The sequence below is a fragment of the Larimichthys crocea genome, chromosome IX (assembly GCF_000972845.2).
Source record: "Larimichthys crocea isolate SSNF chromosome IX, L_crocea_2.0, whole genome shotgun sequence".
In the NCBI taxonomy this organism is placed as follows: Eukaryota; Metazoa; Chordata; class Actinopteri; family Sciaenidae; genus Larimichthys; species Larimichthys crocea.
The window spans coordinates 677,263-748,631 of NC_040019.1; the positions used below are offsets into that span (position 1 = coordinate 677,263).

Sequence of the window (71,369 nt, forward strand, 5' to 3'; positions counted from 1 at the left end):
GCTTCAGCAGCTTCCTCAGCCTAAATCTGACAGACTGGACCTTATAATGTTCAATATTTGTCAACGTCTTTTATAATTTTCTGTTTGTCTTTAACTACATTATCTGTTCATACACCAACATCGACTTATAGACGAGTGTTATAAACCGTTTATTCAATGTTTATATGCTGTTTACAAGCGATGGGCTAATCTGGGAGTCTAATAAGTGTTACCCAGAGTTATTTGAAGATAAGTCTGGTGATATTTTATATATTTGTTAATGTCAACTCATCCCACAAAAAGACCAACAATGTGTGGTGTTCGGCCCTGAGCTCATTGATTCCTGCTGTAAATCTTGTAAAAGAGGTCACAGGTTTATCGTCTCAAAAAGACTCTAAAATAAATCAAACAGGAGTAATTAGTGCTTTTGTTGGGGGATCATTTTCAGCCGCGGATTCGGCGCGTTAGTGAGTGTTAATCGCAGCAGGATTGTGTACGTGGGATAGATTCAAGGTAAACTACAATGCCCACGTTCGTCACCATGAGCTCGGTGCAGCAGCGTGGCTCATTGATGTATTTTTACCAGTTTTTTTGACAACAATGGAGCTCTGTGGCTCAGAGGAATGAGATATATCAGGTGTCGGGTATTTGTCAGCAGGTTAAATTAATTGTTGAGTTGTTCAAAATTCTAAAATATCCTCGAAACCAGAGTCTTCTCTGGTGCTTCAGCGGTTCGTGAAGTTGTAGTTGCACACCGTAAACGAGGGACCACATGTGTCTGAATGAGTGCGCCGCAGTTACTGCGAGGCCACCGACTCACTCCTGCATGTCTGTGAACAGTAAATGTCATCACACCATTTTAAATGTGTTCATTTTTAAACAACCACACAATGCTGCACACGTGATATGTGGCGTGAGCGCGGGGGAACATTTTTTAATTCGGACAGTAATGGACAGTAATGTGCTACTTCTGTTGTCATCGTTTTTCAGCTTTATGCAACACAAGCCAACGAGAACGAGCAGCCAGTCGATTTACTTCACTAATCTTTCATAAAGGATGAATGGAAGCGGCTTAGTGTTCTTTACTGTCCTGTCATGTTAGTCGCCTTGAATGCAAAAATAAGGATTTACTGTTGAGCTTTTGTCTGGACTGTATTAGTGTTTTGTAAGATAAAGTTTGTTGATACGAAGCCGTATAGCCGGAGACATTACACATATTATAAAACAGCAATTAACGTTATCAAGGGTGTAATACAGAGCAGAAACTGCAAACGTAGCCTCGGTATCACTTTGATTCATGATATATGAAGCATCTGTGAGAAGTGTTGAGACCGAAAGGTGACTTGTTGGTAAATTATACCACAGACCGATGGATCCATGACGTCACCCTCAGATTTCTGGAGAGTCAGTGCGGAGCAACTTTGATCGGCCTCCAAAGACGTGGATTGTTAGTCGACCTGACAGCGGGATAAATGACGCCTGGTTGCTCAAACAAGACACCTACCTGTCAATCAAAGCGTCCACGCTCTTAATCCTGCATAACTTTAAGCCTTAATATAACCTGAACAGGTGAGTTGTATATAAATTCACCCTCAGTACAGTTGTCATGAACGGGGAAATTAGCTACAGAGACCAAAACTGTTTTTTGTACCAGGCTGTAAACATGTTTATTTCTGCTGTGAAACATGGGGACTTATGGAGACTGACTCACTTCTGGAGCCAGCCTCAAGTGGACGACAAGAGGAACTGCAGTTTATGTCAATTATGTGTTGGCTTCCAAGGTTGCTTCTTGGTCCATAGTAGTACTAGATGGATGTGTAAATAACAACAAGTCAACCATATTAACTTTAGGGTTAGATCATACTGTGCACCTTGTTCAGAAGTGGCCAAAAGAATCAGTAAATGCAGATTTAAAGAGCGTATAGATCAGTGGTCCCCAACCTTTTCCTAACTGCGGACCGGTCAACGCTTGACAATTTTAATGCGGACCGGGGGGGGGGATACGTCATTTCGAAATAAAAAAACGTTTCAAAATAAAAGGCCGCTCGACTTAGACTGGGACTATAATAGAGGGGGACTTACTACTCTATCTACAGTTGGTAGGAGAAGAAGAAAATATTAAGTATTAAGTAATATTTTCTTCTTCTCCTACCAACTGTGGATGAAGTAGTAAGTCCCCCTTTATTATAGTCCCAGTCTAAGTCGAGCGGTCTTTTATTTTGAAACGTTTTTTTTATTTCGAAATGACCGTATTAAATAAAACAGAAATAACTAATTAATTCTTGTGCGGCCCGGTACTGATTGATCCACGGACCGGTACCGGTCCGCGGCCCGGGGGTTGGGGACCACTGGTATAGATAATATATAATATAGTATAATGCTACATCTGACCTCCACGGTAACGGTCAAGAGTTAAATATGTCAGCTGCATGTCCCAGCTGCAGCTCTGCTTACATCCTGCATAAAGTCACGTGATTATACTCGTGCACCGCCGCTATTGACACTTTTAAAACACTAATCTATATACAGCAGCGTGAAATGCATCTCGACGTGGAATACTGCACTGTCAAACTGGCGAACTTTAATTTTTTTTTGCAGGCTTGAGAGCCGTAAGACAAGTTAATGATTCTATAGGAGGCCGGCATCATCACGCACCTGGTGCATTTAGAGCGTGTTTGCATTGTTGTGTTGTTTACTTCACAATCAACAAGCGACCAAACAAAAAAGCTTCAATAAAACATCACGAGGCGTGCGACGGTTTAACTGTGCTAACCGAGTCTTTGGGTTGAGATCTGCAGTGACAAAGCTCTCGTTTTTTTTTTTTTATCCTTTTTGGATGAAAACACATAAAACTGTTGGATCTCCTTTTTAAAATTCACAATCAAAGCGCAGTAAAGGAGACCTGCTGTTACTCCAATTAAAAACGTGGCAATAAACCGTTGAAGGAAGCAAACTTTCTGAAAAAATTTAACATTTTTAATTTTTTTGTTGCATAAATCTAAAAGTAAATATCATCCTAATCGTGTGTACAAAGTTTCGAATGAACCGTGTGTCGCATGCACACGCACATGCCACATTGTAGCGCACACGTGTACACAAACACACACACACACACGGGCAGCAGAATTGAATGCGATAGGGAAGTGAAAAATGATTAACCCGGGGTCAGCTCTCAGCCTCAATCTCGGCAGCGCTCAAAGAACATCCTCGCCTGATTTACACTCGTCATGTTCCACAGCACACATTTGCATATATTTATTAAATTCACCACGCGTTGGAGAATAAAATATAACAGGGTGGATGGGCAGAGGAGGGAGGGAAAGGAGGGAAGGAGTGGAGGAAGGGTACGAGGGAGGGGGTTATTTAAAGGAGGCGTGTTTCTGATAGATTTGCCTTTCATTCATATTCATTTGCTCCCTCTCTCTCTCTCTCTCTCTCTGTGTTTTGTTCATTAGCATGGAGGTCAGCGCAGGCATCAGATGTGACTGTTCAACGCTTTAGGGAAAACATTGCTGTTGGTCAGCCTATTGAATTGACCTTGTTATCATTGTGACAGACACTGTGTTATTTATCAGTTAGTTAGATAAGGCGGCATGGAGGACGGTGATAGTCTACCGCATGAAAATGAGTCTCGATAGTGAATCTACGGTGACAAACACAAGCCCCCCCCGGGTGTTTTCACATGTGCTCACTAAACTCAGTTATCTTTGAGAGCGGCAACAACAACAAAAAGAGAAGAAATATGAAGCAGGAAAAAAATCTTTAAGGAGGACTAAAAACATTTTTCTGTTATAATGACGTCTCTATTTTTCTTTTATATTTTTGTCGGCATGTGGCTGCAGGGGTTTGTCTTACTGTTGGATGGATTGTCAAACTTTAAAGGTCCGGTGTGTGAGATTTACCGTATTTTTCGGACTATAGAGTGCACCTGAATATAAGCCACACCCACTAAGTTTTAAAAAACAATTTTCTTTTACATATATCAGTCCCACCAGGATTTCGCGGGCCTTTTTTAAAAATAGTTGCGGCCTAAAATGCCTGATGTTGCATGAGGTTTTAAAAAAAATTGCGCTGAAAGTTGCTTTTTACATTTTTGTTGCGATTTTTGTTGCGGGAGGAAGTGAAAGTTGTGATTCAACAGTTGCACTGTGGGCGAGGGGGCCCCGGAGAGGGAGCACTAAGTCCTTGGCCCGGGAAATGGCGAGGTCCGGGCGTGAGGGCGCTGTCACCTTCGCCTCCGAGCCTTTCCAAGCCGACCCAGAGCCGGTCGTGGCGCACCGCCGCGGAGGAAATGCGCCCGTCGGATGGGGATTCGGTCCTTATCACAGTTTCGTTCACGGAAGTGAAGCGGAAGGCAGTTTGGCGACGTCACTGACGTCAGCTCAAGCCAATGATTGGTCAAAGTTGCGGAAAAATCGCGGTGATGGGTTAAAATCGCAACACCGGCCTGAATTCACGGAGATTCACTGACGTTGCGCTGAAGTTGCAAATCGCAACATCGCGAATTCCTGGAGGGTCTGATATATAAGCCGCACCGGCCGATATCCAGGTTGAGAAATGAGATATTTACCGGATACACAAAGATTTTGTACCGTAAATGTTTATTTATATACCTGAACTGATTGTTGCCGCTGCATCTCCAACGTCACACCATGGATTCATTAACGCCAAGCTTACGTGCAGCAGCTCTGGATCGACGGCCTTCAACTTAAAAGCTGCATCATACGAACTTCTTCGTGAGCTTTCCATGACGAGGGTGTGAAAATAATTCGCTGTTAATAATTCATTATGCGTGTCGTGTTGCATGTGCTGAATAAAAACTAGCGTGTTCTTGTTTGCACTGACTTCCCCTGTCTGTCTCGTTTTCGCACTTCCTGTTAGAGCGCCCCGTGAAGAAAAATCAGTAGAAAAGCTGCATGGTTCAAAGCGTGGGGAAAAAAGTAGCAGCTTATAGTCCGGAAAATACGGTAATAGGGCTCAGTAGAAGTAGAGTGTAATATATAAAACTATGTTTTCATTAGTGTGAAACATCTACAGATGCCGTGGATCGTCCCAGAACAAACTAAAAAACCGACTCAGTCACAGTATTTTCTCCTTCATGCTAGAACCTAAATACTGAGGTCAGGCAGCAATGCAGAAGTGCCAAAAACTAAACTGCAGTTCCTCTAACGTCCACTTGAGGCTGGCTCCAGAAGTGAGTCAGTCTCCATAAGTCCCCATGTTTCACAGCAGAAATAAACATGTTTACAGCCTGGTACAAAAAACAGTTTTGGTCTCTGTAGCTAATTTCCCCGTTCATGACAACTGTACTGAGGGTGAATTTATATACAACTCACCTGTTCACATTATATTAAGGCTTAAAGTTAGGCAGGATTAAGAGCGTGGATGCTTTGATAACTCATCAGAAACCTGTGGGTGACATCGCGGATACAACGTCCATGTTTTATACAGTCTGTGAAATGCTACTATATGAAAATATTTGCATGCTAAGATGTAAATATCAGTATATAAGCACAGTAGCTGTAGACTCTTGTTTCTTCTCGTGTCTTTATTTGGATTAACAGATCCAACAGTCTTTTCTCACCACAGTTAAAGCACAGTAGATAATCATACTGATAAACAGTCTCATTAAGTTTAGATTTAATCCTCCCAGGCCTTGTTTAAAACACTAGCAAACAAGATGTTTTTAATTTAGTGTAGAAATAGGTTGACTCATTTAATTAGCAGAGAGCTAACACCCACACCCTCGACAAACCTCGGAGTAATTAACATCAACTTCCCTTTTTTTTAATCCAATTTTCAAATTTTTTGATTGTTTTTCTGAGTTCGGGAGTTCTTTTGGACATTTAATGCTGAGAAAACATGTTAATTATTCACCGCTGAGTTCACTTCAAAAGTTTAGGGTGAAAACATCTTTAAACCCCAACCACCAACCTCCACCCACCACCCACCACCCGCCCCCAGCCGTCCTCATGCTCTCTATCCCATCTTATCCCCCCCTCACACCTACTGATGTGAGCCGCCGTGGCAGGTGAGATCAATAGGGCTGAAACCTGTCCACAACTTTAATCCATCAGTGGTGAGGCGGGAGAAGAGACAGGGCAAGGAAGCCATCACTCACACACACACACACACACACACACACACACACACAGACCCGAGCACCTTTTTTCTACCTCAGACGGCTAAATGGACATCTGGAGAAAATTGTCAATCAGCAAACTTCCTTTATTTATTTATTTTTTACAGTGAAACACCTGAAGAAAATCTATCTATCTATCTATCTATCTATCTATCTATCTATCTATCTATCTATCTATCTATCTATCTATCAGCCAGGTTAGTTCATCGTTCTTTCTGTGCTATTATAAGTAAAATGCATAAACAATTATCTTAGTTAAGTGTGTAACCAGTAAATAAACTGTTTATTGTCATGAGTATATAACAAGTGAAGTAGTCATGTATTAATCTCACATTATTTTGTTATTGTTGTTTCAGATCATTTTTTAATTTAATTATTATTATTGTTATTATTGTTTGACGCCGTGTGTTTGTCACTCTTTATTATTATGGGTTATTGTTACTTATTATATCACGCGTGGAGTCATTTCACTTATTTATCTTCGGGCTTAGATCGCATTTCCTTGTCTTTGTCATTATATGTAAACATATGAACATTTATTTATGTTTAATGTGAGTTTATGTATGTCTATAGATAGGCGTATGTATAATATATGAGTATATATAGTATATATATCTTCCTGAGAGGAGCCGCTCCACGTGACTTATACAGAAAATATCATGAATATTTTTTAAATATTTCAAAACCATCTACAAAAGTCTTTGTGGAATAAAAGCCACACAGTGGTGAGAAGGAGGCCGCATGTTATTTCACTTTATCCTGTAAATCCAGTGTTTGTTTTTTGTATTTTTTTTAATCTGGAGGCATCATCAGACTGAAATAAATCAGAAACCAGCGTGTTTGTCGTTTTAAATTAATTATTCCACATTTTTTATTTTTAACTGCAAACCAAAAGTCCAAAACAATTCAAGCAGTTCCACAATAAATAAAAAATGTGGATCACTTCAAAACTCCCTCGTCTGTTTCCTGCCAGTTCCGGTGTCTCCCATCCAAAACACCGGGTAACCACGGTAACGGCTGCACGCATCATCATCTCCCACCCCACATTTTAAATCACAGTGCAGGTGGAGGTGTGTCTGTGATGAGCAACATGATGTGGTCGGGTTCAATTTATTAGCAGTGACGAATAAAAGGTTTTTTAAGAATCTCAGTTTATTGCTGAATCATGACCAACGCCACGTTCATGTGGTAACATGAAGATTGAAGAGGACGCGTTCGTCCACAGCTTGTTTTGGACTAAACTAAAAGAAACGACATGCTTAAAAAACTGCAGATTAAATCCTGCTTTCATTTTACGACCCCTCTGCAGATGGCTAAATAAAATCCGGCACTATTACGCACGGAAAACACGCTGAGCATCGGATCTCCAAACTAAAGAGTCATCGTCTGCTCCTGACAGTTTATATCCGAGCAGCTGCTCATATCTTAGACAATAAGTTAGAAGGAAACCTCTTCCCCCAAATCTGTCAGTGCGTCATCACGGGGAGAGCCCCGGGTTTAAAGTAGTGATTGGTCATGATGTGTCACATCCTCTAAAGCACCCACCTATTATGTATGATAATGTATCCGTCCTGATCCCGTCCCATGTGCGCCACAGGTGCGCCAAGGGAGTCTGCACGGCGGCGGAATCGCGTAAAGAGCGCGTTTGGCACGGCCCGGACGCTCTTGGCAGCGCGCACTTGAATGTGATGTGGCCGCGCACAGAGCAGCAGCTCGCCCTGTGTCGACTTGTGGAGGTAAGGAGATTAAAAAGAAACGCTGTGCACATAAAGACAAGTCCCGACAGCTGCTGAATCCGAGGCATCATTAATAACACTAAATTAATTATATTAATTATGACGTGTGTGAGACTGAGTCAGCTCAGTTCAGTCATATGGAGCATTTTGTTTATCCTGCTGTAAGATTATTTAAGATGTTCATACAGATATAAATATGTGTTATGAATTTGTAAAATAATCTATACATGAAGTAATTTAATCTATACATATATGCAGGTGTCAGTTTATATATTCATATAGTATATGAATGTATATATAATTTACTAATTAATAAATTGCTTGATGTTTATTATGAAACTGTCTATATGTGAAATGTATGACATTATGTGCATTGTATGTGTATGTTTATATAGTATGTATATACACATACACATCATATATAGATAGATGTAAACATATAGATAGATATAATTGCATATACATTTACTATACTATACTATAAAACACTTTCTTACTTACGTTCTGTCTGTATATAAAATATAAATTATTGTATAGTAAATGTATATGTCTGTGTTTATAGTACATATACTGCATGTGTCTAAATGTATGTAATCGCAATAATATCGAATATATATATCTATCTATATATATATATATATATCACCAAAAACCACATGTGAAAATAGGAACACATGGACAGAAATAAAAATAAATATATATATAAATATATTATTATATATTATTATCTATAATATCTACCACACACACACACACTGTATATTACTGTATATATGTACATATAATTGAAATTGTCTATATGCAAAACACCACACACACACATAGGCAATTATATTGTCTATGTGTGGGTGTGTGTGTGTACAGTACATGTACTGTGTGTCAAATGTATTGTATGTATTACTGTATATATGCATGTGTGTATAGTAATATACAGTATACATCTTGACATGCCTATACATGTCTATAACATGAGGTGGTGTGTGTTGGTAGTGTAATAAGACTATAGATTTATAGAAGCTATATAGAGCTGATATTATTCTACAAATAAATAGTTATATAGATATATACGGGGAAGATAGATATCATATATCTATCTATATTTACATATCGATATATATTATATCCTAGATTATATATATATCTATATATATATGCACACACACATGTGTGTGTGATCTCAGTGAAACAAACAAACAAATAAATAAAAAAACAAAAACAAAACATTGGCCTGGCTCCACGGCGCCGGTGGCTGCCTGCCAGGCAGTCTGCCTCCCTGGAAGGCCCCAGTCTGATATGTAGTAAAACGATTGGCAGGAGGGATGTGAATCTCTCTCACTCTCACACACACACACACACACACACACACACACACATATGGAGAGGCAGTGATGGCAGAGGACCAGCAGTCTATGCCAGTGGGCGTAGTGGGACCACTGGGCATGCTGGGACCAGCCTCAGGAGTTAAGACTCGCTGAACTACAGCTGCAACCAGCACGGTCATCGCCAGAGCAAGAGAGAGAGAGGGAGAGAGAGAGAGAGAGCAGCCATGGGATACATGCTCCGACACACTGCTACAGATACACAGAAAGACATACGCTCTCCACCATCACACACACACACACACACACACACACACACACACAAAGGCATCTGTCTGGTCCCGTGATATGTGTCTCAGCTGTGCCAGCATCGCCAAAACCCCTCCACCACCTCCTCCTCTTCCTCCTCCTCCTCCTCCACTTCCCCCCTCAGGCCTGGACCTCCCGCGTATGCCACCCCTCTCCACCCTCCTCCTCCTCCTCCTCTGCTCCTCCCTGCCGGTAGCCTTTGTGGGCTAATTAGCGGTGAAATTGGTGAATTGCAGGCTTGGGCACACACACACACACACACACACACACACCCACCCACCCACACACACATACAGTTGGTGAATTGCAGGCTCAGGCACAGCAGTGCAGACACTTCAGCATAGCCAAGCGCCACTTCAGCCCCTGAAAAGCCTCTGAAATGGGGCACACAACACAAAGACGGGAGTGGAGAGGAGAAGAAAGGAAATTGGGTGAGAGAAGGAGAGAAAGAGCACAAGTGGAGACGGGAGGAATATATTTGCCTCGGTTTCCTATTTACACTTGAGCGTGCCTTCGCTGCATGAAGTTTAAAATGTGTACCTCTTCCTGTCTCATGCACAGGTTTGTTTTGAGGGTCAGCTGACGCCTCACCTGAGTTCTTTGACGGAGCGAGAGTGAAAGAGAAGCTTCCCGTCTCTAATGATTTCTGTGATGGACGACACTCATTCCATCATCCCCTCCATCCCACCCACACCCCATAAATTACCTCTCATATTAACAGGCTGTATTAAAACCATGCAACGTGTTAGGGCTCTCATTTAAGATTAATAAGTGGTAATTATGGAGGGAGGGAATCTGATGAGGAAGGCTGGAAAAGGAGATCCGCGAGCAAGGAACAAAAAAAAAAAAAGAGAGAATTAAAAAGGATTTCATGTGACTTAAATATACAAAAATAATCGAGCAAACATGGAGAGCGGTTTCATCCCGCAGATGTTTATGATCGACTGTCACAGAGACACAACATGGCTTTCCGTCTGAGCATGAAATAAGAAGATGACTGGAGGACAGATACACGCTTGTGTTTGTGCGACGCTCGCCAGAGGCGAAGAGGGAATATCGGACGGGACGACAAACAAATGAACAATAAATGACTTCTTCTTCTTCGTCCTGCACAGTCAGCTCATCGAGCAGTAAAACGTCTACCTCTCTTTATCTTCCCCCTGCCTGCCAAGAACAACGAGCCGCTTCTTTAGTTTATTACGACTTATTTTCCAGCATTTCTGCGCCGTTCTACAATTATTTAAGATAATTACTGAAAGGAAACACAATTAATCAGATGATCAAACAGGCTGTAAACAAAGCCTGAAGTTATTCAGCCTTTTTGGAAGAGAAAAATCGAGGCGAGCTCGAAGAGTATTACCAAAAACTGTCCGTCACTGTTCCGGGTTTAAACAACAGTCTTCAGAATCAGAGCAGTGCCGTCGATGCACGTCCTGTAAAAGTAACTCAGACTGTAATCACACGTGTCTGATGACCTTATGGAAAGGATCCTGCAGAGACAGACCTTTCTTTTAAAGAGTAAGATCCTTTTTTTATTAAACCAGATCCAGCTGTTACATCGCTGCATTCAAAGCCGCCAGACTTTATTATTGTTATGTATTATTTCACGTGGCCTCGCTTGTGGTTTGCTAACAAACCGGTTTTAATGTAAACAGTCTGGAATGATGTTAAAAACAGTGAAGATGAAAGATAATTGTCCTTTAAGTGCATCAGAGTAGGAGTTTATACTTGAATGCACCACATAGTTTATCTTTGTTGTCTGTGGACATGTTTTATTTTGAAGGGCCTTCAAGCGATCGGCATTGGAAATTGTCAAAATGTTGTGTAGAATAATGGAGATGTCCAATAATATCTGTTGCACTTTTTGTTACTGTTACTAGGAAGTATCTGATATACTTTATTCCTCTGTGCGACTAATTAATCCCACATTATCCGCCTTGCTACTGCAAAGTCTCACTTAAACCCCCCCCCTCATCTGTTTTTAATCCGCAGCTGAAAATAGTCCCCAAACGAATGTGTTATTTCTCACGGTTTGAGTAACTGCAGCTGTTTGTTTGAATGAAACGAAACGTTCGGGACTTCTTCCTAAAGTTTGACGTCGGTAAGAGACATCTGAACATATCGTTGAAAACCAGATTCATCGTCTAACAGCGACTCGTTCACGTGATTATCAATAACTTGTAGCTGAATTCAGCTTCTCTGCATTAATGTTCATCTCACGACCTTTGACCCAGCAGACTTTAAACTCAAAGAAGCAGAGCGCCGGCGGTGTTGTTGTCTGCTGAACCGTCCTGCTCATCCTTCTCTGGTCCTCTCCGGTCTTCCTCGTCCTCCCCCGGGGACACATTAGTCTCTTAATGCTTTGTCATCACCGCAGGCTAATGGACCTCACAGCAGTCTGTTAAAAACAATCCTGATCAATACGCAGTGTGTGTGCAGAGGAGGGATCAGGTCCAAAAATAGAGCGACTGGACTTTCTGTAACAGTGATGAGTCGTCGATTTTAGTGACAGCATCTGATCAGGCGTGATCCACACGTGATGCTGAGAACACACACACCTTTATTACAGGGACGTTTGGACTGAAATGTGGGAGGAACGTAATCATCAAATCAGGATTCAAGAGATGAAAGTTTGACCCAGAAATAAGAAGATCAGCTGTTTGCAAATCAGTCTTTTTTAAATCGTCGACAAATGTTTTGACATTATTGCTCAGGGTCCCTCTGATTGGTTCATCACCAGGAGGAGATACCGAAAGCATCTGGGTCCTAGTTAGCACTTCTGCGAAGTCAGACTCATCAAGGTTGGAGGGGGACAATCAACACAGTCCAAACAGTGAGTAAACAAGCTAACACTTATACGAACAAGACACGTGGAAGACCACCACGCACACACACACACACACACACACACACACACACACACCTCCAGCCCTCCTTACATCATTATTTTCTTCCTTCCTCTCCATCTTCCATCTCCAGCAGAGTGAGTCCCTGGTCTGGCTCTGAGTGTCTGGCACCTTTTGCCCAAATCTGGCTCCAAGTATGGGGGGTGGCGGTGGAGGAGCGGAGGGGAGGCGGGGGTGGCGGCTGAGCTGACGGGGGTACCGCATCAGCTCAGAAAGAAAGAAAGGAAAAGAAAAGAAAGAAAAGGAAGGGAGGAAGGAGGCGAGGAGGCAGGAAGACAACGTGTTAACACCCTTTTCAACACCAGAGCCTCCTCGCACAAACCAAGCAGAGGGAGACGTCTAATTGTGGAGTGTGTGTGTGTGTGTGTGTGTGTTAGCTGTGAATATTTCCTTCCCTGCAAGAAAAAAAAGCCGGTTTCTTTAGATATATCCTACAACATTAGAGCTGCTTCTTCAGACTATAACGCTGAATCTTTTTTACAACCTTTGCTTCGCTTCATTCATCATTCAGCTTTAACGTCCGGCTAAAATAAGTATATCTTCGTATATATTTTTCTCTCTTTGTCTGCCTCTTCCCTTCTTTCTTTCTTTCTTTCCTTCTTTCTTTCTTTCTTTGTCTTCTGTTTCATTCCCTTCTTTTGTGTCTGCCGGTATGCCGCTCTTTCACCTCCAATCCAATACGCTCAGACAATCTCTTTATTTCTCATTAGTGTGTTTTGACAGTTAATGAGTGGACTAGCGTGTGTGTGTGTGTGTGTGTGTGTGTGTGTGTGTGTGTGTGTTTTCGTGTTTCAAGACACTACAGAGCGAGAGAAAGTGAAGAGAGAGAGAAAGAGATAGCGGATGGGGGTGAAATTCATGTTGATAAATCATGTGGTCAGTAGCACAGGCCTATGTTTATCTCCTGCTGTCAGTGGAGTATGGGGCCAGAGATACCGCTCACACACACACACACACACACACACACATCAACAAGGACGACAGAGGACTGTTGTTACCTGAGATTTCTTGCTTTTCCTTTTCCCTCCGTCCCCACCACCACCCTCCTCCTCCACCCTCGCCGCTCCTTCCCTCCTCCATCAGGGGGGATGTGGAGGCCAGAGATAGAGCAAGCGTCCCCTTCCTTTTTCTTTTTTTTTTTTTGCTTTGTCCGACCCCCCCGAATCCCATCAATCAGCTGTTTGTGCTGATTACTGCTTGACTAATAGACTTTAAACTCCCCCCCTCTCTCTGTCCTCACCCCTTCCTTCCTCTCCTCTAGTTAAGAACGTTTCTAATCAAATATAATTCCTTCCGTGCACAAACAAACTAAATTATCATATTTTTTTCTGTGCGGGCTTTAAGTTGTTTTTTTAATTTCCAGTTGTGCTTTGCATTGTGTGTGTGTGTGTGTGCTTTGAAATGCATTGCACCCACGCCCCTCATGGTGGAAAAACAATAAAACTTTTATACTTTTATGAACATCTACAAGCTTCAAATTGGATGGAAACATCATAATAGCTGCCGGCTATCACAGGTGGGTTTTTTTGTTGTTGTTGTGATTGTCAAACAGGTCCTCGCGTGTCCGTAATGATGGATAATGACATGTTTCACACCGTGTACACTTTGTGTTTGCACAGTCAGTGAACAGATTTTTAATATTTCCTCGATATTGCGTTACAAAAATCTCACAACGCCTTTTCAAATTCATGACATCTGACCCCATGAGCACGTTCCTCTTTGTGTTTTAAGGTAATAGATTCAATTTAAAGTTCCCCGCGGGAAAACGTAACTTCCAGTCTGCAGATTGATTCAAGACTGAACGCAGCCGATCTGTATTAATCTTCAAAACAGTGATTTTATTTTTACACGCACGACGTCGGAGATGGAAGTGACGGAAATCGACTTAATTAAACGATTGTTTTCTACAATAAATATTGTTTCTGTGCAGCCGCGTCGATGTCAATCAAATAGCACGTGAAGTTTTATCATTAATGCACGAACCGCTGCTTTTTTAAAAAGTATACTCGCTGCCATGGCGACTCGAAATACACTCAAGATGATGCAATGGTTACAACATCCATGATATAATGTAGTTTCAACGCGTTGCCTCATGTGAGGTGCTGCTGCTCCTCTGGTTCCTGCGGTCCATTGTTTTTAAGTTGAAGAAGCCAAATGAACGGCAGCGTGGAGACGCTTTCTTTTTGAGCGGCTTGTCAAGTTAAATTTATGCTCGAAGAACGCAGTGGGCAGGTGATGAATACTCTGCTCAAAGCTCCTCTGATCAATATTTTTATATTGACAATGAATCAATTGACTGTGTGACGTTAAAGGAGGCGATGAGTTTTTCTTCAGATCTGCAGAGCTTCTGTTTTTTGTCACATTCCCCCGAACTTCACCGTGTCGGCGGGCAAAGTTGGCAACTAGCCGGCGAACATAGTGGAGCGTTTAGCAACTAAAGAGTGAGACGGTGGAGACCAAAACAGAGCAAAAAGAAGAGATCTGTTTGTCAGCGGGATGGAAACCCAACTCCGAATAATGTTCTCTGCATGCTGGATGTTTAACAAAGCTGTTTTCTAACAGGATGGTGATATCAGGCAGTGTCGGGTTGCGTAAAGCGGACAAAAAAATACAACTGAATACAGATTTCACTTTTTTTTTTTACTCCTATTACTCCTACGTCACTTTTCTTTAAAGGTCCAGTGTGTCATATTTACAGAATATGGCAGAAACTGAATATAATGTAAATAAAAATGTTTTCATTTGTATATAATCGCCTGAAAATAGGAATATTTATATTACTGATACCTCAGAATGAGACTATAATACCTACAGAGATTCCACAGGTCCTCTTTGGCGGAGTCCGCCATGTTTCTGCGGTAAACTAAACACTTAGAGGGCGACACGAGGGGATTGCAATCAGCTTCAACGCTGCGAGATACCGCTAAACGATACAAGGTGCTCCTTTAGGTTTGCATACGAGAGGGGTCCAGCTCATGCCAGAAAACACACGAGTCAAACAATGTGCTAATAACTTTCACAGATGAACATTAAGCTCCCTAACATTGTATAAATAGGGAGTAGGGATGTAACGATGCATCGTGACACGATTAAAAGTCAGTAGAAATACATGACGACTCGCATCGGTTGACAGAAAAAATGAATCACGATTCTTGGCGAATGGGAACGGGAATGGGATTTGGTCCGTCCTGCACGCGACTTCAGACCCCACCAGGAGTGTTTCAGGAGCGAGCGCTTAGCCCGCCAGACTTTGTTTACTTGCTCAGATTTGGACATTTTCCTGGTGTATGTTCTTCTAAACATGCTTCTACATGTGTAAATATGTTACGTAGTTTTTACGACCGGCAGTTTGCACGGGGTATTTTATTTTGAAAATCCACCAGATTCTCTTTGCTTTTTCTGTGTCTGGCTTCCACCTGCTCCAGGTGCTCTGTGGAAATTGACGCGTGCTGCTCGCGAGTTTTAATGTTTTTATTTTATTGTTATGTACAAAACTTACCAGCCACATTGGCTGGTGATCAAAAAAGTTAATTAAGAGCCCTGGTTACGCCTCGTGAGTGAAAACTGCACATCACAGCAGTTAACAGCAGTTTACTGCGAGATTGTTTCTAAAGAAAGGAGATATTTGTCATGTGTTTTGTTGTTTAAGTTGCACTTTTTATAAGAGAACACAAACTGTTTCAGAATTTCTGTAAAGAAAGATTTCTTTCCTACAAATAAAATAATACTACTAATAAATATAATAATTTTATTTGGTCATAATTTGTCTGTAGCTCATTTTGATTTTAAAAAATCGTGAAAAAATCGTATCGTGAACAAAAAATTGTGACTCGAATCGAGTCGTGAGTTGAGTGTATCGTTACATCCCTAATAGTGAGAAATATCTCGACCGTGATCCAAAAATACTACTTACACATCGATACATTGATATATAAGTAATAATAATCCAACGATGTGGTATATGGGAGTGTAACATTTGCATTCTGATTATTACTTGTGATATTTTACATACATGTTGCTGTTAATGCAAACACAGGTAACCGTTTACGATGCAGTATTTTCACAGTGTGCCTAATTAAAGCGTCTGAAAACGTCCCTATACCTTATCCTGTTACACATACATGTGTTTCATCCTGTGCTCATTGTTCATGTACCAGCCACTGCATATTATGCAGAGTGTATGCATTTACATATGTGTGTGTGTGTGTGTGTGTGTGTGATGGCACATGCCACATAAGTGTGTGCTCTCACACTCGTGTTTGACAGTTGGGAGTGTCGCTGTGACATTGTGGCCTCGGTGAAAAGACGTGAGCTGCAGCGTGTGTGTGTGTGTGTGTGTGTGTGTGTGTGTGTGTGTTCTCTGCAACAGGCCGGTGGGAAGAGAGACAGATTGCGTTTTAACAGCCATCGCTGTCATCTCCAACAGCTGTCCTCTTCCCATTCTCTATTCAGAGGGCCTGTGTTTGCATTGTCTCCCTCGTGACCTCCCTTCAAAGACCGACCGAAGAGCGAGAGCAAGGAGTGAGCGAGGGGGGGAGGACGGAGGATGGAGGGAGGATGGAGGGAGGACGGAGGATGGAGGGAGGATGGAGCGAGGACGGAGGATTTATATATATAAAAAAAAGGAAAAAGTGAGACAGACCATTGGACAGTGGAGAAGAAAATAGCAATAGAATAGAAAAAAAAAAAGCAATGTAAGGACGAGGAGTGAATGGAGAGAGGCTGATGCCATGACAGAGAGAACATTAGATGCCCCAGAACTGTCTCCCATCTCTTCCTCCATCCCTCTCAATTTCTCCGTCCCCTCCCCTCTGCTCTGGATGTACTGTATGCTGCCTTTTCCTCTCCCTCCCTTCTTATTACAAGCCTCCACCTCTCCACCTCCCACCGCCCTTCCTCCCCCCCATCTTGTATCTCTCCTCCTCTCGCTCTGCTTCTTCTTCTCCCCTCTACCTCTCCATCACACCTCCCCACCTCCTCCTCAATCCACCTCCATTCTCTCTCTCTCTCTCTCTCTCTCTCTCTCCCATGTTGTCTCTTATCAGGTAGAGGAAAGATAAGGCCGCTATCTCGCCGTGCCAGGGCTTTGACATGACGCTTTAATGCATAATAAGTTCACTCATCTTTTAATCAATGCGGCCAAATGATGAATTTCTGAAGGGTTAACAGTCGTTCATTGGCAGGTTTCGAGCTTTAAACACACACACACACACACACACACAGATAAGGTCTGCCTGAGCGCTGGATTTTTATGCAAATCAGATGTACGTTACGATCGCTGTCAAATTCGTGAGTAGACCTCAGAAGCTCTGTCTCTGTCTCAGCGTTTTTCTGAATCCACTGACATTTTTTTTTCTATCAGCCGCTCCGGCTTAAATCTCTGGTGAAGTAGCCGTCGCGATATTGTTGACAGATCTGAATGTACTCTCTGTTTAATCTCTGTTTAAGACAACATATTCATTCCTCAGTTTCAGATTCAAATCGTTGACATCACATCTGCTACAGCTTTTATTTTGTCAGGCTGCATAATCTAATATAGACCATATGAAATGTTTGTTTTTTTTAAATGGGAATTTGGTGGACGATGATCCGTATTTGAGAGTTTAGATTTAAAGTTAAACTGAAATTATGTAATGTGTAATATTTAAATATAATACATTTTCCCTTTTTTAAATTCAAAACATAGACTCTGTATAAAGATGGACAACGTGTCTCCACTTCCTCCCACTGAACACAAAATAAAGTCACAATATTGCGGATACAGACGCTGCCATCTTGCACTGGTGGCTTCATTTGGAGCCATTTGGAGTTTAACCAAGTACTGACCGGTGTTGGAGTCCCAGTATCGAGGTCCTCACGTGTCCGTAATGATGGATAACGACATGTTTCACACTGTGTACACTTTGTATTTGCACAGTCAGTGGACAGATTTTTAATATTTCCTCGATATTGCGTTACAAAAATCTCACAACGCCTTTTCAAATTCATGACATCTGACCCCATGAGCACGTTCCTCTTTGTGTTTTAAGGTAATAGATTCAATTTAAAGTTCCCCGCGGGAAAACGTGTAACTTCCAGTCTGCAGATTGATTCAAGACTGAACGCAGCAAAGTAACCCATCGTATTAATCTTCAAAACAGTGATTTTATTTTTACATGCACGACGTCAGAGATAGAAGTGACAGAAACCGACTTAATTAAACGATTGTTTTCTACAATAAATATTGTTTCTGTGCAGCCGCGTCGATGTCAATCAAATAGCACGTGAAGTTTTATCATTAATGCACGAACAAAGCACAGTCCTCCCTCGCTATAACGCGGTTCACTTTTCGCGGACTCACTGTTTTTAGTGTAATTTTGCATGCTTTTTTTTTTTACAGCGTACTGTACAGTATGAACGTGCATCGTGTTCTGCGTCCTGATTAACTAAGGGAGTACTGTACAAAATGCGTGTGAAAAGGTGTATACAAGTGTGTGGTATGGGGTTTTACGGCCTTAAAACATGTATAATAATTGTAAACCTTACTTCGTGGATTTCGTTTATTGCGGGTTATTTTTAGTACGTATCCCCCGCGATAAACAAGGGACCACTGTATATCTTTTTATAGCTTCAAATAACCAATCAAAACCAGACTTGTCAGCAAAATGAACACTTGAACATCAGTGATGACAGAAACCATCATTGGGAACGACTTATTTGACAATTTGATGCTAACATGGAGGTGGTGGATTTATGAGATACTGCAGCCGGCCACCAGGGGACGATCAATGTGTTCAGGGTTCATTTTTGGGGAGCTGTCATGTCAATGTTGGTTGAACCAAAGTCGCGGCGTCACCTCCTGTCTCTGTTCTACTGGCTTTCTTAACTCAGTCGAGCCACGATGTTTAGTTTCGTGAACGTCAGCTCAGAGGAAACGTGTTCATTAACAGCTGCGGAGCCAGTGTCGTGCCAGAACAGGAGCTGGGCAAAGAGGGTGGAGGAAGCTAAGAAGAGGAAAGGAAGCAAGAGTAAATGTGGGACTGACTTTTAGTGGTTCCTGCTGTGTCTTGTTGACCCTGCAGAAGCTGTCGACTGGCTGGTTTCTGATCATAAATAATATAATAACAAACACACGTGTACAGCTGTCCATATTTATCACAGAGGAATTACAGTGGGGGTGTTAAATGTTGCTTTGTATGTGCTAAGACTTGTTGAAAGCGTCTTATACCAACAACAGGGTCCGTAATCGACATCAGTACTGACTCCTGGACGTCAGTCAACAGTTGCCATGGTAAACTTGGCTTGAGGCTTGAATCCAACAACTGTTTCAGTAAAAATCTGCTTCGGAAAAAATAATAAAAAATACACTCAACAGCTGCATTATCGATTTAGTTTATGAAGTCGGCTTTAACTAGTTCTTGGACGACATTCAAGTCAGTCAGGTGGATTTGAACTGATCCCAGACCAGACAGCTCTCCCACCCTGCACCACCCACTCTGCCTTTCAGCCTCGGGACCCCCCCTCTCCTCCCTAAGCATCCCCTCAGCCACTCTCCAGTCACCCATTCAACCTCCCTCCTCTTCCTCCTCTCGATGGTTAGTTCATGGGTCACCCGGGTGACAGGGCCTGAGTCGGGAGATAAGGAGAGGCCAGAATGGCATTACGACACCCCGACACTCTGAGGGGTGACGCCGGGGCGGCAGCTGGATGCAGAGATGTGGATGAAACATGGGGAGGGGATTGAACGGGGGGGTGGGGGCTAATCTGCCGTCGTTTGAAGTAATAATACATTAGTGATAATCATCGCTGCACGCAGAGAGGCAGAAGAAGGACACACATGTGTGTGCTGCACATACAAAGACAGACAAACAGACGACAAACAGAAATACAGAAGCAGACCCTGATTCTTATTCTCCCTCCGTCTCTCACTGTATATCACGGCTCTCTGTGCTTCCACCCAGCCGGCCGCCCCTCCCTCCAATCCTGCGTGGATATCAGGCTGGTGCAGAAGGGCTCAGCCCAGCTGATAGCAGGTCCTCTGGGGGTTGGGGGGGTGGAGTGCTGAGGGGTGAGACATGGGTGGGTGGAGGTGGAGGTGGAGGTGGCGGTGTGAATGTGTGTGTGTGGGTTTGGGAACAGCAGCTCAGGGACTAGGAGGCTTACTCTGCCTCCCTCAGATATGGAGGTCAGGGGTTAGGTGGGGCAGGACGACCAGCGTGCTCGTGTACGCCGCTCTTAAAACGCGTCTCAGATAATCAGAACTTCTTGAAATCGTACGCTCTGATCGACGACGCTCTGCAGGTCGTACACGGCTTCCGCTTTGGCAAGCGCACAGCGGTTAGCTCAGCAGACGAGTGTGTGCGCAGGTGTAACAACTCATAAAGAGAAATCCTCCTCCTTTCCTTTTCTACTTTTCTTTTTTTTTTGTTCCCAGAGTGATTGTAGAAATATAATCAATTCAGGGGGACACTTCATCTTGTAGCAAAATGGCAATTTGACCCCTGCAGAGAGCGGGTCTGATGTGACAGTGAGTGCTGTATTGTCACAGGTGCAGAAATGCTACCGAGCCACATGCCAGCATTAAAAGGAAAGAAAGCAATTTCCTTTGTTTGGTGTCCGCTGGCTTTTTTCTTCTCGCTCTGGGTTTTTTTTTTTTTTTTTCCGGGCTGAAGTTTAGCGAAAAAATTAATGAAGATTCTTCTTGTGATTCGCTCTCTTGGTTTAAGAGGCTCAAGGACAAAGACTACTCCCTAATACCCTCCATTTACTGTTGCTGCTTCACTTTTAAACAAGTTCTCCAGGTGAAATCAAGCAACATCTTTTTATTCTCGCAAAACAGCTGCGATCACAGAAATATAATCACACTCTGATCAGACGCAGCTGTGGTTACAAATTTGGTTCGATTCAGACGTAAAAATGTGTTTAAATTCTTCCAAGACTGTCACCAACATCACAACCTATTACACCTTTGTACAACTACATGCATGTATCTGTATGCAGTGTCCTAAAACACTTAAACTTAAACTTCTGAGTATGTCAGACCAAAGAAGAAAGTGTTAGTAACCACCCAGCCAAATCTGAATGATTAAAAATATCGACAACTTTATGAAATCAGGTGTCAAAATCAGGTAAAAATGAATTTTCAGCTCCAGGACTCTGAGCTGAGATGAATTCATCTCTGTGGCCTCAGCGTGTCATCGAGCCGCCCTTTAAGGACCGCCCACAAAAATCCTGAGACTGAAAACTGGTGAAAAACAGTTTGAACCTCTCTTCAAAGTCTTTTCACGTGTTTTCAGCAACTATTGTCCAACATATTTAATGTGTTTTAAAAGAAATCTCAGAATTGCCGTTAAACAGACTTTAAAGTTCCCCTAAATTTGCTTAAATTTAATATTTCCCGTAAAAACAGGAAGCCAGTGGGTGACCTATGATGGATATTGACTTATATTCACAGTAGCCAATAGCGCTGAATGTGTGCCTTCCCCTTAAACAGTATACAGAATCTTGGCAGTCCTGCCTCTAATCTAAAAAATGAGCAAAGACGTGAATTATGGTGAACTATGGCTGCTCAAACAAGCCACCTGTAACGGCACCTACCTGTCAATCAATCAATCATTCTGCATAACTTTAAGCCTTAATATAATGTGAACAGGTGAGTTGTATATAAATTCACCCTCAGTACAGTTGTCATGAACGGGGAAATTAGCTACAGAGACCAAAACTGTTTTTCGTACCAGGCTGTAAACATGTTTATTTCTGCTGTGAAACATGGGGACTTATGGAGACTGACTCACTTCTGGAGCCAGCCTCAAGTGGACGTTTGAGGAACTGCAGTTTAGTTTTTGGCACTTCACAGCCTACGAAGGTTCCTGCTTGGTCACAGCCCCACAGTCCTGAACTGAGGATCTAACCCCCCCAAACTTTCAGTTAATCCTGCAGCCACTAGGCGATGTCTGTCCTGTCTTTGGTCTCATAGTTTGCCCTTTGAACCCAGCAGGAGGCCATTTTGACTTTCTTTGCAGTCAGAGAGAGCACATGGTTGAACATCGACGTCTTCTTTATGGATCACTCATAGAAGAACCGTCTGTAAGTCCAGTTTTTATATAAAACTATATTTGCGCCCACCGTGTCACCTGCACATTATGCATGATGGACATGCATATTAATGAGGTTAATTATACTTATTGTTCATGAACTGCTACTGAATTCTCACACTTAGTTATCTGTCTGTCTAGTTGTGTTCCTATTAGCTGACTCTAACACAGCATTTGAGATCGGCGCGGGTCAGTTCGGCACTGAGGTGGTTCTGTTTCTTGCCAGGTTTGTCTCAGTCAGGTAAGTTAACCGAGTTACCGCCAGGTATCTGTCCTTCTTCAGAGGGGAAACCGGCACATATATATTCTGTATGAAACATGATCCAGTTTCATGCAGAATAAAATGATTTAAAAAGTGCAACATGAGTCATCAACGTTTATTTTAAAATAAACTACCATTTAAGGAGACAACATGATTTAAAAACACTTCATAAATTTAGACTTCATTGAAACTTTACGGTCAGAGAACGATAGATACTTTATTGAAACTCAGTATCTGGTAGCTCACACAGCATAAATACATAAAGACTGCACTGTTACTTTCATTAAGAGCACAATACTACTACTAATAACACTGATGCCCAGACAATATGAATATAATGAATCTTTGGGATGCTGGACATGAGGAACGTGTGTTCATCCACTGCTGAAAATAGTTCCCAACAAATCTAAGTGTCTTCTGTTTGTTTGATGAAATCACTGAGCTATTCGTTCAGTTTGGGTCGAGAAATCTTTTTTAAAATTGAATTTGTTGATTAATTTTCTCCTCTGCTCTTTCTTTGTTTCCTCCTTTTTTTATTTCTTCTCTTTCTTCTCCTCCACATTGTCATCTCACCACCCTCCTTCCTCTTTCTCTCCTGCCTGTAATATACCTTTACTACGCTGCTTCTTGCTGCTATAGTTTCTCTAACCTGTCCCCCTTCTCTCTCTCTCTCCCTCTCCCTCTCCCTCTCTCTCTCTCTCGCCATTTCAGCTCCTGCGTTCTTATCTCTATGTTGCCGTCCTCAGTAATTATTATTATGTGCTGCAGAGATAATTCGAAAGCTGTGAGGAGAGAGAGAGGAGGGGAAAAAAAAGGGATGAAAGAAACAGTGGCTGTGGCTTCCTGGGCTGTGCTTCTCTTATCTGACCTTGGGCAGAGCCACTTATTGTTAGGCAAATCTCATGTGCAGAAAAATGGAGTGAACGGCTGTGAGAGCGAGCGAGCGAGGTGGCGGCGGTGGTGGTGGTGGTGGTTGGGGAGGGGGATGGATGGGGAGGGCTGTCAGGGAGGGAGAGTGAGGAGGAGATGGATGGAGGTGGAAGGAGAGACGTCAGAAAGCAGCGGGTAGAAGGAGTGTTTTATGGAGCGATAGGGAGAGAACCGAACGGCAGAAAAGAGAGGGATAGGGGAGTAAAAATGCACATAGGTAAAAAAAATAAAAGACGTATACACAGGGCGTGAGATATGGGAGGAGAAAGAGAGGAGGTGATGACGAAGAACATGAAAGAGAGGAAGGAAATGACAGACATGGAATAGAAATTCATGGAAAGAGTGAGAGGAGAACAGAGGAGGGGAGGGGGGGGGTATCCAGTTTTCATTGCCTGGTGAAGTAGACACTTTGGGCTTGTTCAAATAAATCCCTCCGCTGAAGAGGAGTCATAAAATCAATTCACTTTTTTGTTTGGGAAGAGGCCACGCTCGAATTTGTCTACGCTAAATTATCCTTCTTGTTGATTCGTGCCTCCTCCTGTTGGCTCCATCCCATCGACTGCAGCCGGCGACCGTTGCTCGGTCGCCTCTCCTTTAGAGAATAAATACGACATTAGCACGGCACGCCGCTGACATTCTGTATACACACGAGAGCGTTTTTCAGTTTGTCGTAAAGTGCGCTCAGTGAACCCTTGAATTTCTTTTGCACGCCTGCGGTTAAGTCGTCGTCGTCGTCGTCGTCGTAGGCGGCGCAGGAGCAGTCACCTGCAGGTGACTCTGAAGTTAACGCGGGTGGCTTTTTTGAAGCTGCACGTACACTCGCAAAAGGAAGGGAGGTGTGTGTGTGTGTGTGTGTGTGTGTGTGTGTGTGTGTGAAACCATAAATTCCCATCAGTGGCGTCCAGGCTCGCGAGGGGCTGATGTGTGGCCTTTTCCACCGCCGCAGCTCAGCTTCCTTTAATTACAACCCATTCTGCAGGAACAACAGGCTGTCCTTCCACCAGATTTAAAACGACGTGCTTCTAGTAATTAATCGGCCCGCGTGTCCTTCACAAGGTGCAAACTGTGTGTGTGTGTGTGTGTGTGTGTGTGTGTGTGAGTGAATGTGTCATTCAGGCATTAAAAATATGGGGTGTACATTCTTCGGCATGATGACTTTTAAATACTTTTACATTTTATATTTTTCTAACCAGCGGTGGACGAAGTATTCACGTCGTTGCGTGCATCTCAGTCAGCGCCATTTTGGACTTCAAACCCAGGATGGTTTCAGACTTTGTTAACTTGCTCAGATTTTGTGATTTTTCTTGTTTGTGCGCTTCTAAATATTTAAATATGCTACATAGCTATAGTGTCTCTCTTTTTTGGAAGTTTGCGCAGGACGTTTTATTTTGAAATCCAACCAGATTCTCTGTCGTTTTTGTGTCTGTGACTTCCTGTCAGCTCGAGCTGCTTGCGATGTTCGGTAAAAAATAGAACAGCCGTGGAAACCTGCGTCTAACACGGACCGCGGTGGTTCTGGTCGGGTTTTAGAGCGGCCACGATGAGCTTCAGCTGCCTCGGCACATGCGAAACGCGGTGCATGTGTGCGAAGGGGGAATTTTGCTGTTAACTATAAACTTCACAAAGGTTATGAAACAAATACAATAGTGAGTACAATATATACTCACCCAGTAGAGATTTGTCATGGGGAAACAGACGGCGGCCCGGTTCCATTTCAGCGCGGAGCGTGGTGAGAAGCTGCCAGCCAACCCCTCACTGCTCCCAGGGTGGTTTGTATTTCAAGCCTCAACGTGTAAACCTTCATCTTCTGCATCATAATGTCAGCATGAAACTTGAAAATAATAATTCAAAATTGACATCTTAACCTAAAGAGTGTTTCTATTGTCTTTTATTTTGACAGGGACAATGTTCACTACAAGTATTTTGATCATAAACTCAGTTTCAGTCATTATTTTATGAAAAATATCAAATGTTTCACTTATATAAGAGTGTTTGCTGCTTTTCTTCATCATGTTTCATAGTAAATTATATATTTTTCAGTTTTGGACTCACGGTTCAACAAGTAAAAAAGATGTTTCTTGAACTTTAGGCTCTAGGAAGCTGTGACGGATCTTAAAGACTCAAACACTGATCAGTTAATCGGGGAAATAATCGTTACTTTCAGCCCCAGAATGAGTCAGTAAGTTAGCCAGGAGGCATTTTGAATTTTAATATCTTCTACCTCCTCATTTCTGCATCCAGACCTGAGACTTTCAGCTGCCGTGTTGTCCCTGGCGGGTAAGTAACCTGCAGAAAGAAATGGGAGGGAAGCCTTGGACGGCGTCCACGCTGTGGACCGGGCAGGTGGTCACGGCGCACAGAGGAAAAAAGAAGAAGAGGTGAACGAGGCACGACGTCAACACGGTTCCAGAGCCACATTTCCAGCCTGCTCTCTGCCTTCGCGATACACTAACTGACCTCTCCCAACCACCTGCACACCTGTTCCCCAGGTAGCTGTGCAGCATATACACCGACCCATTCCTATTCACGCTCTGCCAGACTGTCTAATGCGCTCGCTGCATAGCTTTCCAGCCTTCAAAGACGGGGGGCCACCTTTTGGACCAATGCCCCTTTTATCTGATCCCTAACTGGATAATTTCTCTTCACCAGTAAAACTGAATTTTTAGCTTCACCTGCCTCGTCTCTGAGTTGTGCTTTTGGGTCCGAACTTGACTATTCTGAGGCGTTTATGATTTTGAAAAGACCGAGGACATGCGGGGGTGAACTCTGTTTAGACTGCGACTAGATACAATTTGAGATTATTCTCCATCATGCGCCTGACAGAAATTTACAAGACTAAAAACTGTTGAACAATGGAGCTGAAACAAACAGACCAAGAGTCCAGAATTGGAAATTTGTCAGCGACAGTTTGGTTTTGAGATCATGACCATGATTATTCACTTGTCTCTGGGATCAGACAGTCTTGGTCAAGAACCTTTTTTTAAAAGCGACTTTCACTTTGCACAGTGCAGCTGTTAAACCAATAAATACAAATCCATGCAGCTGCCGGTTCATCACAGGGCCGACACATCGAGCAGTTATGCAAACCTTGCGTCTTTTGTTGCTCCCATGACGAGGAATCAGATCTGTGAGATAGATCCACTGCAAAGCAGCTTTCACTTGTTCATCGGTGAGCTTCAGACGCTAGCTGTTTACCTCTGTTTCCAGTCTTTATGCTAAGCTAAGCTAACCGACTCCTATTTAACAGGTAAGTGTGAGGTGTCAATCTTCTCGCTGAACTCTCAGCAAGAAATGTCAAACTATTCCTATTCCTTCTCTGTAATAATAATAATAATAACAATAATTTCATCACAGCATGCAGCCAAACTAAATCACATATCCCCACACAGACATGCAGTCATGATACTCGCAGGTCACCCACAGGGAGAAAATCACAGTTTACCTGTCGCTTGATTTGAGCCGAGTCATTTGTGTCAGTCAAAATAACGACTCACGACGTAACGCACCACGTATATCATCATCTTCTTTTAAATCGCTCCAGCCTCAACGTTACCTCCCACCCTTTGGTCACTCATTTGTCCCCGTTCAGAGCCACAAGGACCCCCTGCGTCCTCTTACTCCCTGTCCCCCCCTCTCCAACAATCATCTTCACCCCCTTTTCTCCCCGCAGTCCACCCCTGCCGGCTGCTCAATTCAGCTTCTTTAACCGGGGGGAACAAACAAACAAAACACCCTGGGGTAATGAGGCCACCTCTGGGAATGGACGGAGTGAAAGGAGCCTGGCGTATTGATGTGGGGATTGACCATTACTGAAAGAAAAGGAGGGGAGATATGGAGAGACGAGCTGTGATCTGATGGAGTGGATTGAGCTGTCTGCTGCTCGAGAAAGAAAAAAAGGTGACAAGACAAAACCCCGATCAGTGACTCGGAGCAATGAGACAACCACCTTTTGGGTGGCATTGTGCTCGGACCGCTGGATTTAACTAAGCTTTCCCACACTGTGAACAGGACCGGACAACGTGAGCGTACATACTGAGGGGTGACGCGACCGCGGTGACCCTCATCAGCTCGCATGATGCTTCATTCAGCTGACACACAAAGCAGCTTCAATAAAGCTGACGTTATACTCGCTAAAATATTAAATCAAAAGTTCCCAACAACAAGTAAGACTTTTTTTTAATCCCCTCTGATTGTTTCAGGAGTAAACCAATGTTTTCTCGCCTCGTTTTCGCTGACCAATTTGTCTCGGGTATATAGATATAAAGTAATTCTCACAAACACTTCTGATTTTTCCTCAATCTTAATGAGAAAGACGCGTCCTTCATGAGGACGGAGGTCAAATGAGCCACCTACATCTGCACCGACTCCATTAGGAGATGAGCTGGAAAGCCTCTAAATATAATCCACCGTAGTAATGAGCTGCTCGCGGAGGAGGAGGAAAAAACAAACACTATGAAAATCATGTCTCTTTTTAATCAAACACAATTGATCAAGTAATTGTTTATTTAAAAAAGATAGTACCTGGAGTATCTGTATCCTTTGTTGCAAAGCTAATTAACCTCCTCTTTATTTTCTTTCTTTAATTCCTTTAAGCACTTCAGATCCGACCCTCTCGGATTAAAGGAGTCACGGTGTTGTTGTTTTTAGCTTCCGTCGAGCACTTTGTTCTCTCAGGTTGGTTTTTTATTTTTACACCAGAAAGGTGTGGACCGTGCAGTTGGCTAACGAGATGTTAGCATGTGGGGAAACCGTAGGTCAAGTGTCGCACTTCTTCTCCGCGACTCCAGTGCACGACGCGCTTAACTTGCAAATTTATTTTATAAAACGGAGAGGGAGACTGTCTCTCCTTCCACCTCCACTGTCACATCTTTCCCTCGTTGTATGTCGGAAGTGTTTTATAAGGACGAATGTTGTGGCGTTAAACCTTCAAACTTCTTGAGTTGTATTTCATCGTCGTCTCAAAACACCTCTGTCTGTGCAACTGTTGGTTTGAACCAACTGAATACCCCTCACTTCACTCTTCCTTTCCATGTGGGAAAACGCAGAACGTCCTATCCTGAGCTGGTGTTTGGTTTGTCTGTCCGTGGAAGACCTGCGGCTCTGTAGGTCTACGACCTGTAGATATAAAATGTTCATGAATAATTAGTTCCCCCAGATGGCAATTAATTTTATTTTGTGTTGCACTGATCACAAGGTAAATAAAAAAATCAGGTATTCATCTTAGAACTGATGTGGCCTGTGTCAACAGACTGCCTGTTTGAAGACTAAATTTGGTCTGAAGCAGGTGGCAACCGCTGTGGAAGTGTCAAAAGCTGCAGTTCCTCTAACGTCCACTTGAGGCTGGCTCCAGAAGTGAGTCAGTCTCCATAAGTCCCCATGTTAGACAGCAGAAATAAACATGTTTACAGCCTGGTACAAAAAACAGTTTTGGTCTCTGTAGCTAATTTCCCCGTTCATGACAACTGTACCGAGGGTGAATTTATATACAACTGTATATTTATATAGAATTATATGTTTGATTGACAGGTGGGTGTTGTTGCAGGTGGTTTGTTTGAGCAGCCAGGCTTCATTCAACCCGCCTCAGCTCCACCCACACGTCTTTGCTCATTTGTAGATACGCTGGGAGGCGGCGGAGGCAGCCACAGCCTCCACACTGAGCTCCACAACAGCTCTTTTATTTTGAAAATACCAATCAGATATTATCAGCGTCCCTTTAGTCGAACTAGGAATCATTTCTAGTTGTTCCATTTTTCAGAAAAAGTAATCCACATGAGGTTCGAAATGACATTTACCTAAAACAAGATTTAAACAGATTTTATTAACTTTGCAGCCAATGATGCTGATAATTGTCACAGCCATCATTTGTAAAAAGGAAAATCTCATTATGCACTCTTTGTATTTTTGCTCATTATCTTTCACCCTGAAGTGTTGGTGTGTGTGCACACAGAACATTGTTGTCTGCAGACAAAACGTACAATTGTCGATTTATTAAGCTGCAACATTCCTGGCAGAATAAGTTCAATGTCGGTTCGCTGGTATTCCTCAAACTATTTGTTTCCAACAGTGTTCTGGTGTCAAGAGTCCAAAAAATATTTTTTTAGTGAAGTTTAAAAGTTCACTGGAGATCTGAGATTATTATTTTTTTACTCGCAGCATGCTGGAGACGAGCGATAGCAGCTGAAGTCGTCTTTTACTGTTTGGCCTCGTGATGCCACTGTTTCACTGTCATGTGCAGGAATAGTTTATTTATATCAGCTTACTGTGACGTAAAGTACAGAACGAGCCTGACGTTGGCTCTGGAAAGGCTACGTTTGTTTTTTCTGTCATTTATGAAACGGATGATTTAAAAACTGGACTGAAGCTAGCACAGGATGACGTGAACTTGATGTGAAGTTGCTGACATACCATCCAAGTATTCATCCCAAGCAGAGCTGGACAAAGTACACAACTCCAGTACGTGAATCAAAGTATAGATGCTCCAGTTCTTTTAGATCTAATGACTTCAGTAACTGCAGAAATCTAAATCTTTAATCTAAAGAGACGTTAGTCAGTAACGTTAACTCCATATTTTGACAACACTGGTGGGCAAATCCATAAGAATCCACTGACTTACGTAATCTAGACGAGCGGTTATCTTCATATCGATGCAGAATCTGTCGGCAATCGACCAACATGCAGCTGATTTATCCTTTTATTCGCATCTTTAGGTCATGTATGTGCAGATACCTGTTTCTAGAAATTAGCAGAAATGTATTTTGTTCGCTTCAGTTGCTAGACGGACTGTAGAGGAAGTCTTGTCTCAGATATTGCCCAAAGCATTGGACGATGCCCTCCAGAGACTAAATCGTCGTCGGATTTTCCAGATTGATACTCAAGTAAAGTAGATAGACAGATACTTGTATAATGTATTTACAGTAAGTGCAGTACTCAAGTAAATGTACTTCATAAATGTCCAGGAGAAGTTAGGACTGACGACACCTTGACTACCTTTGACTTTGCTGCAATAAATATTAGTTATCTACGACTTAGGAAGGATCAGCCTTCAGCTGTCGTGGCCAAGGCTTGAGGAAAAGAAAAGAAGTGCCATGATGTCCAAAAGCTGCAAAACGTGTCCGTCCACGCTGAACCGGAGGAAACAAAGACGCTGCAATGACCACAAGAAGGAGTGCGATTAGTGATTACTGGTAGGAGTAAAAACCTTTCTACACATGATTGTAAAGATTTCATGAATGGCTTTATGAAAGACAGATTTTTTTCCATGCAAAGCCTCGAAGGTATCAGGATAATAATATGCTGTTTAATGGAAGAGAGCACCGCTAAGACTCACGTGAATAAAAGCATGATTGGTTTTATTTTGTTTAGACACATCCTCATAATGAAACCTGGCTCTGCTGTAGACTATAAACCATCGTGGACGGCGTCACGCTGCGGTATGGAGAGCATTTGTGACGGTGAAGGCCAGGACCAGGAGTGAAGGGCAGCTGCCAATGCTGGAACCTGTGTGACAGTTGTAAATGCCTGGCCCGATCGGCTCCTTGTAGTAATTATCTAAATGGGCTCATTCAAAACCTCTTAATTGTGGAATCAGTTAATTAATTAGCTGTTTCACTGACAGGATAATGGTGAGAGCATGCTAAATAGATTAGTCTGGAAGTTGATTTATCGTTGCACAGCACCCCCCACCCAACTCTGTTTATCACCACCTCTCACCCCCTCTTCTCTCTCTCTCTCTCTCTCTGTTTTTCTCTTGTCTCTGTAGCATCTATAACAGCCTCCCACCTACTCACTTAAAACGCCCCCCAAACAGACACAAAGCTGCCGAGCTGATAAGACAAATAAACTCAGAAACCACGATGCTGCGCTGAGAACAGGTGTTCAGTTCACTCACCGTAAAGGTGTGTGTGTGTGAAAGACTCTTTTAGACACTCTTGTTGAATTTGCAGGTCTTTCAAATGGGAGGCGTATTATTAACTCTTACCTATGAGATGAGATCTCATTTACCTTGATCTCGTTCTCTAAAGAAAGTATGCCGAGGCTCCTTTTTGAAAATAAGAGGAAACTGAGCCTGATTGTATTTGTATCAGGTGAATTAAATTATTTATAGATCAGAGTTGGTTCTTTGATGGGGACATTTATACGCAGTGACTCATGCAGACAAACTGGTGCATGAATAAGACTAAAACCTAAAACCTTATTTGTAGATCTGCCATTGGATTCAATCTCTGGTCTCCTATGTGAAAGTCAGACATTCGGCATTTGACATACTGGGTGTGTGGGGGATTTACATGCAAGACAAAAATGAGGTGCGGGCCCCTGGTTCCTCCAACTTTGTGTTGAGTTTTGGTGTTTCCTGTTTTATTTTGTAGTTCTCTCTTGTCTGTGGCTTGTATTTCTACTTCTTATCTTTGTTTTCCCGCCTGACCTTGGTTATTAGTTTCACCTGTGTCGAGTTAAATTTTGTTCCTGGGTTGTCGTTTTTTTTGTTTCTTGGTCTGTCCGTAACGTGTCTGAATGTTTCTGTTTCCCGTGTTAACCGCGTTCTTTCTTAGTTCTGGATTTCGGGACATAAACCCACGTTAATCTTGGAATACGCAGCAGAAAAGTGACATTGACATTTTGACAAATTTGTGCATGCATGCATCTGGCCTCCTCCATCCATGCAGACAGATTTCCACCCATTCTGTATCTGGTTAGGCCGATCACAACCGTTTATAAAGGCAGAATACGGGACAGAGTTTGATAGGATTACGTAAACAACCAAGATGTGGAACTGTTTCCGTTATCGCCTGTGGGAATGTATAATAATGTTTGAATTAAAATAGACGTGTGTTAAATGTATCTGGGTAAGTATAAGGTCACACAGAGAATATTGCTTTTGAGTGTTGTGTAACTAGTATAAGTGTTTTGCAGGAGTTGCAGGTTCAAGGCCTACACACAGAGAGAGAGACGAGCAGATAAGCAGAGAAATAGGAGACTCCCCTTTTGTTAGAACTGAAAGCAGACACAGAACATCTTACTATTGTGGATTATATTATCTGAAGTGCCTAATAATCATTTAAGAATATTAAACTGTGTGATTATGTTGAACTATTGCTTTTAAGAATGTTGTATAACCAGCAGAGTGTTTTTGCAGATTACAGTTTGTGTCTGAGTGCAATCCCACGCCTGAGGTATGTGTGTGAGCACAACTAGAAACTGTTACAAGGCATCTGAATCTAGGCACAGAGAGTACCCAAGGACACGATGGTCCAAGAAAAGAGCACACACACACACCCGGGCATCGGCTGAACTCAGCAGACTACCCTGTATGAAGATAATAACAAATATGTAACCGTTTGTGTGATTTAATAAAACTAGCTGGAGCCAGAGAGAGCTCAGAACTCAGCTGGGCGTGAAGGTGTGCAGACCGCGGGGTCTGTAAGAACTGAGAGCTGTGTTCTCCCTCTTGCAACAGGTGAAACTGGACTATTTGTCTTTGTCTTCTTTAAACTCAATATCTCTCTGCTCTACATCAGGTCTACAGAATTCGGGGTGGTTTGAATCACCACAACACGCCTCAATATGAAATGAACCGGACCGTGTATTTTGTCTCTCAAAGAACAACAAACAGCTGCACTTGAAGCTTTTGTTGTGTTTGCCATACGTCCTGCAGGATTCTCCAAGTTTAATTTACCAATTACGATACGTCACGTATACGTTTCGTTGCAGGTCTATCCGGTTTTGTCCAGGGGCGTTTTGGTCTGCGCCCGATGATAACGCCCCCTTAGAAAATCAAAAGGTTCCAGACTTAATTCCCATTTGCAAATGCAAATTAGTCTGGTGATACTGGGCAGCTAACGGGGACTGTCTTCAGGACGGGATCTCGAGATCAGGTAATAAAGCAGAACCCACCTTAAGGCCCTTATCGTGTCAGCTGATTCTGTGCTTTAGTACTGAATATTCCCATAGAGATTATCAGTTAAATTAGCATACACTATTACCAGACAAGAACGTAGACTCTGCAAACCTTGGATTACATTCAATGGCAACCTTTAAAACCGCGTTTCCTGCAATATCTGTACTTTGTTACGGCAAATAAACTATAGCTAAAGCAACTAAATCACTTAGGAAAAGATATCGTGGTAACAGTTAAGAATGGGTCTGTGAAATTTGGAGCTTCCCACTTTGCACACTTGCAGACTGGGCCAGGATATTATTTGGAAAAGCTACAATTCTTAATTCTTGCATCAGTTGTCTAGTCATCTGTTGTTATATCAAGTTATTATACATCAAAATCTCCTTCTCTTCAGGAATGTTGTATATACACCGATCAGCCTTAATATTAGTGTAGGATAGTCGTATCCACAGGGCTGGTTGTAAAGTTGGAGGCAGACTGAAGGTTGTGTTGGATGTCCCCGTGGGTAAACATTTATTTATAGTGCTTCCAGAAAAAAAATCCCCAGAAATTCATGGTTAACGGTAATGACACTGAAGTATTGTAACATTGTCTAGGTTCCCTTTTTGCTGCTAAAACAGTCCTGACCCATCAAGGCGTGGACTGCTGTGGTATCTGGTACCAAAACCTTTGTAACAGATCCTGAAAGTCGTGAGGTGGATCCTCAAACTATCCCTAAATATGTGGAGGGCAGTGTTGTGCTCTAATTACTTTTTTCGTGTAACGTAATGCGTTAGTAGTTTATGGTAACGTTGTAACACTGGTGGAAGACATATTATCCGACTGTGAAAGAGGCCACTGTCATCAGGGAATACCGTTTTTGACCGGGAACACTGACCCACTTGTCTAGCCATCACAATTTAGTGCTTGTGTTTTCAACTTTGAGTACAAAATTTTCAACTTATAACAAGATAATTGTGTTATTCAGTTCGCCCGTCCAGTGATCATAAAGTTATAGCTGATTGGTGTACAGTGGTCCCTCATTTATCGCGGGGGATACGTTCTAAAAATAACCCGCAATAAACGAAATCCGCGAAGTAAGTTTTACAATTATTATACATGTTTTAAGGCTGTAAAAACCCTAACCACACGCTTTTATACATCTTTTTACACGCATTTTGTACAGTACTCCCTTAGCCAATTTAGGACGCAGAACACAATGCGCGTTTATACTGTACAGTACGCTGTAAAAAAAAAAGCATGCAAAATTACACAAAAAAAAATCTGCGAAACAGCGAGGCCGCGAAAAGTGAACCGCTTTATAGCGAGGGACGACTGTATACATAACATTATAATCGGTGGGTAAATAGATAGAAAGTACTGTTGGCTTTATTTATAGGGACTATTTCTTGGGTGAACAGACCCTTTAATACCATTTTATTTCATTCATGCAAAGGCCCTCAACCTCCAATTGTCCGACCACAGCAGCCTGCCGGGTGGTTATATACAGTTTCATTGAAATTGTGTTGCTAGGAAACGACTTGGGTCCAAGTTTATTTCTTTCATCTTGCTGATTTTATCAAACAATGCGACGGGAAATAAACTTCTACTCATTTAAAATGTTTGTTTTCGTACACCGGGTCAACTTCCGTGAATCGTCTCACATAATAATATCACGGCATGTCATTCAACGTACAGCACTCTAACATGTCCCTTTATTTATATATATACATGCTTCCTGCACTGCCAACCTTGGAGCTGTAGCTTCAAGTGGATGGAGCACAATGACCAGTCGCCCGCTTATTAATAACACAAATAATAATTTGCAACCTGGAGTGCTCAGACCTCCCTGTTTTGTTATTCATATTGTTCACGGCAGCTGACAGCGTGCGTTAGCCTTTGAATTGAACCAAACTGGACTAAAATGAGTTTAATTGAATTGAACTGTGCTGTGATGGTCTGATACAATGATAGAGCCGGTACATAATGCACGAGCCGGTGAGATGTTTGTGTTTGAAACACTCAATAACAATCTCATATCTGTGTTTGCAGAGCGGGGGGGAGACATATATCCTCTAAAATCAGACGGTTGAAGGCACTTGTCTTTTGAATGACACGTTAAGTAAACTCTTGGTCAACTCTTGAAAAAAAAAAATAATAAAAAAAGCTCTAAATTAGTGCCGCTAATGTTTCCATGTGTCAGCGGTGATGAGCACACAGATACAAAAACACCCACACATCAGATTAACGCGAGGTCACGTGAAGCACACGGGAAAAAAATGTTTTTCATCACGTCAGCGGGGAAACAAGACAGACGTGGGTTTGTCTGGGTGGAGGGGGGGTTAGGAAAGGATTATTGAGACAGAAAGAGTGTGTAAAAAAAAAAAAGAAAGAAAAGAAGGTGTTATTGAGAGCACTGGAATCACTTGATTAATCAAGAAAGAGAGGCAGAGCTCTCTCCTGCCGATGTCCAATCAAAGCTGCAAGCGGCTCTGGGCGCTGCACGGCGGGCCCAAATCCTCTTGTTGCTCCACCAGGAGCATGAAAGCCAGGAGGGGAGTCTCCTTTTGTCCGCACAAAGGCAAAAACCCGAACGCGCTTTCACTGCGACAAGGAATGGGAGGGCTGTTTTGGGGCGAGGAGGTGGCGGCGGTGGGGGGGAGCAGTCGCTGAAAAACAGCCAACAAGAGGTGCGAATAAGATGCCCATTCATCTCCAGAGCTTTACACTAATTCCCCCGACCGTCTCCTTTTCTTTCCTTCGTCTGCTCCGCCACAAAACAACAAACAGTGAGAGGGAGTGAAAACACTGGGATCTAGGGGGCTTAGAGCAGACGTGTAATCCCTGCCACTTCTGACCCTCCATCGGTGTGTAAGTCCCTGACCTCCCCATTGAGGGGCTGGGATGTGTGACTAAAGGACGGGTGACCCTCCCCGCAACACACATTTGCACACACACACACACACACACCCCGACGTGTAGACCCCCTCGCTCACAACACCCCACACTCCAAGCCTTTTAAAGAGCCGAGCTAAGGAATTCAGGCTTTGGAAACACCTCCGCGGCGCTGAAAGGAGCGAGTCTGTGAGGAGTCTATAAGTAGGGCCAGGCCTGATCGTGTTTCTTTTCTCCCACCATTTAATTCGTCTTTAGAGGCCATCTCGTTAACACGATCTTCCCTCGCTTTCTTCTTCTTCTTCTTCTTACCTCCGTCCCCCCTCACAGAAAGACCAGCCTCCTCCTCCTCCTCCTCCTCCTCCACCCCTCTCTCCATCTTGCCAAACTTCAAAGGTCCCTGCCAGCCGAGGAAAGAAAGTCACCTCTTTCTTCCCATTCAGCCTCTCTCGTCTCTCCTCGCTCTTCTTTTCTTACCGTGGCTTTCTTTCTCTCTCTCCCCTCTCCGCTTCTTTCCCTAAAGCGGGCCGCCGAGAAATCATCTCACTTTCTGCCGCTGCTTTGCATTTGAAAAAAGGAGTAATTAGCCGGAGGCTTTTCGAGGAGAGGTGGTGGTGGTGTGGGGGAGATGAACGAAGGGGAAAAGGAGAAGAAGAAGAACATGGCCCCTCCTCGCCTTTCTGTGTTCTCCTCTCTTGTCCGCCATCAAACCCAGAGGCCAGTCTGAGCGCTACCTACACGTCCTCTCTGCAACATGGCAGACGTGGGCGAGTTCGTAATGGATGAAAGACTCCGTCGCACCTGATGTGAGCGCCACGACGAGGCGGGCGGAGGTGGAGGGGAGTGTTATAGATATTTATAGTTTCAGGTGCCCGAGTGAGAACCCTTGAATTCTTGGTGCCGTCCCTGCCTGCAGCCGACAGCTGCATGTTGGTGAAATCGTTTTTTTTAAAGGTGCACGGCTCGTCTTTTTCTTTTGCAGAAATAAACAAAACAGAAAAAGTTCCACGCTCAGATTATGCAGCACTATTCTGTCCCAACAATGTCACAAACCGAAATCCTATCACGGCTTATCTCTCTTTTGGTTTCAGGACCCCGTGCAGTCGCCGTGGTGTTGCTCGAGTTCATTCACTGTGTGACAGTCTGTTTCAATAATCTACATCCGTGTAGCCATAAGGCAGAGATAGGCTGAGCCCGGGCATATCTAAAGGTGCAGTGTAATCCTGTAATATGCAGAGTAGTGAGGAAAATTCATTCTCCCCTCACGCCCATCGGGGTCTTAAGCCCCCTGATGCAGCTGATAGGGATCCAGTGTTATCTCCGCAACACAGAACAATTTAACACACTCACTCTGCTGCTTCCCCACACACACACACACACACACACACACACACACACACACACGCATGTGAAACCAGAAATCAACCCCATGACCACCTTCAGCATGCGCACATTTGCACACAGCTGCTTCGTGTCAAAAAGAATATTTAAATGCAAACAGACCGACTCTCCCGGTCATGTTTCATTCTTTAGACACACACACACACACACACACACACACACACATAATGAGGCGCTTCCTCTGACCCTCTCCTCCTCGTGTACCCTCTTACCTCAGACCGTAAAATATCGCAAACAACAAACAGAAACATTTTTCCACTGATGAAGTTTTTCTAGTTTGTTCGGCGTCCTCCTTCAGTTTTATGAAACATAAACACACAAAACAGACTGATGATCAAACAGAGAGAGGGTTTTATAAGAGCGAATGAAGAGAGGAGAGGAAACGAGGAGAGGAGAGGGGAGAGGGAGAGAAATGGAGGAGAGAGGAAAGGAAACAAGGATATGAAATAAGAGGAGAGGAGAGGAAACAAGAGGAGAGGTGAGGAACCAAGAACAGGTGATGAAATAAAAGGAGAGAGAGGAGGAAGTGAGGAAAGGAGACAAGGATATGAAATAAGAAGAGAGGAGAGGAAACGAGAGGAGGAGAAGAAGAAAGGAGGAGGAGAAAAAAGGTAATAACGGAGGAGAGGAAACAGGGAGAGAAATGGAGAAGAGAGGAGAGGAAACAAGAAGTTAGGAGAGGAGGAGAAGAGGAAAGAAGGAGGAGAAAAAAGGTAATAACAGAGGAGAGGAAACAAGAAAGGAGGAAATGACGAAACAAGGGAGGAGAAAGAGGAGAGGTGAGGAAACAAGAACAGGTGATTAAATAAGAGGAGAGAGAGGAGGAAGTGAGGAAAGGAGACAAGGCCCTAGAGGAGTCTGCATCCAGCTGAGCGGAGCTGGACCTGGGGGGTCCTGGTGTTGGTTCAGTCTGGCTCTGCCTGTTTGTTCTGTCTGCTGTGGTTGTTGTTGTTGTTTACTCGAGCTCATATCTCAGTTTTATCTGGAAGTCGTCTGCCGCTCTGAATCGTTCCGCCTCGCCTGTCTTAAACATCTCCAGGACGTCACAGCTCTGCAGCTTCACCGTCTGAACGGAGCTTTACGTTTATTCCGGCAGCTCTTTAAATTTCAGCCATAATTCTGCTTGTGTCTACATCAATATTCCTTCCGCGGTTCGGCGTTCTGGAGGCAGACCAGAACTTGGCACGCGAGCGAGGACGGGTGTTGATCCTTGCTGTGGCACATATGGGCCGCGGTGTTCATTCTTAGCACTGTAGATCCGGCGCTGTTGATTGTGTCCAGTGTTGACTCTGGAGAAGCGCTCGCTTGTTGATTCGGTTGTGTACATCTGCTGTCAGGGGCCCCCAGTGGTGGCCTGCTAAACGGGAAGAGCCCGCCTGGCGGAGCCGGGTTGTTTGTCTGCTTCCAAACATATTGATCTCCTGCAGAAGGGAAAACATTAGCGATAGCGTCTGCACAGGCCGGGGCTGGAGGTGGGTAAATAGCTTTGTCAGGTCTGGCGAGCCTTCTCTGCCTTGTAGGAAATGAATAGCAGGTGTATTTGCTGAGTGTTTGCAGGAGAGAATCTCCTGCCAGGCTGACGGGGCAGGCGGAACGATGGGATGTCACAGCAGAGCGTGCTCATTAATGTGTGTTTTTAAGAGCATATCCCTGCAGCTGTATCCAGAAAATCATCAAATGTCTTCGCTTGATTGAATTCTTCATTTTCTGAGCTTGATTGCTCAGACAAAACCCGATGACTTCACTTCTTATTGTCCGTTAAACACACAAACACACGAGACACGAGACAGACGGACAGAGGGAAAAAGAAGGAGTCCAGGGTATGAATATTTAACAGTAGCCTCTTTCAGCGCAGAGCCTGCCAGTCATTGTCAAATAGGACTTAATCTTTTCAATTTCTGGGTGCAAATATTCACACTGGCCACTGTTTGTTGCCCAGATTAATGAGGCTCTCTGCCCATAATCCTCTGCTGCTAATTCAAGTGGCCGCTGGTGCGGTTAGCCAGGGGAGGACGGGATGCTGAGAACACATACAGAGCCGAGATTATTACTCCCTCCACCTCCACCTTCTTCTTCTGCGACCAGCTTTCCCACTTTTCACCCACAGATCCTCTCCGTGTGACCACAGACGGAGCTCGTGTATATTTATATTTATATATATATATATAAAATACAAGCGATCGTTTGATTAGGATCATAAAATCAGTTTGTTTACATCTTGTCGAAGGAATTATGTCACGTTAACGTTAATCCAGCCCACTGAGCCTCAAAGGGCGACACAGTAAACCCATTTCTAAATAATCCTCCAGTGATAATATAAAATAAATTAAATTTAAAAAAGTTGCTGCATTCTCCTCTCAGTTGTGATGTTGTTCATTGAAAAAGCCACAACATTGAACATCTTCAGCTGAAGGGAACAGCCTCTGAATAGCTGATTAAAGAGCTTCTTTGTTGACGGATGTGATGAATGCTCGTCCGTTTGAACTCGTCTGTTTGAGAAAATAAACTTTCCTTTTGATTATTAGTTCATAATTCAGGGACGGCAATTAATGTGCATTCAGGTAAAGTATTAAAGTGCCAAAATTGTTTTTTGCTTTTTTTGATTTTTGTCCAACTAAAAGTTTCACTTCACGTTCTTTAGAGTGAAAGAATTCAATCGTGAAACAATAAAGTTACCGTGCGTGAACTCCTCCTGACGGCTTCTTTTGCTGAACAGTTCACGGTGTCAAACAGTCAAGCACAGCGTTACTGAACGCGGTGAATCAGTCGTCGGGAAGAATTTAAGAAAAAGTGATTAAGAAATCAGTGAATTAAAAAGACGGACTTGCTCATTTGACCTCAAAGCCTCCGTTATATATCTCTCACAGTCTTTTCATTCTTCTGCTTTCTTTAATACTTTTCTTTTTCTCTCTGCATTTTATTTTATTCGTTCACGCCCCCCACAGGATGCACCATGCTGACTTTGATCGTCTGCCTGCAGTTCCTCAAACGTACACTTGAGGCTGGCTCCAGAAGTGAGTCAGTCTCCATAAGTCCCCATGTTTCACAGCAGAAATAAACATGTTTACAGCCTGGTACAAAAAACAGTTTTGGTCTCTGTAGCTAATTTCCCCGTTCATGACAACTGTACTGAGGGTGAATTTATATACAACTCACCTGTTCACATTATATTAAGGCTTAAAGTTATGCAGGATTAAGAGTGTGGACGCTTTGATTGACAGGTGGCGCTTGTTTGTGCAACCAGGCTTCATTGAGGTAAGATGGTGGGCGACGTCATGGGCGTTTCATCATGTTCTGCCTTTTGTCTCGTTTAAATATGCAGCAGACACTCACAGCTAATTCATTTTTACGACCGTCTTTTCGTGATTGGCACCATGGCACAAAAACTTAAAGGTCCAGTGTGTCACATTTTGAATTTTAATGTTTTTGTTACTGCAGAATGAGACTTTTATATCCACGGAGGGATGAGTCATCTTCTACAGAGTCAACATGTTTCTCAACACTGGCTCTAGATGCCAACTTCACTGCAATCCTGCACACCGGAGCTTTAAGTCCACAGATTTCAGATCAGAGTGTGTCTACTGCAAATTTTACATGTTGTTTCACGTTTATTTTGTATATTATGACAAAACAAATCCCCCCAAAAAAGTCCAATATGCCGCCGTCTTGTTTGTTTTTGCTTTTTTTTGGATTCTAAAACTAAACGTTAATCTGTTTCCCCCCCAAAAAATGCAACAACTCAAACAACCTCTCACCCTGAGATAGAACTGTCCTTCATTGTGCTTCATGCAGTGAATTTCTGATCCCTCCACGAGCAGTCAGCGGATAGCTGGCTGACCTTCCTGATCCTTTCCTCAAGGTGGCTGAGATGAGGCCGAAGGTCGACGTCGTGCACACTTCTCACTCCCGCTACCTCGGAGGTGTGGTAACGTTCTCCCGGCCGGGCCGCTTCCACCTTCATATTTCCTCCTGTATTTCTTCCCAGGAAGCGATGCCAGCCCTCCTCTCCTTTCCTCTCCTGGTTACTAACCAGAGCTCTTTAACTAAAAGCACCTTCAATCCATCGCTTGGTCCATTAGTGCTGCCAGATGGGGGAGGTTGGGTCCTGGCGGCTGTGTGTGACCCTACTCTGATTAATAGAGTAGGTGAGGGCAAAGGTGCAATGCACACCCCCATTCATTACCTCATTAGGATGGCCCACAGTGAAAGGTGATCTCCCTCATTATATCTCAATGACAGGGGCTGAACTCGGCACAGTGTGAGGCATCCAGTCAGGCTTTTTACTCTCTCACAACTACCTGGATCTGGTGTGCTTTAATGCTCGAAGGCGAGGTTGAGAGGTGACTGTGGCTGTTTGAATTAGTCCTTTATTCCGGGTAATTGAGAGGGTTATATTTGCGAGCTGAGATTCCTGCCATGTTTGTTTTTTGTTTGTCCCCCTTTTTTTTTTTTGCCGATAGCTTCCCATCCGGCACGTCCTTGTAATCAGAACACGAGTTATTCACACGAGCGCAGATTCAGACAAAAGTAATTCAACGCGCAAAACAAAGTTCCTTGTGTTTTTTCTTTTCTTTTGATACGAGACGAGTTTGAAAAGGGGAAAAGCTGAAAGTGTGAGAGATAATAAATGTTTTAGTTTTTTGGCTTCAAACCAGCCAAAGAAGAAATTTTAATAAAGTCAGAACAGAAAGAAAAATCCTGTGAAGTCCTCTTGATGCACACGGGGGTTGACTTCATGATGTTGCTTTAAAGGACACAGGTGGCGCCAATCAATATTCAATATTTTTGTCATTGATTTTCATGTGTTGTTGCACTGTCAAACGTTCCTTCATGAACATGAATTATTGTTGTTTATTCTGACTCGCTGTGCGCCGTCCTGCCGCCACAAATACTCGACACACGTCTTTGCAGTACGCTGTAGTTTGTTGTCTGATGATCAGAACTGCTTTTTTCCTCTTTGACAAACTTGCAACCAGGTGGAGCACTCACGCCAACATCCGACTGCCAAGACATAAATATTAATCATATGTACAACTTATTTTTGTATATCGTGGTATTCTTCAACCGCTACAGCTCCAGCAGCTTCCTTGGCCGCGATTTCCACAATGCCTTTTGCTACACAGACAAAAATCTTCAGCGTTCCACACAAAAAAAATGTATGGGTGCATCATCAGGGTAAGTGTAAGTATAGAAGTGCACGAATCTGAGACGCAGCATAGAGCTTGAATTTCTAAATGTAGATTCATCCTCCGCTGGAAATAGTTCCCAACAAAAATGATCTGCTAGTAATGTTTCTAAAAAAACTACAACTTCTAAAATAATACTTCCTCTTTCCACAAAGTGAATTGATATATATTTTGTTTTTACAGATTAACATCTGATGAATGAGCTGCCGCGGGGCCGACAGTCGTAAAGTACAGAGCGAGCGCTCGGGCTGCTTCAAACAAAGTGATTCTCAAACTACAGCAGAAATCCTGAGGAACAGGGAAGGAGCTGCGTCCAACAGTTCTTGTAACTTTTCCGAACTCGCAATCCAACAAACACGACCGCTTCAATAAAAAAAAATAAAAAAATTGGCCAGGTGTGGGAAGGTGAGAAAGTAGCCAGGATTGGAGTCACTCTGCCAACCTTTTGATTCTCACAACTGAACGTCTTCCAGGAGAGACGATCCAAAAGTGAACACCCAAACTGCAGAAATCAAAGAGGCAGTGAGATACAGCCAGAAAGAGGAAGAGGCTAGCTCACCTTCAAGCCAATGGTGAGTGCAAACACTTAGACGTGGGTCGGACGACAAGGACTTTATAAAAGTTTATTTGATTTGATCTCTTGAGGTCTTTTTTTGCCATTTGCGATAAAGACTTAAATCTCCTTTTTCAAATAAGTTCGAACATTTAAGTCACGTCTCAGATCGGCTGTTTCCTCGTGGCGCTCATGGCTCCGCACAGATCTGACGTAACCTTTGTCGCATTATTCCACGAAGTGAACACAAGCGTCACTCTCACGTCCTGTTTTCTGCATCATTTTTCAACCGCCGCTCTTTTAGTTACGCTGCCACGTTGTCGCGTTTTCTTCCGACTGGAGAATTGGCGCCACCTACTGTTTATCTCGTTAAAAACAACTGCTAATATTACGTTATACGACGTAATATTAGGTTCATTTGTTTTTGCCATATTCTTTAAACTTTGTTTCAGATTTGCGACACTCTTGGATAAAAACACGACGTATGCAACCTTGCTATTACTGGAAAAAAAAAGTATTTGTGCACCAACACAAAGATATTTCAAAAGTCCCAGATGACATGTGTGTTATGCATTGATGCATGCATGTATTCTTTATATGCATATAGGTGCACACATTGCTCGAATGTAACGGAGGCCTTGAATATTTATATATTTGTGGCTTGCCTCCTGTGGGACGGAGGTGTTGGTGGGCTGAGCAGGAGGAGACGGGGAGCTGGGAAAGATGGAGGGGAAAGAGAGAGTCCCTCAGGCGTGTCCGGGCTCTGATGGCTCCCCTGACAACCTCCTCTGTAATGGTCTCCCCTCTCTCTCTCTGAGTGCTGTGAAATTGCAGGCCGGCGCTCTACAGCTGAGGACTCAGAGGAGACAAACGGCCTTTTAATTCAGAGCGCAGAGAGGTGACGGAGAGGGAGGCCCTAAGGGAGGGCTACCAATCAGACATCCATCATACTAACCTCTCCCTTGGGACTGGCCCTGCCAAAGAGGGGCCCTGGAGGTGGTCTTGAGCGTGCGTGCATGTGTGTGTGTGTGTGTGTGTGTGTGTGTGTGTGCACGTCTTTGGGGTTGGGGTGACACCGCATGCATGGAACGGCGGCTGCAGGGGAGGGAGGAGGAGAGAGGGGAGGAACCGGTCTGCTCAGGTGTCCTGGCTGTCACGGTGCAGAAGAGTGGAGCAGGGACGGTGGTGATGGTGGGGCGGGCGGGGGGGGAAACTAGGGGGTCCATTTTTTTCTCTGTCTCTCTCAATTTATCGCAGTGATTTCAGATTTATATTTCCATCCATCCTTTGTTATTCTGAGCTGAATCCACCACAAAAGCACCGAAATCTAATTATTCCAAACGTTAACCGTTGTTCCTGTCAGAGAGTCTCCAGGAGGTCGTGCTGAAGGAAGTCCAGAGTTCAGGGTTTGTGGAAATTGTTCACAGTCTTTTCATGTTTTTTTTTACTCTCTGTGCATTACAAACTTCAAAAAAAAAAACAAGGCCTGAGTGATGTTTCATGAAGGCCTCTGTAGCAAAGAAAAGAAGAGGACTGATGCTCACTTCAGTCCTTGAAAAATAAAAAAATAAAATATGGTAATGGTCTGTATGCACGTGTAAACATCTGTGGTGTGCCAGCAGGAATGGATAAATAGGATTAAATGAATAAAAAGTAAAAAATTGAAGCAGTTTAATAAAAAACTGTTTTTTTTTTTCCTTCTGTAACTTTCACTCGAAGGTTTTCTTGATCTTTTTTCATCGCTGCATCCTTCAGCGCTCCAACATGTGAAGGCTTCTTCTTTTTAAAAAAAATAATGTTTTAGAAATTTTAAAATAAGTTCCAGGTTTGTGCTCTGGGGGAACTCTAATGTTTAAAAAAAAAAATGTTGTATTGATGGAATGAAGATGATAGTTGAGGTGAAATGATTTTTCCATTTTTCCAACAAAATGTTTTTATGCTTTTTGGATAAAACACCATGAAATTATCCAATCAGTGTCAGTTCATATGTTATTATATATAATCAGCTCATGTGTTCCTCCATTAAACTCGTGTTCCATGTGGTAAAATAAAAACCTCCACCTCTCCAGGCCTCCACCTTAAAGCCTCTGCAGTCACATCTTTAGGAGCAAACACAGGAAGCATTAAAGAAATGTAAAGACACGAAGTCCTTGGACGTAAAAGTGTTTTTCAAAAGCGAAACATTGATTTTTTTTTCTTTAGGATGAAACGCCATGTCATGTTTTTTATGAGGTCAGAGTTGAGCCAGTTTTCAGTCTAACAGAGCATGAAGTCCATTGACTGTAGATGCAGCCTATAGAATGGAATGGAGCTGTATGTGTCGGTGAAAGGAGCCTGTTGCTGCTGTCCTTGGTCCTCGGTGCTTCTCTGCGCGTCAGGACCGCGGACAGCTCCACGTGCTTTCTCTCCACAGGTGAGTGTCTCGCGCGGCCTTTGAGAGGCTCTCGTGGTGCGTAAAGCAAACACGGCTCTTCTATTATTTTTTTTTTATTATTGTTGTATATTCTTTCACACAATCTGATGTGGTTACACTCAAACAAGAGGCGACGTTTGCCTCACATGCTCTTTTTCCCACCGTGTGCCTCCCTCCACCCTCCTCTGCAGGCTAAACGTGCTCGGATAATTGGAGGTGGAGGAGAAGGTGGAGGTGGTGGTGGGGGGAACTCATTCAGCCTTGTTTGTACAAAAGAGCTGAAATGCTTAAGTTAAAGCACTGAAGGATAAATCCTTCGCTTGGTATCTTTGTGCGTAATTTTGACAGGAAACCACTAATTATGCTGTGCCGGAGCGGGAAGAGCGCAAACTTTCTTCTCTATGTGGCTGCATGCTCCATCAACTTCACATTTCAGGACGTTACAGTGAGCAGGAAAGACGGTGAGGCAGCTTCAGGCTGCTGGATTCCCCTCCTGACCACAGTGCGTCCTTGCGCACACTTGTGGATGATGAACCCAAAAAACCCCAAAAAATGCAAATTAAATTAATTTCTCATTAATAACATGTCATGAATCTGACTAATAAAACTCTTGTCACTAACAGCCCTCTCGCCCTGTTCTCCAAATGTTGTCTCGGACGACGCGTAATCACCCCAAAATGAGCCAAAATTCACACCTGCTGTCATTGAAATGCTCCGTCATTAAAGAGAATAAACGCTTAAACAGGTCTCACCTCATCCACTAACCCGCTGCCTGAATGAACGCTGTTCTGCATGTTTGCTTAACTGCAAACTAACAGGGAGAAGAGAAAAAAACCGAGGAGGCTGTTTGGTAAATATTGAAATTCGCTTCGATTGGTGGCCACTCTGTTAAAGCACCGGGTGACCGGGCTCTCCCTATTGATGAGCTCGCAGCTAATCCATCGCATTTCCCTGTAAATAGCTTTCTGCATGAGAAAAGGCCCCTCCACCTCCCTCCACCTCCTCTCACACACACACACACACACACTCTTCTTCTTCTTCTTCACCCTGCTCGGACACAGGAGCGCTTCTTTTTTGTCCATTATGAGGTTGTGTAGCATTAGCCCGTGTTCGGTTACTCCCACTGCCCATTCACATTCATGCCCTCCCCTTGCCTGTTGTACAGGTATTTCCTAACCGTGTGTGTGTGTGTGTGTGTGTGTGTGTGTGTGTGTGTGTGTGTGTGTGTGTGTGTGTGTGTTTGAGATGTTGCATGATTTTTTTGGGGGGGCTGGACTTTTGTCTCCATGACCCCACCATGAAACCTTCCACACTAGAAAACACCCAGCATCCACTGGCCCTCTGGTATTTCTGCTTCTTTTCTTTCTTTCTCTCTTTTTTTTTTTTTTTTTGTTGCTTGGAGGCTACAGCTATGAACGTGTAACCATAACAACTGTCTTCTGATTGGCTGTCCCGGCACGGGGAATTAACAGGGGCGTCATCCAATCTGAGCGCAGGACGCGCGACGCGCAGGCACAAAAAAAAAAAAAAAAAAAAAAAAACCCTCGTGATAACCCAGGCACAGTGATGCTGAAAGTGGCGACGTGAGGTGAGCCTGAAGGAAATGACTGGACCCCCCTACCCCCCCTTTAAAAAAAAAAAAGAATACACACAATAACAAAACATGAGATGTTAGAATGAATGATGAGGGTTTGACTGTGCGTCCGTGAGAAAACATGTCCGGTTCGTCCATCAGCTGGCGCGGCTGAAGTCTCTCCTCCTCCTCCTCCTCCTGTGGATTGTGGAAGTGCCAACCTTAAAAAGAAAAAGAAACACCAGCGCACGGGGATCGAGGACTACAACAATTCTCGAGGATTTGTCACTCAGCTTGAACGGAGGGAAGCTTCCCTTTCCAGGTTTCGCCTCCTGACAGCACGCCCTCCACGGACGCCAAGACGTTGTTCCGCGTAGACCCGGCTTGCCTCAGTCCGAGCAGTGCAGTCCGTGCGGGAAGGTCGGCACTCGGCGCCCTGCAGCAGGAGGCCGGAGACATGATGGTCCACTGTGCCGGGTGCGAACGGCCCATCTTGGACCGGTTCCTCCTCAACGTCTTGGACAGAGCTTGGCACGCAAAGTGCGTCCAGTGTTGTGAGTGCAACTGCAACCTGACCGAGAAGTGCTTCTCCAGGGACGGGAAGCTCTATTGCAAAATGGACTTTTTCAGGTAACAACAGAGTCTCGATTGAGAGTTCTTAAAAAAAAAAAAAACTGGAGCCAGACTCCAGATTTAAACCAAGTCAGAGTCAGATTAATAAACCTGTGGCTGCAGTTTGGATAAAAATATCAAAATGAATGAGAGAAATAAAAACATGGGCCACAGAGTGAAGCCTGAACTTTAATTCCAGGAGCACAGGGTCAGACTTACAAAATAAAACAAGTTCCCACGTGGAATCAATAAATAATAATAATAATAATAATAATAAAAGTTTAATTTTTTAAATGTATGATTTAAATTCTCTAAAATTAAATATACTCACACGTTGTGGGGCCTTCACAATAAAAGCATGTAAACATTTTATTTTCTTTGTTTAGCCACATTTTATTATTTTTTTTTTTTTCCACATGCATTATTGTGTGAGATCAACGTGTTTCAGGTAATTGGCTGATGAATGAAGCTCTTGTTTGGGCTCTTAGCATCATTTTCATTTGTATGTGTCACTTATTTTCTCTCCAAATTGTCTAATGACATGTAAGACACATTAGGCTTTTTTTTGGGGGGGGGGCTTTTTTTTTTTTTTGGTACCGGCCTTTGGACATCATATTAACGCAGGTCCCATCAAGCTGTGGGTTTTTAAATGGCCAGCCATTAGCCAGGCGAAACAGTAATCACCCTAATATGTCCATTTGTTGTGTAAGTAGAGTTGTGCCCTTTCACTTTGGGAAAAAAGGGGGTGAGGAGGAGAGGAGAGGAGGGGGAGGCTTGGCCATGCATGTGAAAAGAGGGACAGTGAGGCGATACCGTTGCAAATGGAGAGACAAGACTACATTAGTGTTAAAACAATGCTGCACAAAAGGAGTGCTTGCTTTCACCCCCCCTAAAAAAAAAAGGCTTAAGCTGCCCCCCCACCAACACCACCAGCACCAGCAGCACCATCACGCCTTTCCACGACAGGCCGGCTGGAAACTCAGGTACAGGAGGCCCCAAGTGTGTGAGCCTCGAACACCCGCTGCAAATATTATTATTATTATTATTAATAATAATAATAAAAAGACATCAGAGCAGCTCAGAAATCAGACGTGTTTTTTCCTCTCACGTCACCTCTGCTCCTGATTTTTATTTATTTCTTTATTTATTTGGCGTGTATCAAATTGATGAGTCGTGTTTAAGCGGGTGAATTTGGATTAAGAGCAGATTTCCACGCTAAGATGCTGCTGCGCTGCTTAATCCCATCACACATCCTCCAGCTACAATGTGTTGATTGTCACTAATGCGGGGTTTTTCTTTTTTGTCGTGAACACCTCCGTCAGAATAATGAGCAGGAGGATTTTTTCCTTCTTTTCTATATTTTATATTTCTAAAGATTTAATTTTTCTCTTTGTTTGCTTTGAAATGATGAACGCCGTCAGTCAGGGAGAGCTGCTTGTGTTTATTATGAAATATAGTTTAGAAATGACTTCACAGTTAAGAAATAAATAAACAGGACTTTGATGATTTAACAAGTTTTTACTCGCATGATGAGAAATAAGAAGAATTTCTGTTAATATTATTTATTTTTTTCTAATTAGGCCCCATAATTTATTATTATTGTTATTATTATTTAGCATTTTTATAAGGTGCAATAATCTGTTAACAGAGCTCTACCTGCTGATATTATTAATGCATTTTTATTATCACGTATATTCACATTTACGCACACAAATGAACAAAAAAAAAACACATTAAATATTGTGTTTTCTTTGCCACTGCTGCTATTAATCACTTTTCAGTGTCAATCAATTAATTTACAGCATTTCTCTGTTTTTGTTTGTTTGTTTATTTGTTTTGTACATGAATTAATTTGGCTTTTGTTTTGTATTTTTACATAAATTAAATGTTCAGTATCTCTTAGTGTTTGTTTTTTTACATACATTAATTTCTAGTTCTTTGTTTTTATGTAAATTAATTTACAGTATTTCTCTGTTTTTTCACATAAATTCATTGGACAGTACTAAGTTGTTTTGTGTTTAACAGAAATATATTTTTCAGTGCTTCTTTGTTTTTTAGCTTCATTCATTTCCAGTATTTCTTTGTATCTGTTGTTTTAAAATACACTTTACAGTATTTCCTTGTTTTTTTGTTTTTCCCCGCAGGCGGTTTGGTACAAAATGTGCGGGATGTCTGCAGGGAATCTCTCCAAACGACCTGGTCCGCAAAGCCCGCAGCAAGGTGTTTCATCTGAACTGCTTCACCTGCATGGTGTGTAACAAGCAGCTGTCCACGGGAGAGGAACTCTATGTGATAGACGAAAACAAGTTTGTGTGCAAAGAAGATTATATGAGCTCCGGAGCCATTAAAGAAGTCAACCTGAACTCAGGTAATCGATATAGTGTGTGTGTGTGTGTGTGTGTGTGTGTGTGTGTGTGTGTGTGTGTGTGTGTGTGTGTGTGTGTGTGTGTGTGTGCCAATGACGCATGTGCGTAAAAGCAAACATCTCGTGGATGAATATTGGACAAACACACAGATCCTTTCAGGAAACAAAAGAGCCGTTTTTTTTTTTAAATATAAGATTTTTCTGCAGCAGTCCGTGGAGAACATTTCACAACAACCTTGTCAGGTGAACGCTTCCAATATTTACCTCCGCGGGACAAACCGCTTTGTGTTATTGTAGTGCAGGGTCCGCTGGGCACGAGGATGTGAAGTCTGGACGCGCGAGCTTGCTCCTCTTTTCTATTCATCCTCACGAGGACGGCTGATCATGTCACGCTCTCTTGTTTCTGCACAGACACGTTGAGTTTTTTTGTTTTTATTAACGTGCGTAAAATGTTGTTTTCTTTATTTAATTTGTTTAATTTTGATGTTTTATGTGTGAAAATGTGCAAATAACAAAGTGATGAATAGATTTTAAAATAGAAATATTTCATTTCATTTTTAGAATATTAAAATATTTGCAGTCTGCATCTCAAGGCCTAATTAAAGCACCCTCATCTCCACTCCATCTCCACCCTCCTCCTCCTCCTCCTCCTCTCTGACATTTCGGATCGTGACCTTCCTCTTGTTTGTTTTCCCTCCTCCTCCTCCTCCTCCTCACCTCCTCTTCCAGTGTCATCATGTACGGATAGGAGTTTATCGCCGGATCTGCAGGACCCAATACAGGACGACATAAAGGAGACGGACAATTCAACGTCCTCAGATAAGGAAACGAACAATATTGAGAATGAGGAGCAGAACTCGGGCACCAAACGGAGGGGACCGAGGACGACCATCAAGGCCAAACAGCTGGAAACGTTAAAGGCCGCGTTTGTCGCCACGCCGAAACCGACCCGGCACATCCGAGAACAGCTGGCCCAGGAAACGGGACTAAACATGCGGGTCATCCAGGTAAGATGAGGCGGACTGTGCGGAGGGTTTGTGCGGGGACGAGGGACGAACCAGCAGAGAGGAATTAAGAATTAACATGATGCTGCATTAACAGGATGTTAATCCACATTTTATGGAAGATTAATCTAAAAACTCACTTCTTTAATTTACATTTCATCTTGTACAAATAAAAACACTAGTTTAATATTAAAACACACACATGGAAGCAGCGTTATATCCTCAAATACCAAAAAAACTAATATTTTAGTATTATTTTCCAAAATAAAAGCATTTTTATTAATATTTCAATACATTTTTTAACTTTTGGACGTCACTCATACTTTAATGTGATTGTAAAACAATCACATTTAATGGCACCATTAGTTTTTTCTTTCATTTCTATAATAATCACTGTTTCCGCTCTGCTGTTTCCATGTCTGCAGGCATTTTCATTTATTCCCCCTAGAAAAAAATTAAAATTAAGATCCAGTAATCCAATTTTCTGATGCATGGATATGTGTTTATTTATTTATTTATTTATTTATTTAAAGAATATGATTTACTCCATGCAGACAGCAGTTTATTTCAGCAATCATCGGTGTCGCACAGGCATGAAATTAGTCAAAGGTTAGTTTTGTTTTTGCCAAAGGCAAAGAGACGCACACACACACACACACACACATGCAAACATGTTTTTTTTTTTTGCGGTATAACACACAGTTTTTGGACGTCTTTCTGTCTCTAACACACACACACACACACACACACACACACTGGGTGCAGACTGTGTCAGGATGATTAGCACCATCTCTGCCAACTGTGATGTGGCTTTTTGTGCACTCACTGTAATTATCGCTGATTTCACAGATTTACATACCACCCTCCCCTTTCCCACCTCTCTGCTCTTACTCACTTACAGCCTGTTTCCCCATTGCTTGTTAAAGCACACGCACACACACACACACACACACACACACACACACACATTGTCTATATCATATACTGCAGGCTGAATGTGTGTGTGAGAGAGTGAGAGCTCAAACAAACAGTCGATAAATCAATCAATCAATCAATCAGGCAGTCCATCCCTGCACCACACACACACACACACACACACTCCACCATCCCCCCCTTCACTGTGTGTAGCTCGGAGCCAAAATGGAGGCTGTGTTTCGTCATCTCCTTCCTCCTCCTCGTTCACTGTGCGTTAAATACCATTGCTGTGAGCGCGGGGAGCCCTGCGAGCCACGCTGCTTCTCCAGCATGTGCATGTAATCCCTAAGCAACGCTCTCTCGAGGGGAGCGAGAGCATTTCCATAAAAATGTACCCTACAGTTAGACGATTGTTCTCAATAAGCAGGTGTCGCCTTTTGCCGCTGGAGCACACAGAACAGAGCCTAAGTGGTTTTAGGTGTTTTTTCATGTGTGTGTGTGTGTGTGTGTGTGTTTTTGTTAATCTGCTGCACAGTGGGATTCTGCCTCTGGTGTAGCCTAGCCGGGGTGAACATACATCATTATGCAGCAGCGAAACAAGATGTGTTATGTGTTTTATAATGCAGACATTCTTCCATATGCTGTGTTGGCGCCTTCCAATTCTCAAATCCTCCATTGTTCCTCTTCAAGGACGCTTTATTGAATCTTAGTAATAAACCTCACCGCCTTTTTTTTTTAGAGCTCAGACTGTTTATTTGAACTTGTACTGAGGTGGATTAGGTCGTGCACTGAGGTACGTTTATGTTACTTTTCAATTTATCAGGAAAACGTCTTTGTGGCTGAAGTGTGAAGTTTTTTCTTCAGCTTTACGGGTTCCTGTCATAGATTTGACACTTTGTGCTTAGTACACATGCATATTCAATAGAGATTTCAACATGGATGCATCATGCCTCCGTGTGACTGCATTTTTAAAGGTTCAACACTCCTTTGACTTCAGTGATTTTCAGCAGTTTTTGATGCTGATGTTCAAGAATTGAAAATGAAAAGAGGGCCACAGCTCAAAATGTTCACAGAGGTGTCTGAAAATCGAAGATAATTCTTTTTTTTTTGTCATTCGTGAGCAGCAGTTTGTAGTATTTATTCATTTTAAGCAAATTTCCTTGAAGCTGTCAACAAAAACAAAAACAAAACAAACTCCATTTGAATCATATTTTCAATGCAAACTCTGACACGGTGAGCATGAAACTGAAAAGATCAGCTGGAATTACGTAAAGTGATTCAGGTGAATCAGGATTCATCATGATTTGCACTCTTGGCATGACGCAGTAAAAGTGTTTTTTTTTTTTAAACGATGAGATCAGCTGATAACCGTGACCCCCCTCCTCCATCCTCCATCCTCCATCCTCCATCCTCCATCCTCCCTTCATTTTCATCTCTCCGGTCCGATGCAGGTTTGGTTCCAGAACAGAAGATCCAAAGAGCGACGAATGAAGCAGCTGAGCGCCCTCGGCGCGCGGCGGCACGCCTTCTTCAGGGGCCCGAGGAGGATGAGGCCCCTGGGAGGAAGGCTGGAGGATCCAGACATTTTAGGACCCGGGGCCTACGGTTACTACGGAGGTAAGAGAATAAAACAGGAGCTTGTTTTGTGTGATTCACTGACATTCAGTGTGCCCGTATCTCTGAATGTACTGTACGCCACCTCCTGCCTCGTGAATGCAGAACATCAGGCTCTCTTTTGTTGGAGCAAAAATAATCCGGTTTCATCTTCACTTCAAAAGAATGTGGTATTGTGAAACTTAATTGTAACCTTCAGCAGAACTAACAAGGCTGATGGTTACAATATCAGGCTGCGAGCGATTACACAAAGCTTGTTACATCAATGTAGTTTATTTGGGCATTGAAGGTCACGTTATTTTCTTCAATCTATTCAAAGATACAACAGGATCTCCAACCTTGGGGAACTCTTCAGCCAAGCGGGCTTGTTTCCCTAGAGAGCTTCACTCCTGGTTGGAAATTTACGCTTTAAGGAACTTTTGTTAACTGAGCAAAACACAACAGTGCAGCACGGTTCATGTGGGTGCTCACAGAGGAGTGTAAATAAAGGTTTTGAAGGCTCCAAAATAAGCATAAAACCTGCTTAACCGTCACATAGTGCAACTTGTTACACAGCCCGGAGGATGAATGTTGGAGAGGAGCAGATGCTTGCAGTGAAAGTGTTGCAGGGTTGGTGGCGTTCTTCAGTCTGAGCTCAAAAGACGGCGTGATTTATCTGAACCCTTTCAGAGCAGGAGAACGACCGGTGTTTGACGGTTTTTAAGATTCTGCAGCAGAAAAAAAGGTGTCACCCCCTCCAAAAGTTTTAATCGAGAGGAAGCCGTGCCTCCTGACCCCGTACGGGTCGCAGCGTTTGATTAAAACTCTTGTGCTCACTTCTTGAACGTCGCTTTTCTTTCCTAATTTACACCTTTTGGAAAAAAAAACATGAAGCTGCTCTGACTAAAAAAAGCAGCTTTGATTTGAAGTGTTCAAGAAAAAAAAAATCACAAATTATATAATTATTTTAAAAATACATTTTTTATACTGCAGTACATCTTTAGGCTTTAGTCATGAAACGACTTTGTTGGAGAGGTGTGTATGTTGTGCTGCGTTCACTGACCAGGACATTCATGCAAATTACATGCAACTAAAACAGTTTTGAAAACGTTAATTTAACGTTTGATTTGAAGCATTTGTGGCTGCCACAGTTTCACACGTGTGATAAAATGATAAGCTGTCGTCTTTACACTCGTCGTTTTCTTTCACAGTCACGTGTCCTGGAGTACAATTCTGATCTCCAGTCGATGCAGACGCCTTCAAATAAATATTCTTAAAGAAAAATATGAAATAAAAGGATTTTTATTTAGTATTTAAGCCTTTATTGGTGGAAAAATTGTTCTAAGACAATAGGAGGTAGGCAGAAAATAATACTAATCCAACGCTGAACTGATTCGTACACCAGATGCACCTGTCATATAAACATCAGCAGTTTGTTTTTCATGGACAGTCTGAGGGACTCGGTTTCTATACAGCTCCTGCGCATCCACCTGAAGGGCCCGGGCTTTGAGGATACAATGAACAGGAGCTGTCAAGGTTGTGATGCAGGCAAGGCGGAGCGGGAGGGGAAAAACAGAGGACAAGGACAAAATAAATATATATATATATATATATAACCATGATCATCCCTTGCTCTCATCTCTCATGCTTTCTTCGCACGCTGCTTTCAAACCCTTTTGTGCTGCAGCAGCAGCTCAGGCCGGCCTGCTCGCCTTTATCTGAGCTCACTGCTTCCTTATGCTCCTCTGCTGCTGCTGCTGTGTGGAGGGAGGAATGCCAGTGTGTGGTATGGTGCGTCTGCATGTGTGAGTGTAATTATAGTTTGCAGTACCAACGCCTCCCCTCCTGCCTCCTCCTGCCTCCTCCTGCCTCCTCCTCGTCATCTCTCGCACAGGCCACAACACAGGCTTGTTGCTTATTCTCAAGGTCGGGCCAAACTAGCAGGGGCCTGTTTGTGAGATCAAATAATTAGCTCGTTTGTGAAAGTCACCAAAAAAAAAAAGCCACGTGCAAGTTGTTTTAATTAGACATCATATTTCTTGATATGGAACCCCGTTTGTTCCTGATTCTGGCTGTTTTAGACTGAAGCATATGGCGTGGGGAGCAGGCGAAATGCTAGTGCAACATCTGGGGCGCCGGGTTTAAAGTCATGGCGTCGATCTCGATGAAACAGAATGGATTTAATGTAACCGGGGTAATTTGGAGCAGAGGTGGATGCAAATTTCAAGGATGTGAATGTGGAAGAAGTGAGAAGGTTTGTTGGTTGTTAACGAAGGCAAACGGCATGCGGACTGAATGACTTGGTGTGATAAACAACAAGCGTAGTCATTGACCTTTGAGATCATGGCTGCGTTGAAAGGCTCATTATGAAGTCACGGATGTGTGGAAGTGTTTTGTTTGGTCCCTGGTTTAGGATTAAAGGAATATCTTGACCTTTTTTTTTTTGATAAATAAGCTTGTTTGCTCTCTTGCCGAGAGTTAGACGAGAAGATTGATACCACTCATGAACCTGTTTGCTGAATATGAAACCAGCAATTTAGCTTAGCTTAGCATAAAGACTAGTCTTTGGTTTGTTGGTTATTTACAAATTTGTACCTGACCGACAGGGCTGTGAATATAGAAAATGGGGCCCGTGGGCGAGGGGTGCCCAAAAAAAAAAGGAGACCCTTTGATAATGTGTTGGTCAGCGAGCGCTGAGAGTGATTCAGATTGCAACCTCAAAAACACGCGTTCAAAGAACTAATAAATTATCAATGTCTTGTTTTCTTTGCTGTTTTTGTCATGAAACATGTATACGAGTCTCTGCATCATAACAGCTTAGCACTGAGGCTCGTTGTAACTCTGTGGACGGGTGTCAAAGTGACACGGTTGTCAGGATTTGTGAAAATGTTATCTACGGGTAGTTTTTGTTTTGTTTGTGCAGGTTTTGAAATATTTGTCTCTTAGATTTTTGCCTCTCTCTCTAATAAAAAGGAGATGAATAGAATTTTTTTGCAGCATTGATGAAGATTCAAACAGCTCCTGTTAGTCAGGAGCAGTGAGTTGTTTTTTAATCATCCAGAGAACAGAGGCTTTGTGGAAATTCATGTTACTGATGATTTTTATTTTTTTTAGAAATCAAAATTTTCAATGCTCTAAGGACCAGAAATGAAATTCCACTTGCTTCCATTATATTTGGGGGTGGAGGCAGAAATCATAGAGACAAATATCTTCAAACCTGGACACAGAAATACAAAAATATCTGCAGAGCTACATGCTACCACAGGTGAATGACCGAACTGAGCCTTTAAACCTGAATCCTGGTTGTAACAAACAGCATTCAGAGACACCTTAGACACGTTAGAGTCATAAATACAAACATACCTGGAGACAAATCATGCCAAAAACCTCTCAGAGGCATCAACGTGTCAGTCATTGTTAGAGGTTCGGTGGAGAATATTTGAAAATCCGATTTTCTATTTTTTTTAGACGTCAGTCATGAATGAAGCTCGAGAGAAAAGAAGTCCAAAACCAGAAGATTGGGTTTCAATAGATGGTTGGTTAGTCCTGACTGAAATAACTCAACAACTATTGGACTAGTTACATTTTCTACTCACATTTATTGGTTAACAGAGAACGAACCCTACAGACTTCTGTGATTTCCTGGTGTCATTTGTAGTGAAAGACTACAGTAACTATTGCTGCTGTTTGATATATAAACATATGTTGATATTATGAAAGGATAGAATGATCTTCTTGATGGTTAGCAGCCATAATGAGAACTATTTTGTGATGCTGCATGACTGATATTACTATAAACTATGAAGGAAAATACTTTGAAGAGACTCCGAATTCGAGTACCCGCATAGAATTGTTGCAAAAAAGAAAATGTAACATAAGAACATGATCCGAAATAACAATCCTACCTTTATGTGAGATTAGCCGACATGAAGACATTAAAACGTTGCAACAGTTTGAATTATTTCATAGTTTGTTGACTGGTTTACCGTAGAGTGCAACGCTAAGCGGTTAATTTTGTCAGCTCATCCGCCAATTTCGCTTTCCTCGTACATCTTTTCCGTTGTTGTTTGCCACGATGGTAAGTCGTACTTTGGGTTTAACGGGAGCACATCTCCAGTCAGCGTTTAATAATGTGCTAAAGTGTAATCCCCTCTGACTTGGTAGCATCGCAACAACACTGCTAAGATGGAACCAGCAGAGATGGAAGGAAACCTCAACATCTCGAGATGGTGTTTTCTCCTTGGTTAATCATTGAATTGGTTGTTCTACAATACACAACTAATCTAATATATATATATTTTTTGAAATTCTTCGTAATAACATTAAAATGTTTGAAGTGTTACGTGTGATCTGCGGGTGAAAATGCGCAGATCTAAACACGACAACGAATACTCGCGTCAAGCGAAAACTCGGCTACTCATGCCCACCTCACCAGACGCCTGATCCGACACTGTAACTGTGGATAAAAGCACGGTATCAATGCTAGAGGCAGCACAAGTGGACGAAAACTGAAGAGCGAGGTGTAATTAAAGGGGATGCAATGATTTGGGATGGAAAAAGCAGCAACAATGCTGGACTTTGATTAATTGCTTGGTGAATATCTTGCCAATGAATTCATCTTTTGGTCTTTTTTCAAGCAAAAAACGCTGAACACAGTCTGCTTCCAGCTCCTCTAATGTGAGGATTTGCTGTTTTTCTCAGGTTTATTTTACTGTAAACTGAACATCTTTGAGTTTTGGACTGTCGGTCGAACAAAACAAGCAACACAGAGATGTCACATTTACAAAATTGTGATATTCTTGCACCATTTTCTTGGATTTATAGACCAAACAATTAATCGATTGATCGAGGGGGGGGGAACAATTGTCTGATTCATTCATAATGAAAATAATCATTAGTTGCAGTCCTGTTGGGAATAATGGAGCGTGATGTGTGTAGCTCAGGAGGTTAGAGAGGAGAGGGATGTTGCTGGAAGCTGCATCAGACGTGACGGAGGTGGTGCAGGCGACAGGACCTGGCAGCGGGCTTGCGGGGGAGGCTGGAATCTCATTTCGGAGTTCCTCATCCAAATCGAGAAGTTTCAGCAGGGGAATCCATCGAGGTGCACGCATGGCTGCGAGCTGAATGAGTGAGGGAGATGAATGCAGTGTGTAAAAGGCGAGAGAACTGAGGTGGAGAGGTGTGGAGTTGTTTATACACTCAAATGAGGCTGTTGGAGACCGGTTGGGTGGAAATTGGACATGATCAATTTCACCACTTAGGTAGAGGTGGAGGTGCGGGTAAAATCGTGCGCCGCTGTGGGGAGCTGAATGTTTTTGTGTATATTTAGAGTCCTTTCATTGAAAGTCTAACCGTGTGTTCTCCCGTCCCTCCACAGAATACCAAGGCGACTATTACGGACCAGGAAGCAACTACGACTTCTTCCCCCACGGCCCTCCGTCTTCGCAGGCTCAGTCTCCGGCCGAGTCCCCTTACATTTTGGGCTCCGGACCAGGAGCAATGGAGGGATCGGGCCACCATCCATCAGACGACCAAAGGTTCACGGACATGATCTCCCATGCGGAAACCCCCAGTCCGGAGCCGGGCTTACCGAGCTCCCTGCAGCCCGTCCCGGGGGACGCTTACGGGGGCGGACCGAGTCCTCCTTTCTCCTTGGCTAGTAACTCCAGCTACAGCGCTCCTATGTCCCACCAAGGCCAGGAGATGGGAGAAACCACCGCCTGGTAAAGGACAAACCAATTTTGGGTTGGGGGGGAGCAGGAGGAGGAGGACCATTCCTGGGCTGAATGTCCAGCCTAGTTAATTCAGGAGATGAAAAAAGAAAAGAGCGAGAAGTAATTTTTTTTTGAAAATCCCCGGACTGATTTGACGAACTGATGGAACCGTGGAACCAAGACTGGGACAGCTTGCTGGAAATAGTTCATATTCGCTGCCTGGTAGACACTCCAAAGCATATCCCTTCCTGGATTATTGGACTTGAATTATTTAACAACAACAACAACAACAAAAAAACACAAAAAAAATGTCACGATTCCACCCAGCAAAAATGCTTCTCGCCTTCCCCTTGATGTTAACGAAGGTATATCTTCTAATGCTCTAAGAGCACGTTAGAGAGAAACGCCAAAGGGGACATCTTTCATTTCTCACCACATTTTTTTTTGTTCCTTTTTAAAGCATTTTTTTTTTCCATTCAGTCTTCGTCGCTAACACACTCTACCCTCAATATTAAAAAATCCCAGGTTTTAATACATGCTTTAAGGTTCTTATACGAACACGTACGTGTGTTGTTGTTTTTTTTGGTTAAAAAACAAAAACAAACGCTGCTTTAAAAACACTCAACACACACACACACAGTCACACGTCTCAGCTATAAATCCTTTAATGCACAAAATGTGTTCTTGATCGTAGCTCTAAAGAAGGATGTCTATACTATTATTCAAAACACGTACACAATTATACAGACGCTTGCACACACACACACACACACACACAGATCTCACACCCATGCAGCCGGCCCTGATAGTTCTGCTCTGCAGACTGCTTCACCTGACCTTCCTTTTGTTACTGTCCCTTTTTGAAAAAAAAAAAAAAAACATGTTTTAATGGAAATGATTTTCAAAAGAACATTGAACCCATAATGGAGAATCTCCTTCAACAGCTGAGGTCTCCTTCCTCTAAAGAGAGAAAACAAAAGAGGGGGCAGACAACATCTGTGACATTACCACTGTCTGCGCTGAAGCACTCATTGCCATCTAGTGGCCTTAAAACACACGGAGAAAAAAAAAATACAACAAAACAAAACAAAAAGCAGTCCGGCTGTGTGTGTGTGTGTGTGTATGTGTGTGTGTGTGTGTGTGTGTGTGTGAACGTGAACAACTTTGCACTGCAAGGGACACATTCTTTCTTTTATTCCTCCCCCCCTTTAAATCTAAATATATCGACAGTTTCAGGCGGGTTAAATGTCATCAGGACTCCCGGTTTTAAAAAAGCCAGACGACATTCTCCACTATCTGCATCACACACACACACACACACACACACACACACACACAAACATATTTTCCACTTAAACTGTCTGAGTTCACTTGAAATTTGACTTTATTTTTTATTTTATTTTCCTTTTTTGAACATTGTATAAGATCTAGAGAGAGTGTGTCTTATTTCTGATGTATTGAGATATTCTTGGATACAAAAGTGAATGTGTGTGTGTGTGTGTGTGTGTGTTTGGATGCTTGGAGGTGTGTGTGTGTGTGTGTGTGTGCGTGTGTGTGTGTGTGCATTTAAGGGGAGGGGAAAAAGGGGTAAGGCTGTATTATTTCTATGTAAATAGCACTGGTAATAAAACCTTCTCTTACAACTTGAAGAACTGGTTTTCTTCTTAAACCGTCATCTGTTGTCTGCAGCTTGTAGTCGTGGGAAGTAATTAAGTACATCTACTTGTAGGAAAATGATACTTCATTCTCACACTATGAGGGAAATATTGCTCCTTTCTACATCGCTGCGTTTATATGCTCCACATTCGTACTCACAGGTTGAGATTTTAAAAAACAAAATGAGCTCATAAAATATGATGCATTGTCATTTTAATTAGCTCCATCTCATCTAACTACAACATTTTAATGCCCGGCTCTCTAATAGGGCGAGTTTATGCATTGTAAACTACAGTTATGGCTTCAGAAATATTTATGAAATCACTTGTTGTGGTTTTATGGACTAATTATGGATCGTTTATTCAGATTTTTTTTAGGAACAACCTCACGTGTGGCACGTCCTCTTTCTGTAAGAATCCGTTCCACATGCAGAAATAAGTGTTTTATTTAAATTTGCAATAATTTGTGTTTCTAAAAACCCCTCAGCTTTCAGACATTAGTATGAAGTTATAGCTGCCTGTACATTATGAGTCACGCTGGCTGATGCACGTCCTGTTTTTGGCGTTGACGTGAATATTTGGCTCTTCGGTGGCTTAACTTCAGCTGTTTTGTGCCTGTAGTAGGTTTATCAGAGCTGAAACAATGAGAGCACGGAGAGTGAAGCAACATCAGCAAAATATTGGCTCCAAAACCAAAACAAAGAGCTAAAAAAAAGTGCTAAAAGACTGTAGAGACGAAGGGAAAGAGGAGTCTGGTGATGGATTCTCTGAGGTTTCACATCAGACACAGCCATTTGATCCATTATTAATATAAAAACGTTGATTAGAGCAGCTTTAGGTTGAAAGTCTGTGTGTTGCTGTAGCTGTTTCTTTCCCTTTAAGGCTGCAGACAGACGTGGAGTCAGGGCGTCCCTGCAGGACCAGAAATTCCCTCCTTGCATGAGTCTGACTCCAGACCAGCGCCTTTGGGCAACCCCCGTCCCTCACCGAGTCCCTCTGACCCCTCCCCTCCCACCTCCTCATCCCCTTATCCCCCTCTTTATCCCCTCCTCTGAGCTCCACATCCCGTCCTCTCTCGCTCTCTCGCTGTGGGGCCAGGTGGGCAGACGGTGGCCCAGGTCTGCAGTAATTTTCCCCCTGACTGGTTTTAATGTAAAGGGTAATGTGAGAGGAGACAGGCAGACACTATGTGTGTGTGTGTGACACACACACACACACACAGATGCACACACACTGAGACGGATGTGGTCCTCAGCATCTACCAGTCCATTACCAAGAAGCTCTGCATCCTCTTTATTTATTTCTTCTTTGCTCCCTCTGTTTACTCTCTGGAGTATTTTCCTCAACTCTGGTTTTTATTACTCCATCTCCTCAGCTACACACGCACACACACACACACACACACACACACACACACACATACATGCACGGAAACTTGGTCTTGGACTTGGAGCACGCAGTAAACCTCCACGAAAAAAAAACACCCCGAGTAACCTTCACCTTCCTTTCACCCAGCAGCATCTGGTTATCACTCTCACACACACGCATAAAGGTGCACACTCACACTTGAATCGCACACACGCACACACACACTCACACACACACACACACACACACACACACACACAACAATCCCATTAACATCAGTACTTTTGTAATGGATGTGTTTGTGGTGCTGCTGTGGGAGAGAGGAGAGACCTGGAGTAGCTGTTATAAATCACTCGCTTGTTCCCCCTCCCCCCCCTTTAACACACACACACACACACACACACACACACACACACACACAGGCCCTCTGTTGGCATCACTACATGGGGCTCCCATTCACTAACTCTGCAAACACACACTCTCCCTTTCTCTATCACACACACATACATACGTGCACAGCCGTTTTCTCCCCCCCTCCCTCACCACTCCCACCCTCTTTACCGCCTGGGGTGGGGAAATCCTATTACCCTATGAAGAGGAGGAACACATCATTAATTACACTCACATACTCTTTTACACACACACAAACATGTCTATATGCCAGGTTCAATTGCAACACACACACACTTGGAGTAGATGCCAGCTCCTCGTCCTCACACAGAAACTCTTTTTCTTTTCAGCTGCATCACGCTGCAATATTTTTGTATATTTCTCTGTCAGCTGCACCTTGACAGGTGACATTAGGGCTGGGATGGTTTATCTGATCACACACACACACACACACACACACACACACACACACACACACACACACACACACACACACACACACAAACAAACACAGAGCTCTGCTTGAGCGAAGGAATATGTCAGAATGTGTGAGGGGAGCAAAGTTACGATCGCCGAGAGAGATTTCAGGCAACACGGACAGGCAAGATCAGGGACTGTCAGAGTGTCACCCTCAGATTTATCCGGAGCCTCAACAGCCTTTTCAAGGTTTACTAGATAGATGGATGCCATAAAGTGATACATGCGCACTATAAAATGAACAGAGGGGGAAGTAAGCCATGCATAGCCGCGGCTGTCAGCGACTGTTTATGCACCCAGGTGGGCACCTTTTGGACACATTAAGTCATGGCTGTGCAAAAATAGAACAAGCAGCTTCACATCAGTGAGGAGAGAACGGGCTTTTGATGATCCCGAACAATGAGGTGCATCATTTATCACATATGGACATTTAGATTTGTCTTTGTTTTGATTTTTAAACTGCAAAAATGAAGAAATTAAAATAAATAAACGGTTAAAACGGCTAAAAAACAACGAGTAAATGTCAAAAAACGACTAAAGAAATGAGCTCATGTTTAATTTGTACAAGCTGCACTCCATATATAGTGTCATATATGCATGCACGCATATGTCTTCTGTATAAAAGCATCATATCTGCAGGATTTGTCATGTGCACAGAGGGATGTGATGGGCTATGAAACAACCACCTTCTATTTGTTTATTATTTATTATTTTTTAACTTTATTTTGCATGAATGAATTACACACATTTAAGTCTGTGAGACGGAGCCATAAGAAGTGCAGTTAATAGACAAAACATGACACATATTTCAGGATAATAGAATATTATAGATGATTTATTACTGAGCGTAACGTGATGGAAATATGGTCTGGTCATGATTCCAAAGAGAACACTTTATACACTCTATAGATATGGCAGTGTTTGAATCTAGTCTAATTAAATTGGACTTAATTAAAGCTATTTAATTGTGACATCATTTTCCAAACAGTAAATCTGCGTACAACCCGCCAACCTGAAACAGGAAACGTGACAGTTTTGTGTCTGAAATGAGACAAAAGAGAAGAGCAGTGTCTTTAAAATATGAGCCGAGCCTCCCACTGACACACAGCCACAGCGTCATCAAGTGGATTCAGACCGCCGCTGCACACACACACACACACACACACACACACACACACACACACACGAGTGTGTCTTTACAATATCTGGAAACAAGACAATAATGAGTGAGATCTGTATTTAGCAGCAACGAAGACATCCAAGTTGCAATTCAGGTACGTTTGAAGTCCTTTTTTTTTTCATCCGGCGTGGTCAAATCATTTATTAAAAACTCCAAGGCCAGGAGGATAAAAAATATATATATATAAAGTATAATAAAACAAGCAGGAGAGCCACAATGCCAGAACGTTGTGTGAATGGCTCGTTTAAAAGAAAAGATTCGTCTGAAATTTGAAGCCTGAGATATTTTCTTTGTCGTTGAATAGATTATTCTACCTTCAGTGTTTTGCCTAATATTCAAATGTTGTAGCCATAATCTAAAGTGGAAAGAATACAGCTGAGGTTGATGGTCAGAGTCTGTCAGAGGATTAAATCAAATCAGATTTTATTTGTATAGCCACAAAGTCACAAAGTACATTTTCCTCTGAGGCTTTACAATCTGTACAGGGAGTGACACCCTCTGTCCTTAGACCCTCGGTTCGAGTGAGGAAAAACTTGCCCACAAAAAACCTTTAACAGGGAAAAATGTGGAAGAAACCTCAGGAAGAGCCACAGAGGAGGGATCCCTCTCCCAGGACGGACAGACGTGCAATAGATGTCACGTGTACAGAACAAATCAACACAAACATATTGTACAATTAGGATAGTAGGATGTAGGCAGACAATGGAGCGATGATACTGAATGGGATTTTCTTTACTGGATTATTATCAGCTACTAAAATAAAAAGATATGTGAGCGTACAGATGTCAGTTTTTGTATCAATATTATGTATAAATATGAGCATTAAGAGACGGTGAAGTGAATCCTTTAATAGATGCACCTATTTATTGAGTTCATGTTTACCGTGGGTCCCAGTTTAAAGTGTCACACACCGTCAGAGCAGGTGGAAGTGTTGTTTCATGGTGGGAAAGTTTCACAGCGTTGCTTTAAATGAAAATATCTGAGCTGTTCAGAGCGTGTGCTTCTCAGAGGAACTACCGGTTTCATCTTGAATTAGAAAAAAAACGACTTTAATTTAAAAAGAAATGTGAGAACGCTTTGTTTAAGTCTGAACTGTGAAGTATTTGAAAGCTGAAACTCTCTGTGTGAAAGTGTCTTTGTGTATCTTGACCAATATTCGGCGTAACTTCCTTTTTATCTCTCTGAATAGCTCTCTAATCTCACTGCGACTTCCTCCTCGCAGATGGACCCAGCCACCTTCAGCAGCTCTATGACTTCTTGGTCCACTGAGCTGGCGCCTGCTGCAGAGTATAATTTCCTCTTAAATCTGGTAAAACAGGAGGTGGGTAAAACTGTAAATGTCAGGCTGAACTTGAACGTGATCCAGCTCAGCGTCTGTGCCTTTTCATTGTGCTGCAGTCAAATGCATCAGTCGCCCAGATTAGACGAGGAGGGGGCGACTGATGCATCTGGAGCAGATATTCATGCTCACCTGGCTGCGAGTCTCAAAGACTGTGGGAGCTTTGTTGTGGTCCTTCTCCAGAGCAAACAGCAGACACATACGTGAAGGTGGAGCAAAGCGGTCAGATCTGATTTTCAACCATTTCCTCTGACAGTTTCTAAAAGTTTGTTCACACCATAACCCATGGTGTGAACAAGTCCTTAAAACCCTTGAAAGTTTTTGAATTTGAAAGGGAACGAATGAAGGCCTTAAATGTTTTTGAAAATAGACATAAACAGACAAATGTCTGACAGCAATAATTTCAAAAACTAAGTTTTACAGAGAAACACTGTTATTTTTTACAGCTCTTCACTGAATTATTATGATGACACCTTTAATAAATTCACAATACTTTACAGCCCTACGGAGAAATGCTGTGATTTATGATCAAACACCTTTAATTGTGATATTATTTACAGAGTAACATCATTATTTTGCAGATTTTAACTGAATTATATTCAAACACCTTCAATAAACTGATGATACTATGCTACAACTATTATCTAGTGACCACTCAGCAACAGATAATACTTTTACCGTAAATTCAGTTATTTCCCATGAGCTTATGATATTTTTAATTTATTTGTTACCTTGAGTAACTTGTCATTGTTTCACACTCCACCTACACCTAAAGCGAAAGTGATGAACGTGCAACAGCAATCGACAGGCCTTGTTGTGTGTATTCATTTTCAGTTAAGTCTTTAAAAAAAAGTCCTTGAATTTTTAAAGTTCCAGGAGGTGTGGGAACCCTGCTAACAGGGATGTCAGGTGTTTTAACATTTGAATGGCAGGTTCCTTTCAGGCAGAGACGTCATCCTCCCGAGGAACAGCCAGGCGGGTCAGTGGAAGCTTTTCTTTGGCTGACTTTAAAGGTGCAGCTAATGGGTCCAGAATCCAGCTCCGTGCACGTCCAGAGCCGCTAATGGTTCACATTTGCATATCTAAAACCAAAATAGCCCGAAGCACAACAACAAAAAGTGGTTTTGTATTACCCTAAGATAAACACAGACGTCAAACTCAGCAGACTGTATCAGTCATGTTATACGTGTTGTGTCTGGGTGGACATTAGCAGAGCAATGCAGCTCAGATAGAAACCTGACACCTGTGAGACACGTGGTTAGAGAGAGGCCAACATGAGCTATTTAAGACCTTTGGCATGGCTCGCTCTGCGCACCCCTCTCGCTTTAGCACCGACCACAGAAGCTTAGTTTAAGTTCATCGCTAAGTCCTCGCCTGACAAACAGCTTGGCAGACGTCATTCTTTCAGACAGTCGCTTAAAATTGAATTGAAGTTACAAGAGCTGCTGATGTTGACATGAAGTACAAGAGACAGGAAGTGGAAACCACAGCCAAAACAAACAGGATGAAGAAAAACACCAAAACACCAAAAAAACGTTTTGGCATCCAGCAGCTCCACGATGCTGAAGCGAGCAGTGGAAGTAACAAAACCTTTTCCTGGCAAAAAGAGAAATAGGACGCTTGTTGTTAAAGACATAAACGAGAATAACAAGTTGTTGTATTTGTGACCTTATTTCACGCAGATTTTCACACACGGCTTTAGCAGATAACAAAAAGCCTCATAACTTATGCCAGAGATCTTTGTTAGTATTTACTGAAGTGTTTGCGCCTCGCCCTGAAACAAACCTGCAGCTTCTCACCGTGTGGCGAAAATTATACATGTCAGCTTCTCGGAAATGGAAAAACAGAAGCTATGCAAAAGACATGTCACTGACAAACATGACCCCCACTTCAATTTTTGATGTGGCATCTTCACACTTAGTGAAGCAGGTCATCTCCATGATCAGTGTTGTGCATTGTGTGACTGAAGCTGTGTCAAAGATCAGATCTGTGGTCGGAGGGGAGGATGTGCAGAGTGCAAAACTACTGCTAACATCAAAACCAAGTGTTTCAGCTGTGGAGCTGCAGATCGATCTAAAATATCAATGGCATCGATACCAACGTTGGTATCGGTATTGATCAACACTTCCGTGATGAGATCTTAAGTTTTTAGTTTCCCGTTGTGTAACTCTAAAGTCTAATTGTTCATTAATTTTAGAAGGCTGATTGAATATGGGCTATTCAGACAGTCATATAATACATTCAGCCAGATGAAAAGAATAATAAAGATGTATACCTCAAAGCCATTTGCATATTGATGATGCATTCACTTCATAAATGACGATGCATTGCTCTCCCCTGCACAAAAGTATCAGTATCGGTATCTGCAATACCGGCCCTGTATTCGCTTGGTGTAATATCTTTTATTTGTTTGTCTCTAAGGGTAGTTTCAAAGTTTTTTTTTAAAAGTGCTAGACTCCCACTAGATGAACTGATACACATCTTCCTTTGAGGTTGCGGCTGATAAACCGCTGTGGAAAATGTAATTATAGGTCAGTAGATACGAAATACAGAGTTGTATCGAAACCCCAGTAGTCCAAAAAAGGTTCCCATTGAACCAAAGACACTCTGTTATTCCAAAAAACAAACAACCCTAACCCCCCTGTGGTCTTATCAATTACCCGGTCACCCCTCAGAGGGTTATACTTACTTTTTAAAAACATAACCAACTCATGTTGATGCTTAACTCTAACCAGACTGCAAACGCTCTACACCATTAACCACAAGTTTTTAGCACAACGAGGTCACATGACTATTGCTACCGTGACAACGAAGGTCATCTGACCATCGTCGCAGATCCTGAGTTGTCTGGTTTTGCTTCCTGTTGGCAGAGTTTCCTTTTTGGCACCCGACCATTCGAACATCACAACGTTCGGCTCATTTAGGACATGATGGTTAATTTTTTACTCACTCGTACCTTTTTATACTTTTTAAAATATTCATCTTTTTCCAAACGTGACATTTCTACATCCTACAAACCTTCAACACTTTCAACTTTCAACCACTTCTACATACTTCCAGCTACAGACTATAAGACTGCATACTATTCTTTGAATTATTACAGTTTAACTTTGAGGCTTTTGTTTTAACTTCTACTGTCCACGCCACGTTTCCGCAGCATGCAGTTTTCCAGTTAGTTACTTCTCTTCTTGTATTTAGTTCATGTTTTCTTGTCAGGTCTTTTGTTTTTCTTCCCCAGTCCCGTGTTCTTCGGACTCCCTGCTGTTCCCCGTAGGGAAAAATAAAAATAGGACTGCCTCTCCTATCTTAGATCTGGATTGTTCTTTGTTAGACTTGGATTCAGTTTGTTTTGGCCTGGACTCCTTGACTCCCTTTCAGATATTTTCTGTTTACCTACGTGTTCAGTAAGATATGAAAATGACCTTTGATCAAACCTACACATCTGCATTTCTTGAAATGAACCATAACCATAAAAGAGAAAAATGACTCAGGGATACAGGATAAAAACTCGGTAATTGTGTTGCATGTGTTTTGTTTCCAACTGTTGTAAGTTTGAGGGTTTAGCAAATTATATAAACTGACAGACCAACACCTGAACATGGAAAACACCTGCTGGAGTCCACAGGTGTAGTGTTCCCACACCCTCTGTCACTCACACAAACGCAAACTAGAATGTCCTGCGGAATTAATAATTTACTAGAAACTAATAACCGCCATCAGGACTCCTACTTGTTCCGCGACTAATGTGTCGAGGTGAGGAGGAAGCAGCGAAGCCAACGACACTCTGAACGTGTCTGTTAACGCCTCTGCGTGTAAGGTAATAGTTAGAGGTTTGGAGAGACTCCTGCCGAATTCATGGTAGTCAGGGGACACCGTCTAACATACGTGAGGAGAAGGTGCACGGTTACATTTGATGTCTGTATCTTCTTTCTGTCTGCAGTCGATCCTCACATGGGTGTTTCTCCATAAGATGTTTTAAATGTTGTTCAGCACTAACCATCACCCCTTCAGTCACCTTTAGGGCCTGTAGTCCTTGATAGCACCACAGAAGGAAGTTGAAGTTAAAAACTGAATGCCCACTTCCTGTTTCTCTGACAGTTTGCAATGCCAGACAGCCAGTGATGGATTGTCTCTTACACATTTTTTTAGGAGGGTTATTTTTAAAGATGTTTTCCCCCCTAACTTTGCCGTATTGTTTGACCGCAGCATAAAAATTCACAGGATACCAATTAGTTTGCTCATATGGTGGATTTCCTGTGGATGCTTACAAGAGAAGCAACAACTCCTGAAACCTTTAAAGTGTATTTGCAAGAAGTGACTCACTCTCGAGCAATCTTCCAGCCTTTATCATGTCTGGAATGTTGCCCAATCTTGAAGCTTTCTGCAGTGTAACATTTAACTTTTACACAGAGAATGAATTATGTGAAATGTCAACGTCATCTCTCTTGTGTCCTGACACACCCATGTATACAAATTATGTAAGCACTTATGCAATGCAACCCACACTGAAAAGTCTGGCGAGCAAACAAACAGATATAGCAGATCAGTGAGGACAACATGTTTTGTTTCATGTCTCCACAAAGGAAACTTTTTGGAAGGTTCCTCATTTTCTGGCTCTGACAAAACGTTGTAACGTGGACGTACATCTGAGCGATTAAAGCAACTTGCACGCCGAGAGCTATTCTGGACTCGTGTTATGTTTCTGATGAAGTGGAATTTAAACTCCCCCTCAACATTGCAAAATGCACGAGCAGTTTTTATGACCTCGCAACTATTTTTCGATCCAATCTGAAAGTTATATAAGGACATGTGGGTACTTGAAAAATCCAGTGAACATACACCAATCATGGACTTTTTCAGGGGTTTTCTTTATTTTCTGCACAAAACCAATTATTAAAAATTGACAGTACCCTGCCAGCAGCGTATACTTATCTCAAAAATTGAGCCATGTCAATCAAAACACACAAGGTTGGTACAGTGAACCTGCTAATGGTTCATTAACTCAAAGTATATATTTTTTTTATGTCTGGAGCGGATGTTTGAGCTCTGTTATTATCATCATCATTATTCCTCAGTCTGTGCTGCAATAAGAGTTGAAATGAAGCTAATGAGGAAGTGATAAATTCCTTAAGTGGTTGCTTGAGGCTGGCTCCAGAAGTGAGTCAGTCCCTATAAGTCCCCATGTTAAAATGGTCACAACAGAAAC

General features: G+C 42.7%; 1 protein-coding gene across 2 annotated transcripts; it reads left to right on the forward strand.

Annotated features, from left to right (window-relative positions):
- The first annotated feature begins 22,258 nt into the window (after positions 1–22,258).
- Positions 22,259–60,661, forward strand: lhx5 (LIM homeobox 5). 2 transcript variants are annotated; one of them, XM_027282289.1, is made up of 7 exons: positions 22,259–22,456; positions 46,797–46,828; positions 47,451–48,181; positions 50,308–50,531; positions 51,258–51,535; positions 53,899–54,064; positions 59,418–60,661. In XM_027282289.1, the coding sequence occupies exons 3-7, from the start codon at positions 48,009–48,011 to the stop codon at positions 59,765–59,767; spliced, it is 1,191 nt and encodes a 396-aa protein (XP_027138090.1). In that variant the 5' UTR covers positions 22,259–22,456; positions 46,797–46,828; positions 47,451–48,008; the 3' UTR covers positions 59,768–60,661. The 2 variants fall into 2 exon arrangements, with proteins under 2 accessions (XP_027138090.1, XP_010738793.1); XM_010740491.3 differs by lacking the exon at positions 46,797–46,828.
- The last annotated feature ends 10,708 nt before the right edge of the window (positions 60,662–71,369 follow it).

What these genes read in the sequence shown, in the direction of transcription:
- lhx5 (XM_027282289.1), top strand. Translation starts at nt 48,009, where the DNA reads ATGATGGTCCACTGTGCCGGGTGCGAACGGCCCATCTTGGACCGGTTC. An exon ending in TGCAAAATGGACTTTTTCAG is followed by an intron (nt 48,182 to 50,307) that starts GTAACAACAGAG and finishes TTTTCCCCGCAG; the next exon opens with GCGGTTTGGTACAAAATGTG. An exon ending in GGCCTACGGTTACTACGGAG is followed by an intron (nt 54,065 to 59,417) that starts GTAAGAGAATAA and finishes GTCCCTCCACAG; the next exon opens with AATACCAAGGCGACTATTAC.